Below are 72,089 nucleotides of genomic sequence, written 5' to 3' on the forward strand. Positions count from 1 at the left end.
GAGTTTAATGATGAGGAAGCCAGACAGACAGCAGGTATGAGGAACCGTTACTACTGAAAAACCTTTAGCTAGCTGGGTGACAGGCTAACTTGATTAGCATTAGCGCTAACTTACCACACTCGACACTGGACGCGCCTCGGACGAAAAACCATTAAACACTTGTACTCGGCTGTTACAAGATCACCAGGCAGTATGTCCGAGATTATATGCAGCTACTGGTTGACAGTCCAAACATCTCAACACCTACAAACACCGCTTCCCACGGAGCAGCACAGCTAAGGCGCTGCAGTGGAGACAGAGAGCGGCTCGAGCAGACACAGCACGCGGCGCAGCTCCGACAGCGCAGCGGGAACGACATTCATTTATGAACCGAAATCTCTACGACAAACATCGCTAAACAGAACCGACAACAACGTTATTAACGCAATTACACTAACTAGTGAACTGAACACTACCACAGTCACCTTTAACCAGCCGCGTTTAAAACAGAAGAACTGAAGACTGTTTTGATCCGATTTCCGATTATGTTCTGTAAAAAATCTCTCTAATCCCTGAAAAAGTGGAAAGCTCTAAATGATATTGCGCTTCTGTTTATATTCATGGTCGAAAGTCAGCTTTTACAAACAACCAGCAAAAGATTAAAAAGAAAATCAGACAAATTTAACATCAGCACACTAATTAATGTATCGTTACGCCCACTACGACCTTAATGTGAAAACAGTAGTCACAACCATAAAACACACCCGTTTTAAATCAATGTCTCGGTTTACAGGTTTATTTAACTTACTAAACATATTTAATATAATATGACTCTAACCTGGCGCTGAATCTTCGCGGGAAAAGGCAGAACGCAGCCCTCGCGCTGGTTTTATCCAGTTGATGTGCGGCATTACAAATCATTTGAATGCAGGTCACTCACTGAGCAGATGCTGTGCAGCCCTGTATGTGGCTCGCTTTAACACGGTAAAGTTAGTTTTGTTTTCGATATTCGTCTTTTCGGCGCTAATACCATTTGATCGGACTACGGTAGTCAGTTAAGACTTACATATTCATGACAGTACGACCACAGAGAGTGATGCACACCTGTTCTTCTGCAGTTTGGGTGACATTTAACGTACCGCTATTTTGTGTTAATACCATAGAACTGAGACACGTTTTACAGTCGGAAGAAAAATCATGCACTTCTAGACCAAGCCTACATCCATGCACACGCCTCTGTTTTCCTCCAAAGCGTTTTCCTCCAAAGCGTTTCAGTGTATTTAAATACATATTTTAATTGTTCGTGCTAACAGTAGACACCGTCAGACAATAAAACATCAATAGCTCCATAAACACTGTGTCCATGCACATCTGATTAATTGTGTTATTTGCTCTAAATTATGGTTAGAAATACACACCACTTTAATTTAGAAAAAGGACTTTGAATAAACCTGTAAATAAAATGTATTTGCCAATAATTGTCCTAACAGTACTGAGCATACTTTACCTGTAAAAGTATACTGATTTAAATAAACCATTATAGCTTTATTTGCAGGGTGTTACCAGTTACAGGTTATATTAAATGCTGTTAATATAGAAATGAGCCACGGGAAAATGGCCAAATATACTAGATTTCAGATTAATTGTCATTTACTTTGAGTTATAAGGAGGACTGCAAACTTCTTTCATTTCTTTCATTTTACTGACCTTTTGTTATCTGGTAACAAACAATGAATGTTGTCTATGTCTTTTCAAAACCCTTCAGGATACAAAGGTAAAACCACCTTTACAGTGAACCACAAGAAGTGTCCATTAATGCACACTTTGATTCCTCAATAAATATTCTAACTGTTATTTGGCCCTTGGTTTAAAACACAGAGCTAACAGCAGCGACTTTAGAAAACTTTCAGAAGCTTCGTAACCACTATAATCAATTACTTAACCATTATAATAATTTTGTGAATTTCAAACTATTCTATTAATAATTCATCCCACCTCATTTGTAGAAGTTTTTATAAAGCAAAAACAGCAGCAGTTGCTACTCATTTAATGTTGTTTATATTTTTAAAGGTTTTATAGTATTAATTAGGTATTGTATACTTGTTTAATAATGTATAGCATTTCAGTTATTTTCAGACGACATATTACAGCTACAGGCTATGCATTAATAATCACATGTAGTTGTTATAAATCTCTTTCACCGTATTTACTTCACCTATGTATTTCTGTCTCACATACTATTTATTTATCTGTTTATCTGTGATTGATTATGTTAATGTTTCAGTAGACAGCAGTCTCCCTCTAGTGGTAGAGCGCTGCAATATGGGCTATTCTACTTCCAAAGTTTCTTAAGGTCGACATGTGCAAAAAATCGCAAAGAGGTAAGTGCGATTTAAAATGTGTTTAATTTTACTAAAGATACATTTTCTAGATGGTAATATTTGTTGTAGCTTGATGTTTAGAGTCTTTATAAACATCCTAAGTGACAACATACTCTTATCACCAGTTTAACGGCACCAAGATGCAGCTAAAGTAGCCAAAATGCTAATACTCTTTTTACTAATAATTAACTCATTCAGTGCATAAAATGTTATAATAATATTTTTAGCATCTTTCCAAAAACAAGCTCATACGTTGTGTCATGCCATGTGTATTTTTGCTTTCATTTATAATACAGCCAATGGGTAGAGTAAAGAAAGGGAAGACAGTGGTCAGGAAAGATGTATGGAGTCTGGCAGGTGGAGTTGACACTGTTGTCAGTGAGTTCTCGAAGTATGACATTTCAGAAGAAGTTGATTTTAATGCAGACATTTGGGGGAAAATATCTATTCAATTGTTTGGAGAAGATTCAGAGGCAAACAAAAAGTGGCTTAGGACAGTGTGGAGACAGAACAGACAAAGTGTTCGAGACAGAGTTACAAAGTGTCAGTTTCAGGTGCCTTTTCTTCAGAATGAAAATATTTAAAGTCAGTCTTTAGAGGTAACCGAAGAACAAGAGCAAACAGTGGAACACAAAATTGACAGTCATGCACTGCATGTAGAGCAGGGAAAATTGGAACATGACTGCATAAAATCTGAACTTGACAAAGATGGCGAAGATGGCTGCATTGAGTACACTTCAGAAAATGAAACAAATGATCTTGACGAACAGATCGGGACAGACCGGTTGAGACCAATATCAGATCCCCCCAGAATGTTGCAGATTACAGTATCGAGGAGGGAGTGGAAAATGATTGCTCCTCGTAGAGGTCATGCACAGCTGAGAAGACCATGGTCTAATATAATTTATGACAGATTCAAAGAGAGAAATCCCAGCTGCACACTTTCATTTCGCTATCAAAATGTCAGAAAGCTAAGCAGTAGGAAAAAAAGATGTCCATATTTGACAGTACACGCAGTGTGCACATTTTCCACTTGTAAAGCAAGATACATTTTTAAAATGAAGAAGAGACCAATTAAAGGTCAAAAGGTAACAATTCGAGTGTGCCAAATAGGACAAATTAGACATCTCAGAGGAGAGAAGAGATTCAGACTAGCTAGTAACATCAGAAGGGGAAAAATTGCAAGGACAATAGGTCAAGGTGTGAGTAATGAATACCACAGACAACTAGCAGCTACTCCTCCTCAAGAATTAATGGCTGGCAATATCACCAGGAGCTTGACTAAGAATATCCTTAAAGTCATTTCATCAGAGGTGAAAAAAGTCAACGCCTGCACCATGATGTCATCATGGAACTGATTTTGACCCAGAAGATAATCAAGGAATGTGACAGCGGAAGCTACAATTTTCCTGGGTATGTGCAGCACCTTCAGATTGACCCATTTGCTTTGCATTTATACACAGAAACTGGACTTGGAATCCTCGTGCGGCAGAAAAAGCAAGTGAATTTGTATCTTGATGCCACAGGTGGTGTGGTGTCAAAGGTACCAGAACAGAAGAAAAGAGTGTTGTATTACAGTCTTACCCTGCCTGGTGAGGGACCGAACATTCCTCCATTACCTGTTGCAGAGATGCTCAGCAATGAGCATTCAATTCCTCCGATTACATTCTGGCTGTCACAGTTTCAACTGAAATTGTCAAAATTCACCTCAATAAAAGTCAGTAAGATTGAAACAGACCACAGCTGGGCTTTAGTGCAAAGTTCCCTGTTGACATTCAATAAAGAGAATGTAATGACATATTTGGAGAGAGCCATGGACATTTTACAAAGATAGAAAACCAGAAGAGAACTAAAGATGTTCACTGTGTTACACCTTTGCTCAGCACATGCCCTGAAAGCAGTTGCACAAAGCTTTGGGAGACAAACAAATGATTCTGGGCTGAAAGAATTTGCAACTTTCTGTTTTGCAAGGTTGCAGGATTGTGTCCACATGGATGCAGCTAACAGCACTTTTGGAAACATGTGTACAGTATTTGGGACCAAAATGGAATCCAGAAAAGTACAGAAGAGCATCCAGTTTCTCAAAGACCAGATTTCTGAAGTCACTGTTTCAGAGGCCAGTGAAGACTTCAAAGCTCCCCTTCCAGAGGACAGGGATCATAAAATAGCAACAAGTATTGTGAAAAGATCCCCATTTACTACACATTTTCGCAGTGTGCTTCAAAAAGGAACTGCAGAGGTGTCAGGCATTCAAGAGGAAGCAGATAATCCATACTTCTGCCCTCAGATTCTTGATGTGCTTTTTGAAAACTACATGTGCATTTACCCATTATGGAGTGGGATTTTACTAGGGGACCTGGCAAGATATGGATCAGACCAAACTGTAAGCAACCTCAAACAGGAAATTGAACAAAGAGACACAAACTGCCACGTTGAAAAATGGTTTGACATTGTGAAGAACAACATCCTCTTAAAACAGAAGTCTCTTAGGCCAGGAGAATTTGTTCGAAAGATGCATACTTCTATGCAGGGAAGATACAAAGAACATATTTTACAACTGGACTTCCCAGAAAAACTGCTTGTGAAACCTCTAAAAGCTTTGCAGAAGAATCTAGAGCAATCACAAGAGGAATGGGCCAAAAAACAGGAAAAAGACCCTAAAGACTTTAAGTCAAAGTACTTCAGTGTGCCAGAAGACATCCCTGAACCAAAAGCATTAAAAAGAAAAAGGAAAAATGACAGTAAACGTGGAATTCCAACAGTGGAACTGAAGAAGATGCCCAATGAAAAAAAAGAAGTCATGTCAGTGAAAGACACAGAAGAAGACACAGCAAAGGTATAGTGTGAACATCTGAAATACTTAGAAACACTAAATATATTTTATCTGCATATATCAAACCGTTAATATATATATTCCCCCGATCAGGCATAACATTATGACCACCTCCTTGTTTCTCCTCCTTCTTTTTTCAGTTCCACCTACTATATAGGTGCACTTTGTAGTTCTACAATTACAGACTGTAGTCCATCTGTTTCTCTGCATACTTTGTTAGCCCCCTTTTACCCTGTTTCTCAGTGGTCAGGACCCCCATGGACCCTCACAGAGCAGGTACTATTTGGGTGGTGGATCATTCCCAGCACTGCAGTAACACTGATGTGGTGGTGGTGTGTTAGTGTGTGTTGTGCTGGTACGAGTGGATCAGACACAGCAGTGCTGCTGGAGTTTTTAAACACTCAAGTGTCCACTCACTGTCCACTCTATTAGACACTCCTACCTTGTCAGTCCACCTTGTAGATGTAAAGTCAGAGACGATATCTCATCTGCTGCTGCACAGTTTGTGTTGGTCATCCTCTAGTCCTTCATCAGTGGTCACAGGACGCTGCCCACACGACGCTGTTGGCTGGATGTTTTTGGTTGGTGGACTATTCTCAGTCCAGCAGTGACACTGAGGTGTTTAAAACTCCAGCAGCACTGCTGTGTCTGATTCACTCAGACCAGCACAACACACACTAACACACCACCACCACGTCAGTGTTACTGCAGTGATAAGAATGACCCACCACCCATATAATATTTGCTCTGTGGGAGTCCATGGGGGTCCTGACCATGGAAGAACAGGGTAACAGAGTATACAGAGAAACAGATGGACTACAGTCTATAACTGTAGAACTACTAGAGTGAAACTCTATGGTCAGTGGAGCTGATGAAACAGTGAGTGTAGAAACAAGGAGGTGGTTTTAATGTTATGGGTGATCAGTGCATGTGTGTGTGTGTGTGTGTGTGTGTGTGTGTGTAGAGTGGCATCAGTCTGGAAAGGGGCCGAGCCACACTGTCTGGGACGCTAAGGAAAGCCATTGTGGCTCGGCCCATCCACAGGATGACAATGACAGCACTAGTTAATGTAATAATATATATATATATATATAATGAACTTTGATTCAAGGCTACAACACACAATGTATTATCAATTTTTTCATCTCAATGTTCGATCCATGTACATCAATGTTCATTCAATACATATAATTTTTCATTCCATGTATATCAAAGTTCATTCCATACATATCAATGTTCATTCAATATATATCAACGTTCATTCCATATATATCAATGTTCATTCAATATATATAAATTTTCATTCAACATATATCAATATTCATTCAATATATATATATACATTTTCATTCAATATATATCAATATTATTTGGCTTGGCATTAATGCTTAACGACATCACGTATTTAACAGTAACCACATCCGCAAGTTTTTAACGTACTGGCTAATTCTCGCATCATCTGTCTAGCTGCGTGAGTGCTAATTCAAATATCTCTCTATATCATAAGTCAAACAACAGCTGGGTGCTGCTGATGTTTGTGTTGACAGTTGAATGAGGCTTGTGGGGCAGTCTGGGTCAGGTATACGGAACAAGCATCGCATGTTTATAACCCTGTACACACATCCTATAATCTACCTGAAAAGGTTTTGATCTTGTTATCTTCGATCACATGTTTATTACATTTTTGAGTTTAGCTCTTCTGCTGCAGTGAAAACTGATCATCTGGTGGCATTTTGGATCTAAGTATATTTGAAAAAGGTTTGTATTCAGTTTGGATGGTCATACACTATATTTCCAAAGTATGTGGACACCTGACCAGCATGCATCTATGAGCTTATTGGACATCGCAATCTGAAACCATGGGCATTAATATGGAGTTACAGTCAGCCTAGACATGTTTTTTGTCCGAACTGTGCTTGTTTAGTTTTGTGCTGGAGCTATGAGACTAATATAGTTTGAATCATAAAAACTAGGGCCCAGCTGCTAAACTGGTTGGCTGGTAAAATCTATTGATATTGAGGTGATAAATTTATAAAGCACAGACACTTATCAGTTAAAGACTGATAAGCTGAGAATCACTATCTACTAATTTTTATCACAACTGAATATATAAATATTACCTTTATTCATTAATAGCTGCACCCCTTTATACATTTATTTTTAGTTTTTTCTAGTTTTGAACTAACCTTTACTTTTCTCAGTGGATGCTGAGAAAATGGCGGCAGCCACTAAACACATGCTCCGGATGTTGACCAGAGAACTGCAGCAGCTGGATCGGCAAATCAGGACTTGCCTGGGGTGGGAGACCGAGCCCCACAAGTGGAAAATGCATTTTGAAGCAGCCTGGGAAGCCCTGTATACGGCGGTTTCACATCTGGTGGCAACTATCACTTGTCCAGACGAATCGCTACATTCACAGCTAACACCAGGATTCCCCAACTTCATGACCACACCAGAGCAAGTCTGGGAAAGCCAGCGTGGCCAGGGAAAGAGAAGGTCTTCACCAAATTCTCCTTTGGCGGACTTCACCTCCAGTAACCAGTTCAAAGCCCTCAGCTGTCCACCTGCTTTAGCGCCTTGGACAACGACTCAGGACAGTGTTCTATTAATCGGACGTTCCATCGTCAGACATCTGAAAGCAGCTGGCTCTAGAGGTAATGCTGCTATCTCGTTTTCCAGGTGCCTGGGTCTTGAATATTTCCAGGCAGTTTCCCACTGCTCTGAGCAAATACGAGGACATTGGCACCGTGGTCGTTCAAGTGGGAATGAATGACACAAGGAGCATTTTGGATTACTTCTACACACCGTTAAGAAGAGAACCGAGGCCAGGATCATCATCTCGGGACCTCTGTCCACCTACCGGAGTGGATGCAAGGTGTTCAGCAGGCTCTACGCAGTTCAATATTGGCTCCAAGGTTGGTGCGAGAACATGGCATTGGCTATGTGAGCAACTGGAGTGCTTTCTGGGAGTGACCGGCCTTTTACTGCAGGGAAGGATTACACCCAATCCGCCGTGGGTCTATCATTAGAGAAGGTACTACACCAGGCCTTACTGGACATAATGGCAATAAACAACAGATGGGTAAGTAGTAAACACAATGGAGGTATTGTCTATGACATACTGTCTGTGATTGGTTTACTCAATGTAAAGGTCACTAAATGACAAAACGCTTCTGATTTGAGATCTTATCAGAAAGCATAAGCTTGAATTTGTTTCTGTCAGAAACGTGGCAAAGTGAAAATGGCACAAACTCTACTTGAAGCTGCTCTTAAAAGCTACAGCTTTATGCATACAGTAAGACTGGGCAGGCGAGGAGGAGGAGTGGCATGTATTTATAATAGTGACTAAGTGGAAAAATCCCACTATTGGTGAATGTATGTCTTAAGTATGTTGCAATCAACATTTTTAGTGATACTTTAATGTTACTAATTGTGATATATAGACCTCCCAAGAGAAATTAATGTCAATCGTATCCACAAGCTATGATAAAATTCTTCTTTCTGGGGACTTTAACTTACATAGTGATAGTCCATCAGGCAGTAATGCATTAGAATTCATTAGACTTCTAAAGACATTTGATTTGAAGGAGGTGAAATGAAATAATTTCACCATAGAAAATATAAACAGCATTCTCTCTCTGCCAGTTTATAGTAAAAACATCATGGAAAATACAGATAATAGTTAAAAGAAAATCATGACAGGCTTTAACATGCACTTTTTAGCAACACTGGAAATCTATTCCTCTTGAAAATGAAATTTATTAATGTGCAGTTTCCTATTATGGTTATGTTGTAACAATAAAATTTGTGATAGTCAGTGGATCCTGGCTGCCAGTGGACCCTGAGCCACAATGGAAAGGAAGATGATGACAATGTTCCACAGGTGATAATAACTGTGTTGAGTAAGAGAACAGACAGAGAACTAGAAAGGACTCATTTGAATAACATTTTTACATAATGCTTTATTTACGTCTACTGTTAAAACAATGAAATATTAAGGGACATCAACAAAGAGTTAGACTATGGTAGAGAATTGTCCACTGTCTTTGCTGGGGGTTTCCTTAGACTACAACATACCATTCTCAGCGTTTTCCATACAGCTTCAGTGTGCCGAAAGTTAAGCTGTGCTGTAAAATTAAAACATTGAAAAGCAAATCCAAAATGAATGGGTTCCTAATAGGGATATATCGATACCAATGCAGGTATCGATTATGGGCCCAATACAGTGCTCATTGGATCAGCTCTATCTCGACTCCCCCAGACTGGACTAACATTGGTTCGTTTGTGACGATGCTGCCTGTGCCACGGTAATCTGCTGCTCTCCTAGCCATTTTGACCATTCTTCATCCCATTCAGCCCTCTGTCCCTGGGAGCCATGTCCTTTTGCCATCGCTGGCCTTTTGGGGCCTTAAATTTGAAGCAAGTGATTTTCATCCAATGTTATAACTGAACGACCATGCTGTTGCCAACAGGATACTCCATGTCAAGTGACTAGAGCATCTTCCAACTGCCTCAGTCATGACACCCATCAACTCAGCAACTGCCCTCTAACAGCCATTCCTGCTCCATTTTATTCCGTTCGGGAGAATACAGTCTGCTTTACTCTCATCCAGCCCCTTTGCCTGCCAAGTTTAACACAATCTACACAATCTGGTGTCGACCAGAGGAGGATGGGTTCCCCTGTCGAGTCCTGGTTCCTCTCAATATTTTTTTCCTCACTGGAAGATTTTCCTTGCCACTGTCACCCTCAGCTTGCTCATCAGGGCTTCAGACCTGGTTAAGCAGCATGTCACCATGCCACCATCAAGATGTGACACTGAATCAAATTTATCTGCTTAATTTTTCTTCTCATCGCATTCTTCTCTTTTCTTCCTAGGCTAAACTTCTCCACCAAGCCCTGTTAACCCTAGCGCACTCTGTCTAACTCAGATACCCCAATGCAAGACCATCTGAACAACACCTGATTCTGAATCCAGCTCCTCCATATTCTACTGGCATACACTCGTACCAGATTCTCTACCCAAGCTGCTATAGTTCTTGTCACTTCAGAATCAGCTGTTGCAGGACAGAGATTGCTAGACCTCTGTCCTTTCTCATCATGTGAAGATCACACAGTCCTAGCCTTCAACAGACCTCAACTCCAGCCCCAGTTCTCAGAGTTCTCCCTCACCCTCAATCAGTCTTCCCTCATATTACCACCACATGTTGAAGGCACAGTCTGAAATCGCATATAGTGCCTTATGTATGTTCATGAAAGAAAGTTTCAGCATAAATGGCTATAAACATATTACACTTTCATTTATAGCTCCATTTATCCCTCATTTTTGAGGACTCACATGTGGGTCCACTCATATTTTTGTTATAATGGGAGAGCAGGAAGTGGCTAGGTTCCCCATAAACTGACCCTGTCCACACCAAGGGAGCTCTAAAATGCATGTGTTTGAGTCATAAAATGAGGGGAAATAGTTTTCAAACACTGTTGAATTAATCAGTATTACACTGCTTAATGTGTAATTTCATAAGACAGCATAGAAAAGAAATGTCTATGCTGTAGCGGGCTGTGTGTGTATATGGGGCTATGTGTGTTTACTGGGGCTAGTAGTTAAAATGCCAGGCTCGAAAGCTTGTCAGACAGTAACTGAGGGCTCAGGGCTTAGCAAAGACTCAAGTCCTTGAGTTCAAGCATCCAGATAGATTTAAAAAGTTTGAATATTATTTTTGCACTCAACTCTGTACTTAAATCCCTATCTTGTTAAAAATATTGTTAAGGGCAATGCTGTACTAATAGGCTAGCAGTGTGAAATATTACAATATACGATTCCAATATTTTAACATGGAAAAATCAGTTTTTTACTGTTCACTCTCATGTAGACTAAATTACAGACTTTTCTCACAGATTCCAACTAAAAGGTAACCACAGGGATAATCAGCCCAGGTTGACGCATGTTCAGATCCAGCACCTCTATAGCCAGTCATAGCACAGTCCTCATTTTCATAATTATTGGGTTCCCCTGTCCACCAGAACCTGAAACACAGAGAATCAGATTATCTTCACTATTGCATTTCTAGAACTTCTTAGAATAAGTGAATAACTGCATCATGAGCAGAGATCAGTTCAGTGGTCTCTTACTTAGTGGCCAGTGCTGAGCCATCCACCCATTTCCAGACCCCCTCTGTGTCAGTGTCTGTCAGACCAATCCAAGCTTCAGTTCTGCCAGATGCTTTAGTGATGAACTCCTGACATGGTACAGTATAGCACAATGTGAATATATACAGCTGAAGAAGAGTAGTCTCTCTCTCTCTCTCTCTCTCTCTCTCTCTCTCTCTCTCTCCTCTCCCACACACACTCACACCACACACCCTGTTCTTCTCTGCTGTTTATGATCACCAGGTCTGCTCCTCTCTCTCTGCAGTCCTGTCTGCTCTCACTCCAGCTCTTCTTCTCAGTAGAGATGTGGTAGAAACTCTTTGGGAACACCTCTGTTTTTGCTCTTTAATAGAGAAATCTTGCATTAGTAGATCAGTTCAATTAAATGGAACTTCCATCTGATTCTTCAGATTTTCTGGATAATTCAGTCATTGAGAAGTTAATGCTCCATCTTTATGAATGTTACCGAGTCAGAAGTATTCACAGTGGTGGTGACAGGAGCTATTCATTCAAAGTGTTTACTGCCTCTGAAAGCTACATCACAGAAAAGCTGTTACATGAAATGGTTGTAAATATGCTGCTTGATGTCTGAGACACTGTTTTACAATAGATTTGATATTAGCTTTGGATCTAAGACAATTTTAATAGTGTCTTGTAAGGCAAAAGAGTACCAAAAGAAAAATGTCCCAGATTTACCACTGTTTTACTATTATCAAGATTATATATAACTCTGGACATGAATAGCTGACACTTTGGACAGCAAAAAATGGCAATATTTGTGTTGGAGAGAGTGTGACCTGTTTCTTCTCACTCCCTTACAAAGAAAACCAAGTGGGTATGTTTGTGTACAATGAACCACAATTTCACATTAAACCACTATGAATGACTTTGTTTACATCTTAATGACTGAATTATGCAGATTTTGATAAATCAGTTTAAGTGAATTATAAATATCCATTCACACATAGTGTAATTAGGTTTGCCTCAGAAGTCTCAATGCACAGTGTGAGTGCAATTACATACACTACACAATATGTGGTACAGTCTGGAACTATATATAGTATCAGAGGTTGTTGCACTCATATATTCTGTAATTGCCTGTATGCCTTGTCACTTGCATTGCTAGCCCAGTTATAGTGTAAAGGTTAAGCTAATATGAAAATATCAAACACATCATTAGAGAGAATTGTAAGCAAATAAAGTTCCTAATTCATTGTTCTCTATAGTAAAACAAAGGTTACAAAAATAAGGCTTAAAAGACTGTTTTGCCCGGCTCACTGTTTGACTTTGAGATTTTTATATACATCATAAATGTAACATAGATGTTCAAACATCAGGGGCTTCAGAAACTCAGAAGCTGCACATTGGCTCTTTATCTCAAAATAATAAAGATAATATTTTATGAGGTGTCAGTAATATAATTCTCAAAAAATAGACCCACATGATATTCATTCTAAATCATCTTATTTTACTGTAAACACAGATAAAAAGATACACTTTCCATTAAAACTACTATTCTGAAGTGCGTCAGAGAAAATGCGTCAAGTGATAGAACTCCATATTAATGTCCATGGCTTACAGAATGGGATGTCCAACCATCTAGTATTGAGGCAAAATTCATTGTATTGAAAGTTAGCACTGAAAATGTCACGTATAGCAGATAATCCGAGTATAAATATGAACTAGTCATGGTAACAAGTTTTAAAAACTGTCCTACCTCAATTCATCAACCAGGACTTTCCTCTGATGAGGTTAAATTGTATATACAGTGATCTTTTCCTGCTCGTTATGAGATGGTGCGGCATTTTTGCACAAACATTTCATTAAAAGTGAAATAATTCCTACACAAACCGCCAACCAGTTGTACCAAAAATGTAGCTTAAGTTGTCAGCTTCACAAAGCAGCTTTCAGATTTAAAATTGGTTGGATTGAGATATAATGCTTTAAGTCATAGCAGTGACTGTTACTATGTACTAATGGGACAGGTTGTTATAGCATTTGTAGAACTGGCACTGATGTTGATATCCAAGTCAGTCATATTAGTCTGCTATCACGGCAGTCTTCACTGTTGTCTACCAGTGAATATAAAACACCAGCTTAAATCTTACATTCACATCTCTTCAATAGCAAAAAGGATAAAAAATATTCAGGGAGTCCATTAGTTCTTGCTCTGACTCATGTAGACCAGGAATTTGGAGACACAAATAGGTATAATCTGAAATCATCTGTGTCAGACACAGACTGAAACAGGTTGTGGCTGGTGCATTAAGAAAACCAGTAATTTGTACCAACTTTTCTTTCATGTGTATGTTACCTGCGCATTAGCCCCTGGTTGGCTCCTTTAACTATCCAACCATTATGTGGAATGCTGGTAAATAGCCCTTCAAGCCCATACAGTACATCACGTGCTGAAAAATGTGCACCAGACGCAATGAGGCAGTTGGGCCTTCTTATGAACACTACCGACTCTACCCCTATTTTAGAGGATCAATTACTAATAAGTTTCTGACTACTAGTGATGGGGGGAAAAAAAAATCAAGAAAGCAAAGCAGCCATACTACTAGAATGAGGTGGAGGAATTGCAGTGCTGTAGCTCAAAACAGTGGTTCAAGTGTGTTAAAGCACTTATGGAGATGATGGGTGGGCTGTGGTACTTCAAGACCACACCATCTTGCAGAGTGAGTGTGACTCTCTGGCCAAACATTTGCTTCAATATGGGACCAAGTGGTCTACACTATTCCATCTGAGGAGGATGACTCTGCAAAATTAATGAGGGGAAAGCAGCTGGACTGGACTGCACTCCCTCTTGGGTTTTAAAGACTTATCATGAAGAACTGCCTTGAATTCTGTGGTTGAATGGGAACAAGAGTTTTCACCGACAATGAATGAACCCAAGACTGGATATGGTAATCAGAGCCAGGAGAGAAGACTACATCCCCTCTCCACGGTCTCCATTATTTCTAGAAAAATATCAGTAGAGTTTCCTCCTGTAATCTGCTCGGAGTTCAGATATCATCTGATTTATCTCGGGGTGCCTACATTAATTAATTATTTGCTCTCAAAGACAAGGCCAAGGATTCATTACGTAGTGTGCCAAAAGAGGCAATGTTTTCTTCAAAAATGTGATCTTCTAAAACAGACATACATGACCTTCATAGTCCCTGAGTATGCTAGCCCAGTTTGGGTTGGGCTGACAAAAAGCCTCTCAGAGGGACTGGAGAGAATACAAAAATCCATACTGTAGAATCATCAGCATTCCAACTTATCTGCCTCGTCACACATCAAGGATCATTCACCCCCAATCACCTGTATGATTTCTGCCTACAGCCTCAACACCCAATTACTCACTTTGCTGATGCAGGGAATATCTAGTGCAAACAAGCAAAACTGAAAGACACGAACTTTCTTTTATTCCTCATACTTAATTAAATGACCTAGTTGTTTTAGGGTTTATGCTCTTAATTTTATCCTAATTTTAACTTGTTCCTGCTTATGATGTACTGTAATGTTTGACGCATTTCATGCTTTCACTGTTAACACTGTTTTTATGCGTTGTACCCTGCCTTTTCAAAACGTTTCAATAAATGAAACTGAAACTTTATGATTCATAGATTTTAACCAGTCACCTGTAGCACAGGGCCACTAGCAGATTAAATCACCTCTGACAGTAATGAGAAGGCTGTAGAAGTGGATAGCAATTGGAAGAATGCATGACAGGCATGAAACATTAAACTGGAGAACATTGATGTAAACCATGCTGTCTGTTCTTAGCAGAGTAATTCCAGAGTAGTTTCCTATGATCACTAACTTGAGCTTTATGTACCCACCTAATTCTGACAGTTTCTTCTGGAGCGTTTCCTTTTCTTTCTGTAATTGGCCATCTCATTCTTCATGTTGACATTATTGCTCTGTAACTGGTCTCTCTCTCTAGTCAGGCTGGTGTAACTGGTCTGTAACTGGTCTCTCTCTGTAGTCAAGCTGGTGTAACTGGTCTGTAACTGGTCTCTCTCTATAGTCAGGTTGGTGTAGCTGGTCTGTAACTGGTCTCTCTCTGTAGTCAGGTTGTTGAACTTGACCCACAGCACTGTGATGGCAGCCAGCAGGAGAACACACAGCAGCCCCAGACACACTGCAGCCAGTCTGTAGTATCTGCTTCCTGCTGTGTTGATTCCAGAAACTAGAAAAATACACAGTAATATTCACAAATTCATTGTGTTCACTTTACCTAAAAGCATCACTTTTCTGTGATATATGAAATTGGGTAATGCTTTACAGGAACTACATGAATCAGGGATGAAGGCTGGCTATGTAAAGATCTGGTTCTACAAAATATTGGGTAAACATCTAATGTACAAGTTCAGGTTAGGCTTGTTTTAAGTCAGAAACCCTGGGTGAAAAGTCAGGTCCAGAGGCTTCTGGAAAACCATAACACCGCCTTCAGGACAGGTGATAGAGCACAGTACAGAGCTGCCAGAGCCAACTTGAAGAGAGGAATTAAGAAGGCTAAGGCAGCCTACAGAAGAAAAATTGGAATTCATCTGACACGTAACGACCCTCGGAGGGTGTTGCAAGGGATACAGCAATTAACCAACTACGGAGGCTGCACCAACAACATTGTGAAGGCAGACGCCTCTCTGGCTGAACAGCTGAACAGTTTCTTCACCTGATTTGAGACCAGCAGGCCTGCCTCAACTGTACTACCTTCACACGTCTTTAATATCAAAACACTAACACTGCAGGAACAGGAGGTGAGGTGTGTGCTGAGATCAGTAAATCCAAGTCCATCCTGGACCGGATGGGGTACCGAGCAGAGTATGGCAGGCATGCGCTGATCAGCTAGTCTGGAGACGCGCATGCACTGATCACTTCAGGGGTCTTTACCAAGATCTTCAATGCCTCACTGTCACGAGCTATGACTCCATCCTGTTTAAAATCAGCCACCATCATTCCTGTTCCTAAAAGGCCAATCCCTGGGGATCTAAATGACTACAGACCAGTGGCACTAACACAAGTGGTCATGAAGTGCTTTGAGAAACTAGTCCTGCATTACATCAAAGCCTCGCTCCTTCTGTCCACATCAGTTTGCTTACAGAGCCAACAGGTCCACTGAAGATGCCATTACCACTGCCATCGTTACCCAATTTGCACCTGGATTAATAACTTTCTCACAGAATCGCTCGCAGAGTGTTAAACAGCTTCCACCTCTCCTCCTGAATGTTTGTAGCTGCTATTAAATATACTGTGCTCTTTTATCTTGACACACAAGACGGGTAGACCACTGGTGAAGCAGAGCTTACAGGGATGACAATAAACGTCAGTTCAGTATATTACACTGATTATGCAGATAACACATCTCAAACCTTATGAGTAGTATACTTTTTGCACAAGTTCATGTTATATGGATCTTATCATGGTCCAGTTGAAAATACTTTCCTGACTTTTACGATTGGACTTTGGCTTAAATCATGTTGGCTGAGTGACAGTGCTGCTGTAGATCATCAAATTAGCTAAAATGTATTTAGCTACCAGTTCCTGCACTTGTATGACCTGTCGATTGTGATGTTGCACAAGTCCATCTAAAATGTAAGCTTTAAAACCTGCTATTTGTCTGCAAGTTCTCGTCAGCAAATTCCTGCTTTGAAGGAGGATCACAGGGAACCATTTGATATAGGACTAGTGTGTGTGTGTGTGTGTGTGTGTGTGTGTGTGTGTGTGTGTGTGTGTGTACCTGAGGTCATAGTTTCTTTACGGCTTCTGGTCACACCCGTCTCTGGGACATCTTCATTGGCGTCGATGTCCTCATAATCATTGCTGTCGTCTGAATGAGTTGATGTGTTGTCTGTTGTAATTCCTGAATTTGCATATATATCCTCATTAATCTTCAGCTCTTTGATCTTCTGTAAATGTGTTGATGCCATTAAGTGGATTTTTGCTTTGATTTTTGCTGTATCTGTAGATTTGAAGTCTCCACTACAGTCTTCAGCTCTCAAAGTGACTCTGTGTGGGTGATACTGCTAAATACATACTTGCTCTCAGGACAGGAAGTTTAGGCATTTCATACCAGTTTAACACCCATCTCTGTCACTGCTCACTGTCTCCAGGAACTATTTTTATAATTTTTTTTTGGTTTCTAACCAGAGAGATCAGTTCCTGTGGTTTGTACTCTGTGTAAAAGGTTAAAATAAAGTTGTCATGGTGTCTATCCTGTAACTGTTTGCCATTTCTGAGTATAGTCATGAAGAAAAGACATTGCTCAGATACAGTCACCTCTAGTACTGGGATTAATACCAGACAGAACTACATAGGCGAGAGAGGTAGGATATTATGATTTCAAGGCCCCAAAGAGACACAAAGATGGAATTTTTTTTGCTCACTAAAAGATTTTTTATTAAAATATATCTTATTCATTAAATAACAATCAAAAAAAGTTTTAGATACAGTGCCTGCAGCAAAGCATCTTCCATTCTGTAACCCTTCCAGTAATAGGTTTGCTTTGACAGCTGCTTTTGAGAAGATATTCAGCCAGCTGAAAGCAGTATGTTGATATAAAGTGGTGTTGCTTGGTAAAAGTTAAGGAAATATGGAGCTATAGCAAAATAAAGAGTAAGGTCAGGAAAATGTTGGCCTTTTTTCATGGTGTGACTGGTTCTGCTACAGAAAATGAGATGAGGTCTATGAATAAACTTTTCAGGGAGTGCCTCTGTGATGGTCTGTGTACCATGATGTGTTCAGGCAGCCTGATCATCTATATTAATAAGTGTGCATGAGAAACTGACCTGTGAGCTCAGCAGTGAGATTGTGACAGATAAGACCCTCTGCGCTGTGTCTACAAGTCACATGGTTGTTTTACATGCAGAGGGACGTCACATGGTTACAGTGTGAATTCAATGCAGCACAAGTTTTCATGCAAGTGTTGCACATCCTTTAATCATAGCTTTATCTCATATCAAACATCCTTGTGCTCCTGCATGAACTTAAAGTTGCCTACGAAAATGGCTGCAGTGTCATTGTGTGACGTCATCGGAGTTCTATAAATTTCCAGGAGTAAGTATGTATGCAGTAGTTTTGCTTAATAAACCAGGTTGCTTAATAACCACCATTGCTACATTTTCATATGATTGCACCCAGCTAAGACTGACCTTGCACTTGGGCATGAAGCCCTCCCTGAAAACTGTTGTTAGTTATGACCAGTTTAGCAGGAAAGAATGTCTGAGCAAGAACTGTTGGTGCACTGGGCCCCAGTACAAGCCTTTGAAGTGATCTGTCATGTTTGCTAGAGGCATGCAGTGAGAACACATGCTTTGTAGCATAATCTGTTATGATACTGGAGGTGTCCATCCGAGTGTGGATAAACTGTATACTGTACTGTATATTTCTATCAGTAACTGCTGACGCCTGACTGCGTATACCTACATATCACAGTATGTTAAATATCTCTGCACCTTATCCTTAGAAATGTCCAGAAATGAGTGCTGTGTCAGTGCTGCGCTGCACTGTCCTGTCTGTTTACTGTGTCTAATGTCTGTTTTATTTATCGTACTCAATGTTTGCACACTTACATCTGCATGTTTGCACTTTGTCTGTACACTTTGTCTTATTTTGTTCCATGTTGCACCTTGTTCCTGGAGGAACATAATTTTGCTCCACTGTGTACTTGTAGATAGATGGAATGACAGTAATAGCCTCTTGAATTGACTTGACTTGACTTGACTCGACTGTAGTAATGAATCGATGAAATCAGTCAGCAATTACGTTCAAATACACTGTCTTGTTCAGAAATTCTAAAGTGGATATCAGAGGTCCGAATTTGTGACAGGAAACCGTTCCCCACACCATCATACTGCACCACCAACATGTATTGTTGATCCAACCAGATGTTGGTTGCACCAAATTCTGATCCTTCTATCAGCATGATGCAAGAGAAACCTGAGGAGGATGTTAGCAGAAGTTTCTTTAAGGCCTGTAAGTTGAGTGATTCAAGCCATTGGACTTGTTCTAGCACATGCCACACATACTTGATTGGATTGAGATCTGGAGAATTTGGAGGCCAGGACAACACCTTAAACTCTGTCACGTTCCTCAAACCATTCACAAACAATTTGTTCAATTTAGGAAAGTGGCATGTGTCAAATTGATGTCCACATGAATGCCCAGACTTGGTTTTCCAAGAGGAACGTTGCCCAGGACATTCCCTCCACTAGCTTGTCTTCTTCCCACAGTGTGTCTTGGTGCCATCATTTCCTAGGTAAACAGCACGCACATACCTGGCCGTCCATGTGATGTACAAGAAAACAAGACTCGTCTGACCAGACGACTTTCTTCCATTGTTCCAAAGTCTAGTTCTGATGCTTGCCTGCCCATGGTAGCCACTTTCAACCACAGACGGGTTAGCACTCTTACAGTTTTGCGGATACGCAGCCCCATAAGCAGAAGTGTGAAATGCACTGTGGGTTGTGACCATCCTGTAATCATCACTCTAAGTTGATCTGATTTGTGCCACAGTAGCCCTTTTGTTGGTTCAGACCAGATTGGAAAGCCTCCATATCAATAAGCCTTGGGTGCTCAACACCCTGTCGCCAGTTTGTGTCTCTCCTTAGACCACTGTCAATACATACTCACCACTTCTGACTGGGAGCTCCTCATAAGCCTTCCTGTTTTAAAGATGCTCTAACCCAGTTGTCTGGCTATGATGATTTGGCCCTTGTCAGATTTGCTCAAGTCGTCACGCAAAATGGAGAAAAAGAGAAAAAATAGCGAAAGAGGGGCGAACAGAAGAGACAGGCCAGAGAAAATTACAAAGTGTACAAAATTTGGCATCATTTTAAAAAATAAAAAACTCTGTACACCCCTCTTATTTTCTCTTTTGTTTATTTACTATTGCTGTTTGATCAAGCAAAAGTATTTCTTATCCGATTACTGAATTAACAGATGGAATAATTGGTAGAATACTTGATTACTAAAATAATTGATAGTCCTCGTGCCATTGATATGAGATAATCAATTTTTCCCTTCATCTGTCATAATGTTTTGGCTCATTTGTGTATTTTAGTGAGCTTTCAGCCAAAATCCTGTCTCAACTTCAGCAGCTGCCAACTGACGTTACTTTGTAGAGCAAGTAGCGCCGGAGACCCTCCCACAGGTCTGATATGATTGGCTGAGCCAGTGAGTATACTTTTCCCCAAAGCTAAACAGCAGAGGACTGTCTTCTCTTGTTATGTTAGAAAATCTCTGGTAGCAGAACTGAGGCAGCAGTAAATTACAGCAGCAACACCTCCCCCAGTTCACACCCTGCTAACACAGTATATTTCGAGACACAGTGGCGCGGCTGAATAATGAAGAAGTAATGAGAAAAAACTACTGGTTATTTGAACTAATAATGTTGATTTATCAGTCTAACATTTTAAAACTGGCCTAGCAACACCCCTGGCTTCATCAACCGAATTCCTTCATGATAACAGTTAAATGTAAAAAGGAAATGGTTTGCTTTTCAGTGGCCTTTAGCTTTTTATGGAGTTGTGCTTCTTTTCTATCAGTAGTGTACAATGATAAGTTTGAACACTCGTTCAACAAATGCGCAAATGTTCAAGGGTCCGAAGCACAACCCACATTACAAATGTTCTTCCACCAGAGAGATCTCCAAATCCCCAAAACAGATCAGCCCTCTAAAAAGATCCCTTTGAGAGAGATTATTTTGTTACTTCTCTGAAAAAGTGAAAAAGATAATTTTTATGATTTTTGTACCTCTTGGTCAGCTATAATGTGGGATACTGTTAGACTCCTGCTGGCTGCTTCTACCACATCACTATTCTCCAAGCACTCAAACTCTCCAGGTGCCCTCTAGTGGCACCTTTTAGCAGCTCTAGCTTTTATTATGAACAAACAGCTTCTGCCACTTTTTGTTTACTTGTTCTGTATGAGCGCCTGCAATGGGAGTCACACAGAATGTAATATTAACATTTGTATTCTCTCTCATAAACAGCTTTTTCCCAGATTGTTTAAGACCATAATGATTTCCAGAATATTACAAACTTTCATTTTCAGTCATTCAGTATTTATTATCCTCATTTCCTTCAGTTTCTTTCATCCGTGTTCCTGTATTTTATCTAATTAACACTACAGATCATGTATGAGGCCTGTTTATGGCCTGTGTCACTCAAACATCAGCAATGTCCTTTTAAAAGCCGTATGATATTTCAAAACCAAATCTGTTTTAAATGTATGGGTAAACTGTCTGGGTCAGCTTGATAGCTAACCTTTTAAGACAAATCAGGGTAAAAGCTGTACTGAGGTTTGGGAGCCATTATACTCTGCTATAAATGGTAATTAAAGTCTAGCTAACCAAACAGGCTGGGAAAGCATGTAACTATCATACATGATCTCCTATTGTCAGACTTACTAAGCTAACAGTTGCTTCCAGAGCTCCTTTAACCAACATTTCTAAAAAAGAACCACTGAAGAATTTGATTCACCTGTAACTGTATGATAGCAAGTTCTCTAGTTGCCTCTGGATTGGCAGTCTATTGAATTGAAACGCCTTCCCTTGTGGTGGAAGCTGATGTAGCATGCTCTTCTTGACATCATTATAATTATTTCCTTTACCACAAATATTACAATATGACTCTTCAGTTTTATGATGTACCGTCCCATTGCACTCACTCCAATCATCATGAAGTGCTTTGAGAGGCTTGTCATGAGGCACATTAAAGACCAGCTTCCTCCTTCACTGGACCCACTGCAATTTGCATATCGCCCCAACTGCTCAATAGATGACGCCATCTCCACCACACTCCACCTGGCTCTCACCCACCTGGACAATAAAGACACTTATGTCAGAATGCTGTTCATAGACTTCAGTTCAGCATTCAACACCATCATCCCTCAGCAGCTGATTGGAAAACTGAGCCTGCTGGGCCTGAACGCCTCCCTCTGTAACTGGGTCCTGGATTTCCTGACTAAAAGACCTCAGTTAGTCAGGATAGGTAATAACATCTCCAGCACCACCATACTGAGCACCGGCGCCCCTCAGGGCTGTGTGCTCAGTCCGCTGCTGTTTACCCTGCTGACTCGTGACTGTGCTGCAAAGTACAGCTCAAATCACATCAAGTTTGCTGATGACACGACTGTGGTGGGTCTGATCAGCAAGAATGATGAGTCAGCGTACAGAGAGGAGGTGCAGCAGCTAACAGACTGGTGCGGAACCAACAACCTGTCTCTGAATGTAGACAAAACTAAGGAGATGGTTGTTGACTTCCGAAGAGTGCGAGGTGACCACCGTCCACTTAACATCACTGGCTCTGCTGTGGAAGTCATCAGGAGCACCAAGTTCACACAGGCTTTTTTCACTGCTGCCGAAGGTACCGGAGCATCCGTGCCATCACTGCCAGACTCTGCAACAGCTTTGTCCCTCAAGCAATCAGGTTTTTAAACTCACAAGGACTGAACTAACAATTCCAACACACATACACACACACCTCTTTTGATGCTCTACTTGCACTATCTATCTGTAACTTACAGATCACATCATGTTAAATATGTCTGCACCTTATTCCACTACCTCATGTCCAGAAATCTGTGCTGTGTCAGTGCTACACTTGCCTGTCCGTTTACTGTGTCTAATGTCTGTTTGATTTATTGTATTTATTGTATTGTTTTCTAGCTTAATTTATGTTTGCACACTGTCTGCACGTTCGCACTTTGTAATTTTGTACTTTTGTACTTTTGTTCCTTGTTGCACCGTGTTGTTCCTGGAGGAAAGGAATTTCACTCCACTGTGTACTTGTACATAGATGGAATGACAATAAAAGCCTCTTGACTTGATTTGATTTGCATGATAAGAAGTCTATGTAATGGGAAAATAGTTATTTTTAATACGATTTTCTTTGTCCATAGTTAATGCAAGATGGAAAATCATATGTCATTATTATTTTTTTAACGTTTAAATGATCAACCAACACATTTGTGTTGAAATAAAGGTTTATTCGTACGAAAAAGCTTCAATGGAAAATGACAATCAATAGGAAACAGTCATTGTAGGACACTGAACTGGACAGCAGATGGCAGCATGGAGCCAGGTGTCATATGGTCCTCCAGGGGTTCTGGGAGTTGGAGTTTGGAAATGGATGGTGTGCTGAGTGGTATGAACTACAGTGCCAGAGGTTGGTGTGACACATTTGATTTTGGAGCCACAAAGGCAAAGAAAGGCCACAGTGTTTGAACAAAAAGTGCAACATTGTTCAGGGCTGAAAGTAACAAGGCTTTTGGCAAAATCAGATCAAAGAATGTGTGCAAAACTTGGCCCAGCTATACTCATTTAAGCACTATTGTAAGGTTTTTCTTAAGAAAAAGCAGCATTTCTGTTCTTTGTGAGCATCTTCTTCATTTGTTCATTAATAATATAATTATTAATAAATAATTTAGTGCTGCACTAAAGAGTCTCTTTCACTCTCAGTACTTCTGCGTGGGGCACAGAGGAAACTGGCTACTAGGGTTGCCATTCTGGTTCATTTTGCTCCATGATTTTGTCAGATATGCTACCAAGACAGCTTTTGTGCAGATTTCCTACATCTACATGTGTTTTGGTTTTTAACTGCCTCAGATAAGGCAGTAACAGAATCTTTTACCTCCATCTTCTCAACCTTTTGTGTCAGGGTAATCTTTGCCTTTTGCAAGGTGTCACACGAATATCAGAATGCCTGATAATTCATCATCAAAGACAGTAATAAAAGCTAATATTATCATTATCAAAGATCAATAAGGATAAGTCAACCAAAGTGATGAATACAACTAATATCTCAGTGATTGCTTTTGCACTGGCATTGTCACGTCTATGAAATACATCTTCTAAAGATTGCTGCTGATGTCACTGTTTAATGTGCAAATAAAGCAGCACCTAAATAAACCATTAAAATAACTACATATCTAAAATGATCTTAAAAGTAAAGGTGTTTTTGTGTGTAATGAAAAATTAATCTTAAACTTATCATTTTTATTTATATTTAATACCTTTACCTGCTAGCTTTAAAAAGGAAAAGGGGTTAAAAGGGGTTAAAATCTATCTTTATCAGAACATCACTTTTGTACATGTTAAAGGCTGCAACACTCCCGGCCACCAGAGGGAGATGACGCGCACCTCTCAAGGCCAATCAAGCCCCCAGTCCTACACCTGAGCAAAGGGCTGCATAAGCGCAGAGGAGGACACACCCATGGTTGCTCCAGCCTCCTCTCAAGGGTCTCTTCTCTGTTTTCTGTCTCTGAGAGAGAAAAATAAATAGAACACAAAGGGATCCTCCTTTCTTCTCTTCTGTTTTGTTTCTGTTGGAAAAGTTATTTGTTAAGTTCTCTCTCTACTTCTGACAAAGCCAGTTTACCCCAGGTGTCCCTTGTTCTCTCTTCCTGACGGAACCAAAACTGGTGAGTTTAGAATTCGGATATGTTGCCACCTTCAGCTTCAGTAGTGTAGCGGTAGTGTACTCGCGCAGCCAGGTTTGATCCCTGGCCCCATCACTTGTTTGTTTTTCTTTGAGCTCATCCTTCCCATTGTACTTTAGATTGGCACTTGGCACTTTAAAATGCTCTTTTAAAATGATGTGAAACAAAGTCACTAAAATCTGCCAGTTTGGAAAAGGTTGCAAAGCCATTGTAAAGGCTCTAGGACCCCAGTGAAACAGCTGTTATCCACAAATGGAGAAAACTTGGTGAATCTTCCCAGGAGTGGCTGGCCCACCAAAATTTCACCAAGAGCACATCAATGACTTATCTCGGAGGCCACCAAAGAACAAATAAGAAAGAACTGCAGGCCTCACTTGCTTCAGATAAGGTCAATGTATATGATTCCACAATAAGAAAGACACCAGGCAAAAATGGCATCCACTGCTGACCAGAAAGCACACAAAGGCTTGTCCTGCATTTGCCAAAAGATATCCAGATGACCCCCAAGACATTTGCAATAATATCCTGTGGACTGACAAGGTGCATCTTTTTGAAAGATATGAGTCCCATTACATCTTGAGTAAAGCTAACACTGTGTACCATAAGAACATCATACCAACAGTCAAACATGGTGGTGGTAGTGTGATGGACTGGGGCTGCTTTGCATTTGCAGGACCTGGACGACTCATCATAATTGATGGAACCATGAATTCTACTCTCTATCAGAAAATCCTGAAGGAGAATGACCACCTGTCAGTTTGTGACCTAAAGCTCAAGTGCAGTTGGGTTATGCAGCAGGACAATGATCCGAAGCATGCAAGCAAGTCCAGCTCTGAGTGGCTAAAAAGTAACAAAATGAAGGTTTTGGAGTGGCTTGACTTTAATCCCATTGAGATGCTCAAACAGGCAGTTCATGCTCCAAAAGAGCCCAATGTAGCAGAATTACAACCTTAAACATTAAAAGAAATGTGGGCCAAAATTCCTCCACAGTGATGTAAAAGACTCATTGCAAGTTATTAGTCTTAGGGGGGCAATTACTTTTTCATATGGGTGATATAGGTTCTGAATAAATCTTTATCTTCAATAAATGGAAAGATCATCATTCTGCATTTTGTGTTTACTTGTGTTGACTTTGTCTTATATTAGAATTTGTTGGATGACCTGAAATATTTAAATGAGACAAATTAGCTAAAAAGCAGAATAGAAAATACTTTTTCACCAAATGTACATCTTTTGTAAAGTATTTGTACAATCCCTGTTCGACACTCACTTGCTGACACAGAGAACACAGTGAAGAGTTTGTCAATGAATTATCTCCCTTTACAGGGCTACTACACTGACCTGTGTACTATTGAACACAACAGCCAGACCACCACATTTCCCTGGGGTCCTAGGCTTAGCTAGATAACTATAGCCATTAGGTAGCATCATATTGAGATGGAGGTAATCTCCAGGTTTCTGCCATGACTCAGAAAGAAAAAACATGTCAAAGCTTTTCTGGACAATAAGGTAATTTATTAAAGGACGAGTGATGCTGAATAACTGGCATAACATGCATGTAGCAGAGTACAGAGGATGTCTTTGCTGCAGCGGGCCGTGTATATATATATATACACATATATATATATATACACATATATATATACATACACATATATATATACATACACACACACATATATATATATATATATATATATATATTATATATACGTGTGTATATATATATATATATATATATATATATATACGTGTGTATATATATATATATATATATATATATATATATATATATATATATATATATACACACACACATATATATAATTAAGGGCTCAGAACTTAGCAAAGGGTTAATTTCTTGAGTACAAGCATTCAAATAGAAGTAAAAAGTTTAATATTATTTTTGCACTTGACTCTACTTTAATCCTCATCTTGTTAAAATATTGATAAGGACAATTTTGCTGTTTAGTCTCATGTAGACTAAATTAAAAATTTTTCTCACAGATTCCTACAAATATAATTGTATCGTGATTACAGGGATAATCAGCCCAGGTTGATACACGTTCAGATCCAGCTCCTTTATAGCGAGATACAGCACAGTCCTCAATTCCTTCATAATCATTGGGTTCCCCCTCAAACCAGAACCTGAAACACAGAGAATCAGATTATATTCACTATTACACCTCTAGAGCTTCTCAGTCAATAATTGCATCAATAACATAGTTCAGTTGAGTGGTCTCTTACTTAGTGGTCAAAGCTGAGTTGTCCACCCATTTCCAGACCCCCTCTGTGTGGCTGTCCGTCAGACCAATCCAAGCTTCAGTGCTGCCAAATACTTTATTGATGAACTCCTGACATGGTACAATATGGCACAATGTGAATATATACAGCTGAAGAAGAGTAGTATCTCTCTCTCTCTCTCTCTCTCTCTCTCTCTCTCTCTCTCTCTCACCTGTTCTTCTCTGCTTTTTATGATCGCCAGGTCTGCTCCTCTGTCTCTGCAGTACTGTCTGCTCGCACTCCAGCTCTTCTTCTCAGTAGAGGTGTAGTAGAAACTGTATCTGAAAGTGTTCTTTTCTTGCTCTTTTCATAGAGAAAGTAATGCATTAATAAGTCAGTTAATTAAAGGGGAACTCCAGTGATTCTTCGGATCTTCTGCATGATTCAGTCATTAAGATGTTACTGCTGTATTTATTTAACTTACTGAGTCAGAATTGTTCACAGTGGTGTTGATAGGAGCCATTCATTTGAAGTATTAATTGCTTTTTAAAGCTACATCACAAAACTCTTACATTAAATTGTTACAGATATGCTGCTTGATGCCTGAGACACAATTTTACAATAAATTTGATATTATCTTATATTCTAAGACATTTTAGTAGTACTTTCAAGGCAGAGAGGGACACACAGGACCTTGTAAGGCAATGAGTACCAAAAGAAAAATGTCCCAGATTTACCACTGTTTTACTATTATCAAGAGTATATATAAAACTCTAGACATGTGTAGCTGACACTTTGGACAGCCAAAAGATAGCATGTTTCCACAGTGAACCATTTCACACTAAACCACTCTGAATGACTTCGTTTACATCTCAGTTGCTGAATTATGCTGACATTTTTAAAAATCAGTTTAAGTAAGTTATAAATATCCACTCATACAGAGTGTAATTACGTTTGTCTTAATAGCCTCAATGCCCAGTCACACTGACTACACAATATGTGGCACAATGAGGAACTACACAGCATGAGAGATTGTTGCGCTCTTATATTCTGTAATTGCCTGTATGCCGTCACCTGCATTACCAGCTATAGTGTAAAAGTTAAACTAATATAAAAAGGTCAAACACATCAGTAGAGAGAAAGGTTAGCAAATAAAGATCCTAATTCATTGTTCTCAGTAGTGAAAAAAAGTTTACAAAAATAAGGCTCAAAAGACTGTTTTGCTCAGCCCACTGATTGACTTTAAGATTTTTATATATGTCATATGTGTTATGTAGATGTTCAAAAATCAGGGGCTTCAGAAGGCGGTTCACTGGCTCTTTATCTCAAAATAATAAAGATAATAGATGTATGAGGTGGCAGTAATATAGTTCTTAAAAAAAAAAAACAATAGACCCTGATGATATTCACTCTAAATCATCCTATTTTACTGTAAATACAGATACCAGTAGCACAAGCAGATTAAACCACCTCTGACAGTAATCAGAAGGCTGGAGAAGTGGATAGCAGTTGGAGGAATGCATGACAGGCATGAAACATTAAACTGTACAATATTAATGTAAACCATGCTGTCTGTTCATAGTAGAGTAGTTTCCTATGATCAGTAATTGAGCTTTATTTACTCACCTAATTCTGACAGTTTCTTCTGAAGCGTTTCCTTTTCCTTCTGTAATTGGCCCCTCTCATTTTTCATGTTGTCATTACTGGTCTTTAACTGGTCTCTCTCTGTAGTCAGTTTCGTGTAACTGGTCTGTAACTGGTCTCTCTCTGTGATCAGGTTGGTGTTACTGGTCTGTAACTGGTTTCTCTCTGTACTCAGTTTTGTGTAACGGGTCTGTAACTGGTCTCTCTCTGTGATCAGGTTGGTGTTACTGGTCTGTAACTGGTCTCTCTCTGTACTCAGTTTTGTGTAACGGGTCTGTAACTGGTCTCTCTCTGTGATCAGGTTGGTGTTACTGGTCTGTAACTGGTCTCTCTCTGTAGTCAGGTTGATGAACTTGATCCACAGCACTGTGATGGCAGTCAGCAGAAGAACACACAGCAGCCCCAGACACACTGCAGCCAGCCTGTAGCATCTGCTGTCTGCTGTGTTGATGCTGGAAACTAGAAAGATACACAGTAATATTCATCTGTTCAGTGTGTTCACTTTTCTTAAAAGCATGGCATTTCTGTGGTATATAAAGCTGGGTAATGCTTTGCAGGATCTACATGTACATGAATCAGGGGCGCAGGTTGGCCATGTAAAGATCAGGGGCTCAGCCCAGTTCATTGAAGAGTTCTTTCGGGACATCATCCCACATATTTTTTAATTAACCTGTAAAATGTTCAGTTGCTACTTTTTTAGTCTTGGCAGATAAAAGGAGTCACCTGAGAGGATTCATGTGTGGGAGCATTTAGTGTGCATGAGTCTTGTGGTGTTGGCAATAATGGCAAGTTGTGCTACTTTAGCAGTGAAAATGTAGCCACAGTCTCCTGTGCTCCCTCTTTACCTCTTTCTCTCAATTTTCTCTCCCCAGCGCGATGTGTGGACAGGCAAGTTGGGCGCGCCTATACATACACAGTAGTTGTTGGATTGTTTAGACATATCAGGTAAGGGGCGAGTGCCACCCGCTATATTTTGGTGAGGAGTAGACTTGGCTAGGCAGGTTAGATTTTGGTTTGCTTGTTTCATTTCTTTGGCACCGTCCTCCGTCCACCTTTGTGGTTGGTTGGATCCCATTAGTCAATGTTCTTGCATGACCAGTGGTTGGTCAACTCCTTTTCTTTTAACCTATACTCATTCTCAGCTCAGCTAATTGTAACATGGCTCTTTCCTTGTAAATATTATTCTTGTATCATACACTTTTGCAAGTGGGAAGCAAAGTAAAGCATTGACTGACAACGCCACTACTGTGTCCTTGTCCTTCCCTTCCATCTCCCATCACATGCCATGTTATTTCCTCTCCATCCCTAGCTACACCTGAGGGAAACTAACATATGGGGGCTCGTCCGGGATAGTTTTCCAGGATGATTTGGTATGATTTTGGGCATGATGTCAGATGGTTGGTGTCGGAATTGGTTTGTTTTTTTTTTTTGTTATGCGCTGTATTAGTGCGTGCCTGTTGCTGTGTTCTGGGCTGTGCTGCTCCGCCTAGCTGTGGTAATTGTAACTGGAGACAGGATGGCTACAAGCAAATTTAATTCACATGATTTTATTTCTAATCCGAGTCATGAAGCGTTAGAAACGTGCAGAAAGGATGATTTAGTCTCTCTAGCTAGCCACTACAATCTCTCGACTTCGACGGCTTTGTTAAAGTCGGAGATATGCAAGCTCGTGGTAAAGTGGTTAACAGAAGTGGGTGTTCACTCATTTTAAAATGAGTGAATTTTTTATGTAGAAGGTTTAGTTTTTTTTACAGAAATGTCATGCAATCACACATTTTCTCTCTTGCCTGCATGCACACGTACACACTGTCTCTCTTGCACCGTGGGCTCGTTCTCTCTATCTCTCTCTCTCTCTCTATACATACATATATATATATATATATATATATATATATATATATATATATATATATATATATATATATATATATCTACCTGCACAATGAATGGTGTACCAACAGGAGGATTGTGATCGACATTGTTGCCCCGACCTAGAAGCTCTCACAGTATTATGTAGACCCTTCCATCTACTCGAACAGTTTCTTCACCCGGTTTGAGGCCAGCAGGCCTGCCACAGCTGTACTACCCCCACTTGTCTCTAATATCAACACACTAACAGTGCAGGAACAGGAGGTCACTAGCTATGATTCCATCCTGTTTAAAATCAGCCACCATCATTCCTGTTCCCAAAAAGCCAATCTCTGGGGATCCCTGGGGACTGCAGACTAGTGGCACTAACACCAGTGTTCATGAAATGCTTCGAGAAACTAGTCCTGCACTACATCAAAGCTAGATTACCTCGCACCTTCTATCCACATCCGTTCGCCAAGAGGTCCACTGAGGATGCCATTACCACTGCAATCCATGTTGCACTGAGCCACTTGGAGCACCGGGGAGCTATGTAAGGATGCTCTTCATCGACTATAGCTCTGCATTCAAATACAATCATCCTGGGCATTCTAGTAAGTAAGTTTCTTTAGCTGGGCTTCCACCCCCCAGTTTGCACCTGGATTAATAACTTTGTCATAAATTTCTCACAGAGTGTTAAACTCTAAAGAAAATCATACTTGACTTCAGGAGGAAACGTAAAGCAGACCTGGCTCCACTCTGTATAAATGGGGTTTGTGTAGAGACGGTGCAGAATTTTAAATTACTGGGGGTCCTTATCTTTGAGGATCTCATGCTACCTCAGCAGGGCTGCCAATATTATCAAAGACTCCACACCCTGGTCACCACCTCTTCGAGCTGTTGCCCCTGGCAGGCGCTACAGGCTCGCCAAAACACGCACCTTCACACTCAGAGACAGCTTCTTTCCCAGGGCCATTACCACATTAAACAGACCTCTATCTTTCACATGACCCATGCTGACCCATTATCTAACTGTGTTTAATACAACATTACTGTATAGTCCTTTGTATATCTTTGTCTCATAGAATGTTCTGTGTTATTTTGAATGTTGTGTTGTATTGTTTAGTGTCTTCTTGAATGTTCTGTGCTGTATTGAATATCCTGTGTTTTTTTTTTATCTTGAAACAAGATGAGTGGCACTTTTAATTTTGTTGTAAGCAGAGTTTACAATGACAGTCATTCAATATATTAGTGTTATGCAGATAACACATTCAAACTTATGAAATTTTAGTGAATACTTCTTTCATTAGTTCATATTTTATATGGATTATTCTAGCAAACTGGTTGAGTGTCGAAAGTACTTTCCTGACTTTTAACTGATTTGGACTTTAATTCTTTTGGGCTGAGTGACAGTGAGCTACTGTAGATCAGCAAATTAGCTAAAATGTATTTAGCTACCAGTTACTGCACTTGTATGACCTGTCGATTGTGACGTTGCATGAGCCCATCTCAAATGTAAGCTTTAAAACCTACTACTGGCCTGCAAATTCTCGTCAGCAAAGTTCAAAGTGGTTTGAAGAAGGATTGCAGAAAGATAGCAGGGTACCATTTGGGATAGGGTAGTGTGTGTGTGTGTGTGTGTGTGTGTGTGTACCTGAGGTCTTAGTTTCTTTACAGCTTCTGGTCACACCCGTCTCTGGGACATCTTCATTGTTATAGATGTCCTCATAATCGTTGCTGTCGTCTGAATGAGTTGATGTGTTGTCTGTTGTAATTCCTGAATTTGCATATATATCCTCATTAATCTTCAGCCCTTTGATCTTCTGTAAACGTGTTGATGCCATTAAGTGGATTTTTGCTGTATCTGCAGATGCAAAGTCTCCACTACAGTCTTCAGCTCTCAAAGTGACTGTCTGGGTGATATTACTAAATACATACTTGCTCTCAGGACAGGAAGTTTAGGCAAATCATACCAGCTTTGACACCCATCTCTGTCACTGCTCTCTGTCTACAGGAACTATGGTTTCTAACTGGAGAGATCATTTCCTGTGGTTTGTGCTCTGTGTAAACAGCTAAAATAAAGTTGTCATCGTGTCCAACTGTTTGCCATTTCTGAGTATAGTCATGAAGAAAAGACGCTCAGATACAGTCACCTCTAGTACTGGGATTAATACCAGACAGAACTGCATAGGTGTGTTATAATAGGAGGTAGGATATTAAGATGCAGCAAAGCATCTTCCATTCTGTAACTCTTCCAGTTATAGGTTTGTTTTGACAGCTGTTTTTAAGAAGCAATTCAGCCAGCTGAATACAGTATATTGATATTTAGTTGTGTTGCGCATATTCACAGCTTGTTGCATGCTCAGTAAAAGTTAAGGAAATATGGAGCTATAGAAAAATAAAGAGTAAGGTCAAGAAAATGTTGGCACATTTTAATATTGTAATTGGTTCTGCTACAGAAAATGAGTTGAGGTCTATGAGTAAAGTTTTCAGGCAGCCAAAAATACCTACCAGCACCTGTAGTTTTTTTTACAGAAATGTCATGCAATCACACATTTTCTCTCTTGCCTGCATGAACACGTACACACTGTCTCTCTTGCACCGTGGGCTCGTTCTCTCTATCTTGCCCTCCCTCTTCCATCCTCTCTCTCTCTCTCTGTACTGGTTTGTGTACCACGATGTGTTCAGGCAGCCTCATCATCTATATTAATGAGAGTGCATGAGAAACTGATCTGTGAGCTCACTAAAGATGTGAGATTGTGACAGATAAGACCCTCTGCGCTGTGTCTACAAGTCATGTGGTTGTTTTACATGCAGAGGAACATCACATGGTTAAAGTGTGACTTCAATATAGCACAAACTTTCATGCTAGTCTTGCACATCTTTTAATCATGGCTTTCTCTCATATCAAACATCCTTGTGCTCCCGCATGAACTTAAAGTTGCCTACCAAAATGGTGGCAGTGCGATTGCGTGACGTCATCAGAATACTATAAATTTCCAGGAGTAAGTATGCATGCAGCAGATTTGCTTAATAAACCAGGTTGCTTAGCAACCATCAATGCTACATGTTTTCATATGATCACACCCAGCTAAGACTGACCTTGCACTTGGGCATGAAGCCCTCCCTGAAAACTGTTGTTAGTTATGGAAAAGTTAGTTGTTAGTTTATGTTGTTAGTTTAAGGAAAAAACATCTTAGCCAAGACCTGTTGGTACATTGAGCCCCAGTACAAGCCACTGAAGTGATCTGTCATGTTTGCTAGAGGCATGCAGTGAGAACACATGCTTTGTAGCATAATCTGTTATGATACTGGAGGTGTCCATCCGAGAATGAATCGATGAAATTAGTCAGCAATTTCGTTAAAATTCACTGTGCTGTTCAGAAATTCTGAAGTGGATATCAGAGTTCCGAAATTGTGCCAGGAAACCGTTCCCCACACCATCATACTGTACTACCAATGTGTTTTGTTGATCCAACCAGATGTCGGTTGCACCAAATTCTGATCCCTCCATCAGCATAATGCAAGAGAAACCTGAGGAAGACGTTAACAGCAGATCCTTTAAGTCCTGTAAGTTGAGAGATACAGCTGACACAGATCAAACTTGTTGTAGCACATGCGACACATACTTGATGGGACTGAGATCTGGGGAATTTGGAGGCCAGGTAGCCACTTTCAACTGCGGAGAGGTTAGCACTCTTACTGTTTTGTGGATACGCAGCCCTATGAGCAGAAGAATGAAATGCACTGTGGGTTGTGAACATCCTGTAATCATCACTCTAAGTTTATCTGCCACAGTAGCCCTTTTGTTGGCTCAGACCAGATTGGAAAGCCTTCACAGTGATGAGCCTTGGGTGCTCAACACCCCGTCGCCAGTTTGTGTCTCTCCTCAGACCACTGTCAATACATACTCACCACTTCTGACTGGGATCACCCAGAGCCCCCCAGCCTTCCTGTTTTAAAGATGCTCTAACCCAGTTGTCTGGCTATGACGATTTGGCCCTTGTCAGATTTGCCCAAGTCTTCACGCCTGCGCATTTCTCCTACATCCAGAATCAACTGTTTACATTCTGTCTAATACATCCCAGACCATGATGTGTGTCATTTAGTTCTGAAACGATTTTTCGACAAAACTTGATTAACTCAATTAGTAATAATCATCTATTCAAGTTCTTTGCATCGAATCTTCATCTAATCCATATAACTATATCCAGCTCACTGTGTTTCACATGGATGATTAATCCTGCCGCACAGGGTGCTTATGCTGTGGGCAGGTGACATGAAGGAGACGTGATTTGACGGTGTAGATCGCAAAACGGAGAAAAAGAGAGAAAATAGTGAAAGAGGGACGATCACAAGAGACAGGCCAGAGAAAATGACAAAGTGTACAAAATTTGGCATCATTTTAAAAAATAAAAAACTCTGTACACCCGTCTCTTTTGTTTATTTACTATTGCTGTTTGATCAAGCAAAAGTATTTCTTATCTGATAACTGAATTAATAGATGGAATAATTGGTAGAATACTTGATTACTAAAATAATTGATAGTCCTCGTGCCATTGTTACAAGATAATCAATGTTTTCCCTTCATCTGTCATAATGTTTTGGCTCATTTGTGTATTTTAGTGAGCTTTCAGCCAAAATCCTGTCTCAGCTTCAGCAGTTGCCAACTGACGTTACTTTGTAGAGCAAGTAGCACCGGAGACCCTCCCACAGGTCTGATATGATTGGCTGAGTCAGTGAGTATACTTTTCCCCAAGGCTAAACAGCAGAGGACTGTCTTCTCTTGTTATGTTAGACAATCTCTGGTAGCACAGCTGAGGCAGCAGTAAATTACAGCAGCAGCAGCGACGCCTCCCCCAGTTCACACCCTGTATCACAGTATACTTCGAGACACAGCGGTACGACTGAATAATGAAGAAGTAATGAGAAAAAACTACTGGTTATTTGAACTAATAATGTTGATTTATCAGTGGGGGCTAACATTTTAAAACTGGCCTAGCAACACCCCCTGGCTTCATCAGCCGAATTCCTTCATGATAACAGTTAAATGTAAAAAGGAAATGGTTTGCTTTTCAGTGGCCTTTAGCCTTTTATGGAGTTGTGGTTCTTTTCTATCAATAGTGTACAATGATAAGTTTGAACACTCATTCAACAAACGTGCAAACGTTAAAGGGTTTGAAGCACAACCCACATTACAAAATGTTCTTCTACATGTTGTTTCCACCAGAGAGGTCTCCAAATCCCCAAACCCTACAGATCAGCCCTCTGAAAATGATCCCTTTGAGAAGGATTATTTTGTTACCTCTGTGAAAAAGTGAAAAAGATCATTTTTATGATTTTTGTACCTCTTGGTCAGCTTTAATGTGGGATACTGTTAGACTCCTGCTGGCTGCTTCTACCACATCACTATTCTCCAAGCACACAAACTCTCCAGGTGCCCTCTAGTGGCACCTCTTAGCAGCTTTAGCTTTTATTATTAACAAACAGCTTCTGCCACTTTTTGTTTACTTGTTCTGTATGAGCGCCTGCAATGGGAGTCACACAGAATGTAATATTAACATTTGTATTCTCTCTCATAAACAGTCAGCTTTTCCCAGATTGTTTAAGACCATAATGATTTCCAGAATATTACAAACTTTCATTTTCAGTCATTCAGTATTTATTATCCTCATTTCCTCCAGTTTCTTTCATCTGTGTTCCTGTATTTTATCTAATTAACACTACAGATCATGTATGAGGCCTGTTTATGGCCTGTGTCACTCAGATAACAGCAATGTCCTTTTAAATGCCATATGATATTTCAAAACCAAATATGTTTTAAATGTATTGGTAAACTGGGTCAGCTTGATAGCTAACATTTTAAGACAAATCAGGGTAAAAGCTGTACTGAGGTTTGGGAGCCATTATATTCTGCTGCACATGGTAAATAAAGTCTACCTAACCAAACAGGCTGGGAAAGCATGTAACTATCATACATGATCTCCTATTGTCAGACTTAATAAGCTAACAGTTGCTTCCAGAGCTCCTTTAACCAACATTTCAGAAAAGAACCACTGAAGGATTTGATTCACCTGTAACTGTATGATAGCAAGTTCTCTAGTTGCCTCTGGATTGGCAGTCTATTGAATTGAAATGCCTTCCCTTGTGGTAGAAGCTGATGTAGCATGCTAATTGTTAGCCATTTAGCTCCCCAGGGATCCAAAAGTAGGTTTCTATTGTATTGCTCCAAAAATAACCCTGAATAAAAATAACCCAAATAACACTGAGTGGTAAAATATACAAGGTAAATACAAGCTAAAATCTATGCTAGTATGTCTGTCAGATATATATATATATATATATATATTCCCCAAAAGCAAACATAGTTAAAAGTAGAGCTGTTACGTTTGATACCAGAGCATCGGATCGGTGTCGACATTTCATGCTGTGACTTGTATCGATATAATGATTCGGTGCCTTGCACGAAATGCTGTAGTCTTGTGATAACCATCAACGAAACTTTGTTACGTCACTGAAACCTATTGAAATATCTCAGGCTTCTTTCATGGGGTTAAACTGGTGAACTCCAAAACGGTTGTTTTCTGTAGTCATATTTCAAACATTTTATACCTTATTCATGCATTGTTTGTTCACTGATCCATACATAAAAAGACATCTATAATTGGACTGTTTTGTGTCTGAACCCATTCACACCCGCTTACCCAGAGGAAGTTCAAAAGTGTGTGAGGATAGATCGAGATAGATAGAAAACATCACAGAGATTGTCCCATTAATTAAACTGATCTATCATGGAAGGCTCAAGAAAGAGACCCAGGCCTTAAGTAATTGATATATGATGTGTAACCAAACGCTATCATACTCAAATACCACCTCTTCAATGCTTCTTGACATCATTATAATTATTTCCATTACTACAAATATTACAATATGACTCTTCAGGTTTATGATGTATGCTGATAAGAAGTCATGTAATGGGCAAATAAAGTTATTTTTAATACAATTTTTTTTGTCCATAGTTAATATAAGATGGAAAATCATATGTCATTGTTTTAATGTTTAAATGATCAAATCAACACATTTGTGTTGAAATAAAGGTTTATTCGTATGAAAAAGCTTCAATGGAAAATGACAGTCAATAGTAAGTGCAATTTCACTGTAGGGATTGAACTGGACAGTAGATGGCAGCATGGAGCCAGGTGTCAAATGCTTCAAAACACTGAACCATTTTCCAGTACAATTGAACCTACTGGGTTGATGCTTTGAAAAGCTTCGTAACGGCCACCACCAGTTAAAAGGCAAAAGTACAAAAAAGGGTCAAAACACAAGAGAAAACAGACAAGAGAAAAAACCTGCTCTGGTAAACAGGTGCAATACTCTGCAAAGGGAGCATGGAAACAGTGTTTATAGAGATGCTATGATTAGGTGTAACAGTTCAATATTCCGGAGATGATGACCTTGAGAATTGTTCATGATTGAGTGATGGCTGTGGGGCGAGATGTCATATGGTCCTCTAGGGGTTCTGGGAGTTGGAGTTTGGAAATGGATGGCATGCTAAGTGGTATGAACTACAGTGCCAGAGGTTGGTGTGACACATTTGATTTTGGAGCCACAAAGGCAAAGAAAGGCCACAGTGTTTGAACAAAAAGTGCAACATTGTTCAGGTCTGAAAGTAACAAATAAAAAATAATGAGGCTTTTGGCAAAATCAGATCAAAGAATGTGTGCAAAACTTAGCCCAGCTATACTCATTTAAGCACTACTGAAAGGTTTTTCTTAAGAAAAAGCAGCATTTCTGTTCTTGGTGAGCATCTTCTTCCTTTGTTCATTAATACTAAATGATGCTGCACGCTGAAACTGGCTGCTAGAGTCACCATTCTGGTTCATTTTGCTCCATGATTTTGTCAAATATACTACCAAGACAGGTGCAGATTTCCTACATCTACATGTGTTTTGGTTTTTAACTGCCTCAGATAAGGCAGTAACAGGACGTTTTTTTCTCCATCTTCTCAACCTTTTGTGTCAGAGTAATCTTTGCCTGTTGCAAGGTGTCACACGAATATCAGAATGCCTGATAATTCATCATCAAAGACAGTAATAAAAGCTAATGTTATCATTATCAAAGATCAATAAGGATAAGTCAACCAAAGTGATGAATTCAACTAATATCTCAGTGATTGATTTTGCACTGGCATTTGTCACGTCTATGAAATGCATCTTCTAAAAATTGTTGCTGATGTCACTGTTTAATGTGCAAATAAAGCAGCACCTAAATGAACCATTAAAATAACTACATATCTAAAATGATCTTAAAAGTAAAGGTGTTTTTGTGTGTAATGAAAAATGAATAAGTAAAAAAGTAAAAAGTAATGAAAAAGTAATGGTGTTACTGAAGTAACCTACACACAATTAAACTAAATGTTGAATTACAAGCTATATTACTGTAAAAAAGTATTTGCCCCCTTCCCAATTTCTTCCATTTATTTTTTGCATATTTGTGACAATTGAATGTTTCAGATCATTAAACTATTAATATTAGACCAAGATAACCTGATTAAACACAAAATGCTTTTTTAAAATGATGATTTCATTTATTGAAAGTAAAATGCTGTTCAGCTGTACCTGGCACTTTGTGATAAAGTAATTGTGCCTTATCTTCTAAATTGACCAGTTAACCAAATTCAATTGACTATTGGGCTCAATTTCACTATCCACACGAAGGCATTACTGCCAGGCCTGAAGAATCTAAACATCACTTAAATAGAACCTGTCTGGCAATGTGAAGCAGACTAGAAGGTCTCAAAAAGCAGCACATGATGCCACATTCTAAAGAGATTTAAAAATAGATGTGAAACAAAGTCATTGAAATCTGCCAGTTTAGAAAATGTTGCAAAGCCATTGTAAAGGCTCTGGGACTCCAGTGAAACACAGCGAGAGCCGTTATCCACAAATGGAGAAAACTTGGTGAATCTTCCCAGGAGTGGCCGGCCCACCAAAATTTCACCAAGAGCACATCAATGACTTATCACGGAGGCCACCAAAGAACAAATAAGAAAGAACTGCAGGCCTCACTTGCTTCAGATAAGGTCAATGTACATGATTCCACAATAAGAAAGACACGGGAAAAAACGGCCTCCACTGCTGACCGGAAAAAACACAAAGGCTCGTCCTGCATTTACCAAAAGACATCCAGATGACCCCAGAGACATTTGGAATAACATCCTGTGGACTGACAAATCAAAGGTGCATCTTTTTGGAAGATATGAGTCCCATTACATCTTGAGGAAAGCGAACACCGTGTACCATAAGAACATCATACCAACAGTCAAACATGGTGGTGGTAGTGTGATGGTCTGGGGCTGCTTTGCGTGTGCAGGACCTGGACAACTCGTCTTAATTGAAGGAACCATGAATTCTGCTCTCTATCAGAAAATCCTGAAGGAGAATGACCACCTGTCAGTTTGTGACCTAAAGCTCAAGTGCAGTTGGGTTATGCAGCAGGACAGTGATCCGAAGCATGAAAGCAAGTCCAGCTCTGAATGGCTAAAAAGTAACAAATTGAAGGTTTTGGAGTGGCCTGAATCCCAATGAGATGCTTAAACAGGCAGTTCATGCTCCAAAAGCGCCCAATGTAGCAGAATTAAAACCTTAAACTTTTATTTTTACTTTTTCATATGGGTGATATAGGTTCTGAATAAACCTTTATCTTCAATAAATGGAAAGATCATTCTGCATTTTGTGTTTACTTGTGTTGACTTTGTCTTATATTATATATTAAAATTAATACATACATATATATATATATATATATATATATATATATATATATATATCAGAATTCGTTGGATGACCTGAAATATTTAAATGAGACAAATTAGCTAAAATAGCAGAATAGAAAATACTTTTTCACCAAATGTACATCTTTTGTAAAGTATTTGTACAATCCCTGTTCGACACTCACTTGCTGTAAAGACACAGAGAATCAATGAATGTCAATGAATTATCTCCCTTTACAGGGCTACTACACTGACCTGTGTACTATTAAACACAACAGCCAGACCACCACATTTTCCTGGGGTCTTAGGCTTAGCTAGATAACTATAGCCATTAGGTAGCATCATATTGAGATTGGGGTAATCTCCAGGTTTCTGCCATGATTTAGAAAGAAAAAAACATGTCAAAGCTTTTCTGGACAATAAGGTAATTTATTAAAGAAACTTTGTCCATTACAGCATGACAGTTAAGCAATGCAAGTTTGAGTCTGTTGCAAGTTCTGGAGTTGATTGGGGTGGGCAGTGAAGAGGAGAGAGGAAGAGAGTGAAGTACATCAAAGTTAATCGTTTGGTGGTCCCAGCCATTTGTCCAGATGGCAGGGCTAGCGGTGTCCGATGCATAGCAGAAAGTGAGTCGAGTTCTGGACGAGCGGTGGATATACTGAGGGTGACGAGTGATGCTGAATAACTGGCATAACATGCATGTAGCAGAGTCCAGAGGATGTCTTTGCTGCAGCGGGCCGTGTGTATATATATATTTACTGGGGTTAGTAGTTAACATGCCAGACTCAAAAGCTTGTCAGACAGTAATTATGGGCTTAGCAAAGGGTTAAATTATTGAGTACAAGCATTCAAATAGAAGTAAAAGTTTAATATTATTTTTGCACTTGACTCTGTACTTTAATCCTTATCTTGTTAAAAATATTGATAGGGACAGTGCTGTGCAAACAGGCTTGCAGTGTGAAATATAAGAATTCCAATATTTTATACATATATTTTGCTGTTCAAGTAGGTTAAATTAAAAAATTTTCTCACATATACCTACAAACTTAATTTCATGGTGATCACAGGGATAATCAGCCCAGGTTGACACACGTTCAGATCCAGCACGTCTATAGCCAGTTACAGCACAGTCCTCAATTCCTTCATAATCATTTGGTTCCCCCTTAAACCAGAACCTGAAACAGAATCAGATTATCTTCACTATTACACCTCTAGACCTTCTTAGAGAGAGTGAATAACTGCATCATGAACAGTCTTTAGTTCAGTGGTCTCTTACTCAGTGGTCAAGGCTGAGTTGCCCACCCATTTCCAGACCCCCTCTGTGTGGCTGTCCGTCAGGCCAATCCAAGCTTCAGTGTCGCCAAATACTGTACTGATGAACTCCTGACATGGTACATACAGCATACAATGTGAATATATACAGCTGAAGCAGAGTAGCATCTCTCTCTCTCTCTCTTTCTCTCTCTCTCACCTGTTCTTCTCTGCTGTTTATGATCACCAGGTCTGCTCCTCTCTCTGTGCAGTACTGTCTGCTCTCACTCCAGCTCTTCTTCTCAGTAGAGGTGTAGTAGAAACTGCATCTGAAAGTGTTCTTTTCTTGCTCTTTTCATAGAGAAAGTCATGCATATTAATAGGTCAGTTAATTTAAAGGGGAACTCAAATGATTCTTCAGATTTTCTGCATAATTCAGTCATTAAGATGTTAATGCTGTCTTTATTTAACTTACTGAGTCAGAATTGTTCACAGTGGCGTTGATAGGAACCATATTAACTGCTTTTTAAAGCAACATCACAGAAAACTCTTACATTAAATGGTTATAAATATGCTGCTTGATGTCTGAGACACTATTTTACAATAGATTTGATATTAGCTTTTAATCTATTTTTTAGTAATACTTTCATGGCAGAGAGAGACATGCAGGGCCTTGTCAGACAAAATAGTACCAAAAGAAAAATGTCCCAGATTTACCACTGTTTTACTATTATCAAGAGTATATATAAAAACTCTAGACCACCACTTTTTCCTGGGGTCCGAGGCTTAGCTAGATAACTGTGGACAGTAGGTAGCATCATATTGAGATGGGGGTAATCTTCAGGTTCCTGCCATGACTTGAAAAGAAAAAACATGTCAAAGCTGTTCTGGACAATAAGGTCATTTATTAAAGAAGCTTTGTCCATTATAGCACGACAGTTAAGCAATGCAAGTTTGAGTCTGTTGCAAGTTCTGGAATTGATTAGGATGGGCAGCGAAGAGGAGCAAGGCAGCGAAGAGCGAAGTACATAAAAATTGATTGTTTGGTGGTCTCGTCCATAGACGTGTAGCTGACACTTTGGGTAGCCAAAAATAGTATGTCTCTACAGTGAACCATTTCACATTAAACCACTCAACCAGTGGCTGAATTATGCAGACATTTTTGAAAAATCAGTTTGAGTAAGTTATAAATATACAGTCATACATAGTGTAATTAGGCTTGTCTTAGTAGTCTCAGTACCCAGTTACATTGACTACACAATACGTGGTACAATGAGGAACTACCTATAGCATGAGTATTTGTTGCCCTCTTACATTCTGTAATTGCCTGTATGCCGTCACCTGCATTAACAGTCCAGTTATAGTTTAAAGGTTAAGCTAATATAATGTCAAACACATCAGTAGAGAGAAAGGTTAGCAAATATAGTTCCTAATTCATTGTTTTCAGTAGTAAACAAAAAAAAGTTTACAAAAAAAAACTTAAATCACTGTTTTGCTCGGCCCACTGATTGACTTCGAGATTTTCATATACGTCATATGTGTTATGTAGATGTTCAAAAATCAGGGGCTTCAGAAGGCGGTTCACTGGCTGTTCATCTCAAAATAATAAAGATAATAATAGATGTATGAGGTGGCAGTAATATAGTTCTTATAGACCCACATGATATTCACTCTAAATCTTCATGTTTTACTGCAAATACAGAAACCAGTAGCACAAGCAGATTAAATCACCTCTGACAGTAATCAGAAGGCTGGAGAAGTGGATAGCAATTGGAGGAATGCATGACAGGCATGAAACATTAAACCGTACAAAATTGATGTAAACTATGCTGTCTGTTCTTAGGAGAGTAATTCCAGTAGATTCCTATGATCACTAATGTCAGCTTTACTCACCTAATTCTGCCACCTTCTTCTGGAACATTTCCTTTTCTTTCTGTAATTGGTCCATCTCATTCTTCATGTTGTCATTATTGGTCTTTAACTGGTCTCTCTCTATAGTCAGGCTGGTGTAACTGGTCTGTAACTGGTCTCTCTCTATATTCAGGTTGTTGAACTTGACCCACAGCACTGTAATGGCAGTCAGCAGGAGAACACACAGCAGCCCCAGACACACTGCAGCCAGTCTGTAGTATCTGCTTCCTGCTGTGTTGATTCCAGAAACTAGAAAAATACACAGTAATATTCACCAATTCAGTGTGTTTACTTTAACTAAAAGCATGACATTTCTATGATATACAGTGGAGGAAATAAGTATTTGATCCCCCACTGATTTTGAAAGTTTGTACTCTGACAAATACTTAAACAGTCTATGATTTTTATGGTAGCTTCATTTTAACAGTGAGAGATGGAATATCAAAAAGAAAATCTAGAAAATGAAATAATATTTAAATAAAAAATAACTTGCATTTCATTGAGGGAAATAAGTATTTGATCCCCTAAAAACCATGACTAATGTTGGCTCCCACAGACCACTGACACACCCTAATCTCAGTGAAGTCAGTACCTGCATGAGAGACACCTGTCCCAAATTGTCACCTATATAAAAGGCCACCTGCCAACAGACTTTGTGACACTCCAACATCTCCACCATGGGCAAGACTAAAGAGCTGTCTAAAGATGTCAGGGACAAAATTGTTGACCTATACAAGGCTGGAATGGGCTACAAAGCCATAAGTAAGAAGCTGGATGAGAAGGTGACAACTGTTGGTGCAATTATTCGGAAGTGGAAGAAGTACAACATTACTGTCAGTCAACCTAGGCCTGGAGCTCCATGCAAGATATCACCTCTTGGAGTCTCATTGATCATGAGAAAGGCTAAAAATCAGCCAAGAACTACACGGGAGGAGCTGGTTAATGATCTCAAGGCAGCTGGGACCACAGTCTCCAAAAAAACCATTGGTAATACACTGAGATGTAATGGTTTAAAATCCTGCAGTGCACGCCAGGTTCCTCTGCTCAAGAAGGCTCACGTCCAGGCCCGCCTCAAGTTTGCCAATGAACATATTAATGACTCCGAGAGAGACTGGGAGAAGGTGCTGTGGTCAGATGAGACCAAAATTGAGCACTTTGGCCTCAACTCAACTCGACGTGTTTGGAGGAAGAAAGAACACCCTAAGAACACCATCCCCACCGTCAAGCATGGTGGTGGAAGTGTTATGTTTTGGGGGTGTTTTTCTTCTAAGGGCACAGGCCAACTTCACCGCATCGACGGGAAGATGAACGGGGCCATGTATCGCAAAATCCTGGGTGACAACCTTCTTGTCTCCGCCAGGGCACTGAAAATGGGTCGTGGATGGGTCTTCCAGCACGACAACAACCCAAAACATACAGCCAAGGAAACAAAGGAGTGGCTCCATAAGAAGCATATCAAGGTCATGAAATGGCCTAGCCAGTCTCCTGACCTCAATCCCATAGAAAATCTATGGAGAGAGCTGAAGCTTCGCGTTTCCAAATGCATGCCTAAAAACCTTAAGGATTTGGAGATGATCTGCAGAGAGGAGTGGGCCAAAATTACTCCTAAAGTGTGTGCAAACTAAGGGTGCGGGAAAAACTCGATTCTTAGATGCATCGCGATGCGGACGTGAACGATTCTGAATCAATTCATTCAACGTCAAAAATTGATTTTCTAAATATTTAATTTATAACGTAATGTTGACGGAACGCAAAAGGCTGAACTGGAAGTGGGTAAGTGCAGCGCCCGGACAGTCTGTGGCGGCACATAACAAAAACACTACTGGAGGAGCGAGAAATCCGACCAGCTCCCTCTGCATTAAAAGCCAGGTTAGGTCAGGAGTCACAACACAAATGATAAGAAGAGACATTTTGCCTTTCAACGAAGTCAAACCACCTTGGGAGCCACAACATTTAATGCCCAGTATGTCTCAGTGTGTGCTAATGTCCTAGTATGGGCTAAAAATATAAACGAGAGCGCAGATTTACTTCGCTCTGCTTTAAGCTTTAGCTTTAGCCGCTTTCCTTCCATCTCCGCCAGAAAACCTTTCTTCAAAACTAGAAGAGTTTCTTGTAAAATGTCTCAGCGTCCGGCTGTTTTACGAGGCTGAAGTCGCTTCTCATTCGCCAGTTTCTCGTTCTAATTTTCCCGTTCCACCTTAAATTCTGCCTTAGGCGCCGAATGTAACTGCTGCACCATTTAAGGTGGAACGGGAAAATACGCAAGAGAAGCGAGTTCATTTTCGCAACTTTTTAGAGAAAGACAGTCTCTCAGCAGATTTAACCAACCGTGCTGCTTATAAATGCGAATAAGTCCTCCAAATGTTCGTCTTAATCTGTTTTTTCGTTCGCTACTGGCGAGGCCAGACTTCGGGGCTTTGTGACCTGCTGTCTGCTGTCTGTTCTCAGTCGTTGAGAACCAGGGCTTTCGCGTTATGCTGCACACTTTGGAGCCGAGATTCAGCGTCCAGTCTCGAAAATACCCCCCCACTCTCTACAACGAGACCAAAAGGGTGGCTATAACGTACTGCGTGGACACCCATTGCCTCTGGATCTTATTTCAGGGCAACAGCGCATTTTATCGCAGATGAGTGGCAGCAGCGTCTCTGAATGAGAGCCTTCTAGTTCACTTGCCACATCACTTCCATTTGATTTATTAATAAAAGATATTTTAGATAACTAAAGCAAAGTATTTGTAATGATCCGTAATGCATTTACATTATGGATCATTACAAATACTTTGCTTTAAAACTACCAAGTCCTCAGACAGTAGGAAGATAGAAATCATGTATAGAGAAAAAAGATGCATCGAGATGCATTGATAATCGTTTTATAATCGCATCGCAGCCCTCTGAATCGTAATCGAATCGAATCGTGAGGTGCCTAAAGATTCCCACCCCTAGTGCAAACCTTATAAAAAACTACAAGAAACGTCTGACTGCTGTGCTTGCCAACGAGGGTTTTGCCACCAAGTACTAAATGATGTTTTACTAGGGGGTCAAATACTTATTTCCTTCAATGAAATTCAAATTAATTTTTATTTCTCATTTCATGTTTTTCTTTTGATATTCTATGTGTCACTGTTAAAATAAAGCTGGCATAAAATTGAGACGTTTCATTTATTTTTTTGTATTAAAACTTTTAAAGTCAGTGGGGGATCAAATACTTATTTTCTCCACTGTATAAAGCTGGGTAATGCTTTACAGGAACTACATGTACATGAATCAGGGGGGCTGGTTGGCTATGTAAAGATCAGCGGCTCAACCCAGTTCATTGTAGAGTTCTTTTGGGACATCATCCCACATATTTTTTAATTAACCTGTAAAATGTTCAGTTGCTACGTTTTTAATATACGGATGTAAGAATGCATCAACAAAATGTGTAGCAATTCAGCAGCATTGATTTGGCATGTCTTCTAAACAAAATCATAAAAAACAAGAGAAAAGCGCACTGTTTGTAACAGAAAAATGAAAACAGAACTGTGTCCCGAGTAACGCCATTATTAGACTCTGTGCATTTCCTCTCTCTCCACATTAACCACATCTCCTCTCTAATGTCATGCTAACACACAAACATTTTATCTGTAGTTCTAAAAAAAAATCAACTATAAAAGATGACACCAGAAATACCACCCTACAAAACACTGGGTAAACATCTAATGTACAAGTTAAGGTTAGGCTTGTTTTAAAATGAGTGTTTTTTATGTAGATTTAGCTTTTTACAGAAATTTCACATATTCACGCATTTTCTCTCACCCGCATACTCACTCTTTCTCTGTCGTGCCCTCTCTCTTCCTTTTCTCTCTCTCTCTCTCTCTCTCTATTGCACGATGGGCTCGCTCTCTCACTCCCTTCTCTCATCGCACCCTCCTTCTTCCTTTTCTCTCTCTCACTCTCTCTCTCTCTCCTCTATCTTGAGGAGTTCACAGAGACTGTGCTCAAAAGTTGTGTTAACAATGTCAGCTGCACCAACAAACATATGCGGATGTTTCCCAGTCAGAAACCCTGGATGACAAGTCAGGTCCAGAGGCTTCTGGAAAACCATAACACCGCCTTCAGGACAGGTGATAGAGCACAGTACAGAGCTGCCAGAGCCGACTTGAAAAGAGGAATTAAGAAGGCTAAGGAAGCCAACAGAAGAAAAGTTGGGATTCATCTGACACATAACGACTCTTGGAAGGTGTTGCAAGGGATACAGCAGTTAACCAACTATGGAGGCTGCACCAACAACATTGCGAAGGCAGACGCCTCTCTGGCTGAAGAGCTGAACAGTTTCTTTACCTGATTTGAGGCCAGCAGGCCTGCCTCAGCTGTACTACCTTGAACCTAATATCAACACATTAACACCGTAGGAACAGGAAGTGAGGTGTGTGCTGAGATCAGTAAATCCAAGTAAGGCTGCTGGACCAGATGGGGTACTGAGCAGAATACTGCAGGCATGCACTGACCAGCTCACAGGGGTCTTTACTAAGATCTTCAATGCCTCACTGTCACAAGCTATGATTCCATCCTGTTTCAAATCAGCCACCATAATTCCTGATCCCAAAAAGCCAATCTCTGGGGATCTAAATGACTACAGACCAGTGGCACTAACACCAATGTTCATGAAGTGCTTCGAGAAACTAGTTCTGCATTACATCAAAGCCTCGCTCCTTCTTTCCACATCAGTTTGCTTACAGAGCCAACAGGTCCACTGAGGATGCCGTTACCACTGCCATCGTTACCCAATTTGCACCTGGATTAATAACTTTCTCACAAATTGCTCACAGAGTGTTAAACTAGGCTCCCACCTCTCCTCCTCCACCGTCCATGCTTTACCCTCTCTACACCTATGACTGTTCACCAGCTCACCCATCCAACACCATTATTAAGTTCGTTGATCACACTCACCATCTGGCTCATCTCAGAGGGCGATGAGTCAGCATACAGGGATGAGTTGTACAGACTGTCAGAGTGGTGTTCAGCGAATAACCTGAATCTGAAAATCACAACGACTAAAGATATCATACTGGACTTCAGGAGGAAACGTGATGCAGACCTGCCCCACTCTGTATAAATGGGGTTTGTGTAGAGACGGTGCAGAATTTTTAATTTCTCGGGGTCCTTATTTCTGAGGACCTCTTCTGGTTGGCCAACATTATAGCAACTGTCAAGAGAGCATGGCAGAGACTCCATTTCCTGAGAGTTCTCAGGAGGAACAACATGGAGAAGAACCTGTTGGTGGCCTTTTACAGAGGCATTGCAGAGAATGGTGAAAACAGCAGAGAGAATCACTGACTTCCTGCTGTCTTCCGTAGAGGACATTGCCACCTCACGCTACCTTAGCAGCCTCTTCTTGGGTCTTCTTCTTGAATGTTCTGTGCTGTATTGAACATCCTGTTTTTTTATTTATCTTGAAACAAGATGAGTGGCACTTTTAATTTAGCAGAGCTTACAATGACAAAGGCATTCAATATATTAGTGTTATGCAGATAACACATTCAAACCTATAAAATAATAGTGAGTACTTTGGCACAAGTTCATGTTATATGGATCATTTAATCATTTTGATTGAGTGACAGTGAGCTACTGTAGATCAACAAATTAGCTAAAATTTATTTAGCTACCAGTTACTGCACTTTTATGACCTGTCGATTGTGATGTTGCACGAGTTCATCTCAAATGTAAGCTTTAAAACCTGCTATTGGCCTGCAAGTTCTCGTCAGCAAATTCCTGCTTTGAAGGAGGATAACAGGGAACCATTTGGTATAGGACTTAGGTGTGTGTGTGTGTGTGTGTACCTGAGGTCATAGTTCCTTTACGGCTTCTGATCACACCCGTCTCTGGGACATCTTCATTGGCATGGATGTCCTCATAATCGTTGATGTCGTCTGAATGAGTTGATGTGTTGCCTGTTGTAATTCCTGAATTTGCATATATATCCTCATTCATTTTCAGCTCTTTGATCTTCTGTAAACGTGTTGATGCCATTAAGTGGATTTTTGCTTTGATTTTTGCTGTATCTGTAGATTTGAAGTCTCCACTACAGTCTTCAGCTCTCAAAGTGACTCTGTCTGGGTGATACTCCTAATTACATACTTGGTCTCAGGACAGGAAGATTAGGCATTTCATACCAGTTTTGACACCCATCTCTGTCACTGCTCTCTGTCTACAGGAACTATTTTTATTTTTTTGTTTGGTTTCTAACCAGAGAGATCAGTTTCTGTTTTTTGCTCTGTGTAAAAGGCTGAAATAAAGTTGTCATTGTGTCCATCCTGTTACTGTTTGCCATTTCTGAGTATAGTCTTGAAGAAAAGACATTGCTCAGATACAGTCACCTCTAGTACTGGGATTAATAACAGACAGAACTACATAGGTGTGTCATAAAGGGAGGTAGGATATTAAGATGATTTCAAGGGCCCCAAAGAGACACAAAGATGGTCCTTTTTTTGATCACAAAAAGATTTTTTATTGAAATGCCTTCTTCATTAAATAATAATTTAAAAAAGTTTTAAATACAGTGCCTGCAGCAAAGCATCTTCCATCCTGTAACCCTTCCAATAATAGGTTTGCTTTGACAGCTGCTTTTGAGAAGAAATTCAGCCAGCTGAATGCAGTATGTTGATATGAAGTGGTGTTGCTTGGTAAAAGTTAAGGAAATATGGAGCTATAGCAAAATAAAGAGTTAGGAAGAGGTTAGGACAATGTTGGCACATTTTAATGTTGTGACAGGTTCTGCTACAGAAAATGAGATAAGATCTATGAATAAAATTTTCAGGGAGCTTAAAATATCTACCAGTGCCTCTGTGATGGTCTGTGTACCATGATGTGTTCAGGCAGCCTCATCATCTATATTAATAAGAGTGCATGAGAAACTGATCTGTGAGCTCAGCAGTGAGATTGTGACAGATAAGACCCTCTGTGCTGTATCTACATGTCACGTGGTTGTTGTACATGCAGAGGAACATCACATGGTTACAGTGCGGGTTAAATGCAGCACAAGTTTTCATGCTAGTGTTGCACATCCTTTAATCATAGCTTTATCTCATATCAAACATCCTTGTGCTCCTGCATGGACTCAAAGTTGCCTACCAAAATGGCTGCAGTGTTATTGTGTGATGTCATCAGAGTTCTATAAATTTCCAGGAGTAAGTATGCATGCAGCAGATTTGCTTAATAAACCAGGTTGCTTAATAACCACCATTGCTACATGTTTTCATATGATTGCACCCAGCTAAGACTGACCTTGCACTTGGGCATGAAGCCCTCCCTGAAAACTGTTGTTACATATGACCAGTTTAGCAGGAAAGAATGTCTGAGCAAGAACTGTTGGTGCACTGGGCCCCAGTACAAGCCATTGAAGTGATCTGTCATGTTTGCTAGAGGCATGCAGTGAGAACACATGCTTTGTTGCATAATCTGTTATGATGCTGGAAGTGTCCATCCGAGTGTGGATAAACTGTATACTGTACTGTATATTTCTACCTCAGTCACAGCATGTTAAATATCTCTGCACCTTATCTTTACTACCTCATGTCCAGAAATGAGTGTTGTGTTGGCGCTGCACTGTCCTGTCTGTTTACTGTGTCTAATGTTTGTTTTATTTATTGCACTCGATGTTTGCAAACTTACATCTGCATTTACATTTTGTTCCATGTTGCACCTTGTTCCTGGAGGAACGTAATTTTGCTCCACTGTGTACTTGTACATAGATGGAATGACAGTAATAGCCTCTTGACTTGACTTGACTCGACAGTAGCAATGAATCGATGAAATTAGTCAGCAATTACGTTCAAAGACACTGTCCTGTTAAATTCTGAAGTGGATATCAGAGGTCCGAATTTGTGACAGGAAACCGTTCCCCACACCATCACACTGCACCTTCAACATGTATTGTTGATCCAACCAGATGTTGTTTAACCATCCTGTTCACTAGTATCAGGTATTCTTATGCCAGGTAGTGTTTTTTGGGTCATTCCTCCTCCTATCCACTAGGGGGCTGTAGGGAGGTTGCCCTGTTCAGGTGTATAAATAGAGGAAGCCAGGGAGGAAGTAGTAGAGAGTTGACCTTCAGGCAAACTGAGGACTATTTGAAGGCTTGCTGAGTCTTGGTTCATTGCTTCACCCCAAGTTACATCTGTCCCATTGGGCCTCCGTCTCCTACAAGCTGCAATCTCCATGGACTGCTATAGATTGGTGGGACCAAACTAATTTTCTCTTTAAGGATTACCCTAAACCAAAACCCATGCTAAATAGCTTATGGACATTTTGAAAGACTGTGTGTGCTCTGAGTGTTGGGGAGGGTTTTTTTGTGCTGGTTTGTTTATAGGGTTATTGTTGGGTTATATTTCTTTTTTCTCTATTATCCTCTATTGTGTTTTTCTACATTTAGATAAAAATTGTCTCAGATACTTCCTGTTTCATTGTGGTTCTGTTGGTCACCTTACTCACCTTTTTGGCTGCCTCTATATAACACTAAACACCATAGTGTTTACATCATCCCAGATAGTACCCCCCTCATTTGTTTTGTAACTAATTACCTAGTGGGTTCTCTAGGCAAATGGTGCCTGAACAGGGACTTGAACCCTGGACCCTCGGATACAAAACAAATGAGAACCATCACAAGCAACAGCTGCGAAATCTGTTACACCAATGGCCATCGATGTGCTCCACCAAGCTGGGACGAACAACAAAGGTTCTCCATCGTATCACCACCATTGATGAACTCCCCGTCCGTCAAAGGCCCTACCGAGTATCAGTAGGGAAACAACAGTTCATCAAAGGGGAAATAGAGGATATGATTAGGAAAGGCATAATCCGACCATCCACCTCCCCATGGGCCGCTCCTGTAGTTCTGGTGCCCAAGAAGAATGGAGGCACGAGGTTCTGTGTGGACTATCGTCAACTGAACACCAAAACCCACCTCGATGGGTACCCGATGCCACAGGTACAGGAGATCCTGGAGTTCCTTCATGGTGCAACCATTTTCAGTACCCTCGACCTTAGGAGTGGGTACTGGCAGGTCACCCTGGAGAGAGACAGTATCCAGAAGTTGGCGTTCGTCACATGCGAGGAGTTATATGAGTTCCTGCTCCTTCCTTTCGGTCTCAAGAATGCCGCCACAACATTTCAGCGCCTGATGGAGACAGTTTTAAGAGACCTGAAGAGGAAGTCATGCTTCATCTATATAGATGACATCATTGTCTACTCCTCCTCGGTCCAGCAACATTTCCACCACCTCCAGGAAGTGTTTGAGCGTCTGCATCAAGCAGGACTAACGCTAAACCTGAAAAAGTGCAACCGGCTGCAAACATCTCTCACCTTTCTGGGTCACGTGGTCTCCAGGGAGGGCATAAGCATGGAGCCCAGTAAAGTGGAGGTAGTGCAGGACTTTCCTCAACCTCAGTCTGTCAAGGAGGTGCAGAGGTTCTTGGGGATGGCGGGGTGGTACCACCGGTTCATTCCACACTTCGCTGAAAGAGCCACTGTCCTCAACGCGCTGAAGAAGAAGAACACAACCTGAGCATGGTCTGAGGAGTGTATGAAAGCTTTTGAGGACATCAAGCAGGCGTTGATCACCGCACCAGTCCTGATTTCCCCAGACTTCAATAAACCTTTCCAACTTCAAACTGATGCCAGTGAGGTGGGGCTCGGTGCTGTACTCTCCCAGGAAATCAATGAGCAAGAGAATGTCATTACTTATGCCTCAAGACTCCTGCGAGGGCCAGAAAGAAATTACTCCACATCAGAGAAGGAGTGCCTCGCTGTTGTGTGGGCTGCCGAGAAGTGGAGAGCGCACCTGGAGGGATGGCACTTCCAGGTAGTCACAGACCATGCTGCACTCACCTGGGTTTTTAACATCCCTAAACCATCTTCGAGGTTGACCCGGTGGAACATATGGCTGCAAGGTTTCAACTTCTCTGTTCGTTACCGTAAAGGAAAGTGCAACATTGTGCCAGACACTTTATCCTGCATCCATATCAGGCAGGGAGAGGGTAGGCTAGCCACCTACCAGGTAGCTGGGGCTGTAGTGGAGGACTTGCCAGTAGACTGGGCAGAACTCACCAGGGAGCAGGAGGTAGATGATACCCTCCAGCCACTACGAGAAGAGGCCGAAAACCCAAAAATGAGGGAAGACCGGATTCACTTTTTTTTTTTCAAGAATGGTGTTTTATTCAGGGATGTGCCTGAACATCAGGATCAGACTTGGCAAGTGGTGGTCCCGAATAAGTTCCTGAGGGCTTTCCTTCAATATGCCCATGACAACCCATTGAGTGGACATTTAGGGCAACTGAGGACGCTTTTACGACTGTTGGAGGTGGCGTAATGGCCCTCCATATGGAAGGATGTGTGGGCATACTGTTGAGGATGTGAGACTTGCCAGAAGTACAAACCACGCATCTCCAAGCTTTCGGGATTGTTACAGTCCACCCCCGTCCTCGAGCCTGGGTACATGTTAGGTGTAGACCTTATGGGCCTGTTACCCAAGAGCCCACGGCAGAATGAGCACCTCTTGGTCGTGGTGGACTACTGCAGCAAATGGGTTGAGCTGTTCCCCATCCGTGTCGCCAAAGCACCCCAGATTGCCCGCATCTTAATTAATGAGGCGTTCACCCAGTGGGGTTCACCTGCCTATCTGGTGTCAGATCGGGGAGCCCAATTCACCTCCCATCTCCCAGCAGAGGTGGCATTGGGGAGGAAGCTTAAAGGACCTCTGGAGAGGCTTTTGAGCCAGCCACCTAACCCTGAGCAGACAGCCTATAAAGTCGTCCAAAGGCAGCAAGAACGAGCGAATGAGAAACTGAGGACTATTTGAAGCCTTGCTGAGTCCCATTGGGCCTCCGTCTCCTACAAGCTGCATGGACTGCTATAGACTGGTGGGACCAAACTAATTTCCTCTTTAAGGATTACCCTAAACCAAAACCCATGCTAAATAGCTTATGGACATTTGTTTTGAAAGACTGTGTGTGCTCTGAGTGTTGGATTGGTTGGGGAGGGTTTTTTTGTTGGTTTTGCTGGTTCGTTTATAGGGTTATTGTTGGGTTACATTTCTTTTTTCTCTATTATCCTCTATTGTGTTTTTCTACATTTAGATAAAAATTGTCTTAGATACTTCCTGTTTCATTGTTGTTCTGTTGGTCGCCTTACTCACCTCTTTGGCTGCCTCTATATAACACTAAACACCATAGCGTTTACATCATCCCAGATAGTACCCCCCTCATTTGTTTTGTAACTAATTACCTAGTGGGTTCTCTAGGCAAATTGTTACAGTTGGTTGCACCAAATTCTGATCCTTCCATCAGCATGATGCAAGAGAAACATGAGGAACATGTTAGCAGCAGTTTCTTTAAGGCCTGTAAGTTGAGTGATTTGAGCCGATGCAGATCGGACTTGTTCTAGCACATGCCACACATACTTAATTGGTAGAATACTTGATTACTAAAATAATTGATAGTCCTTGTGCCACTGGTAAAAGATAATCAATGGTTTTTCCCTTCATCTGTCAATGTTTTGGCTCATCTGTGTATTTTAGTGAGCTTTCAGCCAAAATCCTGTCTCAGCTTCAGCAGTTGCCAACTGACGTTACTTTGTAGAGCAAGTAGCACCGGAGACCCTCCCCCAGCACTGATATGATTGGCTGAGTCAGTGAGTATACTTTTCCCCAAAGCTAAACAGCAGAGGACTGTCTTCTCTTGTTATGTTAGACAATCTCTGGTAGCACAGCTGAGGCAGCAGTAAATTACAGCAGCAGCAGCGACGCCTCCCCCAGTTCACACCCTGTATCACAGTATACTTTGAGACACAGTGGTACGACTGAATAATGAAGAAGTAATGAGAAAAAACTACTGGTTATTTGAACTAATAATGTAGATTTATCAGTGGGGGCTAACATTTTAAAACTGGCCTAGCAACACCCCCTGGCTTCATCAACTGAATTCCTTCATGATAACAGTTAAATGTAAAAAGGAAATGGTTTGCTTTTCAGTGGCCTTTAGCCTTTTATGGAGTTGTGGTTCTTTTCTATCAATAGTGTACAATGATAAGTTTGAACACTCGTTCAACAAACGTGCAAACGTTAAAGGGTTTGAAGCACAACCCACATTACAAAATGTTCTTCTACATGTTGTTTCCACCAGAGAGGTCTCCAAATCCCCAAACCCTACAGATCAGCCCTCTGAAAATGATCCCTTTGAGAAAGATTATTTTGTTACCTCTGTGAAAAAGTGAAAAAGATCATTTTTGTGATTTTTGTACCTCTTGGTCAGCTTTAATGTGGGATACTGTTAGACTCCTGCTGGCTGCTTCTACCACATCACTATTCTCCAAGCACACAAACTCTCCAGGTGCCCTCTAGTGGCACCTCTTAGCAGCTCTAGCTTTTATTATTAACAAACAGCTTCTGCCACTTTTTGTTTACTTGTTCTGTATGAGCGCCTGCAATGGGAGTCACACAGAATGTAATATTAACATTTGTATTCTCTCTCATAAACAGCTTTTTCCCAGATTGTTTAAGACCATAATGATTTCCAGAATATTACAAACTTTCATTTTCAGTCATTCAGTATTTATTATCCTCATTTCCTTCAGTTTCTTTCATCTGTGTTCCTGTATTTTATCTAATTAACACTACAGATCATGTATGAGGCCTGTTTATGGTCTGTGTCACTCAAACATCAGCAATGTCCTTTTAAATGCCATATGATATTTCAAAACCAAATATGTTTTAAATGTATTGGTAAACTGTCTGGGTCAGCTTGAGAGCTAACTAAGACAAATTAGGGTAAAAGCTGTACTGAGGTTTGGGAGCCATTATATTCTGCTGCACACGGTAAATAAAGTCTACCTAACCAAACAGGCTGGGAAAGCATGTAACTATCATACATGATCTCCTATTGTCAGACTTACTAAGCTAACAGTTGCTTCTGTAGCTCCATTAACCAACATTTCAGAAATGATAGCAAGTTCTCTAGTTGCCTCTGGATTGGCAGTCTATTGAATTGAAATGCCTTCCCTTGTGGTGGAAGCTGATGTAGCATGCTAATTGTTAGCCACTTAGCTTCCCAGGGAGCATTCTAGGTTTCTATGGTATTACTCCAAAAATAACCCTTTTGGCACCTTAAAAGATAATAAAAAGATAACACAGCAATATTATGAAACATGCTGTCAATATGTACATATTTTTGTTGCTTACTGTGTACAAATGTTTTTGAATAAGCAGCTAAGAGAACCATCTCTCTGTTTTAGGCATTGGGGAACTCTTAGGGCCTTCTAGGCCTTCAGAAAAGCCCTAATGTTTAAAAAAATAAAAAAATGCTGTAATGTTTATTTGATTTTTATTTAAGAGATATAGTTTTAAATTTTGGATGGAAACAAAAGGGTTCAGGTCTTGAAACACTGAAAGGCAAAATATACAAGGTAAATACAAGGTACAATGTATGCTAAAATGTCTGTTAGAAGCTTCAGTGAAACTTGTACACTTAAAATAATGCTGGGTTAAAAATAACCCATATCAATAACCCAGCGCTGGGTCACTATATATCAGAACACATACATCACTTTTTGTATGTATGTGTGTGTGTGTATGTGTGTGTGTGTGTATATGTATATATATATATATATATATATATATATATATATATATATATATATATATATATTAGGGGTGGGAATCTTTAGGCACCTCACGATTCGATTCGATTACGATTCAGAGGGCTGCGATGCGATTATAAAACGATTATCGATGCATCTCGATGCATCTTTTTTCTCTATACATGATTTCTATCTTCCTACTGTCTGAGGACTTGGTAGTTTTAAAGCAAAGTATTTGTAATGATCCATAATGTAAATGCATTACGGATCATTACAAATACTTTGCTTTAGTTATCTAAAATATCTTTTATTAATAAATCAAATGGAAGTGATATGGCAAGTGAACTAGAAGGCTCTCATTCAGAGACGCTGCTGCCACTCATCTGCGATAAAATGCGCTGTTGCCCTGAAATAAGATCCAGAGGCAATGGGTGTCCACGCAGTACGTTACAGCCACCCTTTTGGTCTCGTTCTAGAGAGTGGGGGGGTATTTTCGAGACTGGACGCTGAATCTCGGCTCCAAAGTGTGCAGCATAACGCGAAAGTCCCGGTTCTCAACGACTGAGAACAGACAACAGACAGCAGGTCACATAGCCCCGAAGTCTGGCCTCGCCAGTAGCGAACGAAAAAACAGATTAAGACGAACATTTGGAGGACTTATTCGCATTTATAAGCAGCGCGGTTGGTTAAATCTGCTGAGAGACTGTCTTTCTCTAAAAAGTTGCGAAAATGAACTCGCTTCTCTTTCGTATTTTCCCATTCGACCTTAAATGGTACAGCAGTTACATTCGGCGCCTAAGGCAGAATTTAAGGTGGAACGGGAAAATTAGAACGAGAAACTGGCGAACAGGAAGCGACTTCAGCCTCGTAAAACAGCCGGACGCTGAGACATTTTACAAGAAACTCTTCTAGTTTTGAAGAAAAGTTTTCTGGCGGAGATGGGAGGAAAGCGGCTAAAGCTAAAGCTTAAAGCAGAGCGAAGTAAATCTGCACTCTCGGTTATATTTTTAGCCCATACTAGGACATTAGCACACACTGAGACATACTGGGCATTAAATGTTGTGGCTCCCAAGGTGGTTTGACTTCGTTGAAAGGCAAAATGTCTCTTCTTATCATTTGTGTTGTGACTCCTGACCTAACCTGGCTTTTAATGCAGAGGGAGCTGGTCGGATTTCTCGCTCCTCCAGTAGTGTTTTTGTTATGTGCCGCCACAAACTGTCCGGGCGCTGCACTTTCCCACTTCCAGTTCAGCCTTTTGCGTTCTGTCAACATTACGTTATAAATTAAATATTTAGAAAATCGATTTTTGACGTTGAATGAATCGATTCAAAATCGTTCATGTCCGCATCGCGATGCATCTAAGAATCAAGTTTTTCCCGCACCCCTAATATATATATATATATATATATATATATATATATATATATATATATATATATATATATATGTATGTATATGTAATATACATACTATGGCAAGCCAAACAGGAAATATTTAATGAACTTTGATATATATACAATGAACTTTGATATATATGGAATGAACATTGATATATATACAATGACCTTTGATATATATGGAATGAAATTTGATATATATGGAATGAACTTTGATATATATACAATGAACTTTGATATATATGGAATGAACATTGATATATATACAATGAACTTTGATATATATGGAATGAAATTTGATATATATGGAATGAACATTGATATATATACAATGAACTTTGATATATATACAATGAACTTTGATATATATACAATGAACTTTGATATATATGGAATGAATATTGATATATATACAATGAACTTTGATATATATGGAATGAAATTTGATATATATGGAATGAACTTTGATATATATACAATGAACTTTGATATATATGGAATGAACATTGATATATATACAATGAACTTTGATATATATGGAATGAAATTTGATATATATGGAATGAACTTTGATATATATACAATGAACTTTGATATATATGGAATGAACATTGATATATATACAATGAACTTTGATATATATACAATGAACTTTGATATATATACAATGAACTTTGATATATATGGAATGAACTTTGATATATATGTAGAATGAAAGTCGCTGTTGAAGGGTTGAGGATGGCCAAGAAAAACTGTACATCAATAAATGGGCATTAACATACTCCAGGTGGAGCTTAAAGGAAGGGAATTCTGATAAAGTGACCAGTATCTATACACAGTGATCCCATGGACAGAGTGACCTGAGAGTGGCTGATATATGATGTGAAGACACAGATGGGTGGAGTTTCAATATATACATAATTTGACATTTTATGAATTATATTATTTTTTTATATGTATCATTTTTTCATCTCAATGTTCGATCCATGTACATCAAGGTTCATTCAATATATATAAATTTTCATTCAATATGTATCAATGTTCATTCCATATATATCAATGTTCATTCCATATATATCAATGTTCATTCAATATAAATCAACGTTCATTCCATATATATCAACGTTCATTCCATATATATCAATGTTCATTCAATATATATCAACGTTCATTCCATATATATCAATGTTCATTCAATATATATAAATTTTCATTCAATATATATCAATGTTCATTCAATATATATCAACGTTCATTCCATATATATCAAAGTTCATTCCATATATATCAATGTTCATTCAATATATATATCAATGTTCATTCAATATATATGAACGTTCATTCAATATATATCAATGTTCATTCCATATATATCAATGTTCATTCAATATATATGAACGTTCATTCAATATATATCAATGTTCATTCAATATATATCAACGTTCATTCCATATATATCAATGATCATTTCATACATATCAATGTTCATTCAATATATATAAATTTTCATTCAATATATATCAATGTTCATTCAATATATATCAACGTTCATTCAATATATATCAATGTTCATTCCATATATATCGAAGTTCATTGTATATATATCAATGTTCATTCCATATATATCAAAGTTCATTGTATATATATATCAAAGTTCATTCCATATATATCAATGTTCATTCCATATATATCTCAGTAGAACAAAGACTGATATATATGGAACGAACATTGATATATATTGAACGAACATTGATATATATACAATGAACATTGATATATATGGAATGAACATTGACATATATACAATGAACTTTGATATATATACAATGAACATTGATATATATACAATGAACATTGATATATATGGAATGAACTTTGATATATATACAATGAACTTTGATATATATACAATGAACTTTGATATATATACAATGAACATTGATATATATGGAATGAACTTTGATATATATGGAATGAACATTGATATATATTGAATGAAATTTGATATATATACAATGAACTTTGATATATATGGAATGAATTTTAATATATATTGAATGAACTTTGATATATATGGAATGAACTTTGATATATATGGAATGAACTTTGATATATATACAATGAACTTTGATATATATGGAATGAACATTGATATATATGGAATGGACTTTGATATATATTGAATGAAAATGTATATATATTGAACATTGATGTACATGGATCGAACATTGAGACGAAAAAATGAATAATATAATTCATAAAATGTTTTGTTTGGACAGAGAGGGACTTTTGGGGTTGTGTGTGTTGTAGCCTTGCCTCATCTGACTCTTCTTCTGCACCATGTCAAATTATGTATATATTGAAACTCCACCCATCTGTGGCTTCACATCATATATCAGCCACTCTCAGGTCACTCTGTCCACGGGATCACTGTTTATAGATACCGGTCACTTTATCAGAATTCCCTTCCTTTAAGCTCCACCTGGAGTTTGTTAATGCCCATTTATTGATGTACAGTTTTTCTTGGCCATCCTCAACCCTTCAACAGGAACCTTCATTCAATATATATCAATGTTCATTCCATATATATCAATGTTCATTCCATATATATCAAAGTTCATTCCATATATATCCAAGTTCATTGTATATATATCAAAGTTCATTGTATATATATATCAATGTTCATTCCATATATATCAAAGTTCATTGTATATATATCAAAGTTCATTGCATATATATCAATGTTCATTGTATATATATCAAAGTTCATTCCATATATATCAACGTTCATTCCATATATATCAAAGTTCATTGTATATATATCAAAGTTCATTGTATATATATCAATGTTCATTCCATATATATCAATGTTCATTAAATATTTCCTGTTTGGCTTGCCATAACATACATACATACATATATACCGACTGGTAAACTGGTTGGCTGGTAATATCGACTGATATTGAGGTCCAGTGAATGTACTGGTATAAAGCACATCATCACCTCAGGACCTTTGTGCACCTACAGTCTTTACATCTACCTACCTCAATGGCTTCACTATTGGCTCCAAGGGTAGTGCGAGAACAATAGCGTTGGCTACGAGAGCAACTGGAGTACTTTCTCAGAGCAACCAGCTGTCTACCGCATAGACGGAATACACCCAAGCCATTGCGAGGTCCCATCTTGGGTTTGGTGATGACCAAAGGTTTAAAGACAAATGTGTCTCTGATCTCTGATGTTTTCATATCAGATCATTTCTGTATTGTCTTTCAAATCAATTTAGAAGTAAGAAGGAAAGACTCTGAAACAGTAGAAAAGTTTAAAAACATTTACAGTAGTTTATCAAATACAGCTCTGACTCCCTCCTGTAATGATCTGGTCTCTGATCTAAATGCTAGATTAAGGGAAACTCTTGACATTTTCCCTCCAGTCAAATGGAAGAAAAACTTGCATACTCATAAACATCCCTGGACGAATGCAGAAATACACCAGCTCAAGAGAAATTGCTGTAAATCAGAGCACTTACTGAGGAAAACTAAGCTGCAGGTACATTGTGATATTCTCAAAGAGCAGATCTCCACCTACAATAAAGCTATGAAAATATCCAGACAGTCATATCTCTCTAGTTTTATTAATAAACACAAAGATAATATAAAAGTCCTTTTTTCCACCATAGATCGACTAAATAACCCTAACATCTCTGCTCATGTGTCTCCTGGTGATTAAAAAATGTTAATAGTCTGAAAAAATTAGTGAGTTTGTGCAAGCTGTGCAAGATATGGAAATGAGATACACACGCAAATGAAATAATTTAACTTTATTACTTTATTGAAATTATTCTCCACTGCTCTCTCAATGGTGAGTAAAAAGTGCAAAACAAAGAATAAGCTGTCTGATTAGCTGTCTGAATAAGCTGTCATTTTAGATGTTAATGTTACATTTTGCAGCTGATGTTGCAGAACTCAGGCTTTCATCTTACGGCAGGTAGAACACGGACATATTGTGTCTTATATTTGAATGCTCAGTACTGTTATATTCATAACCTATAGCTTTTTATGTTATGAGTCGGCACAGTCGTATATGATGACATGGAGGAGAAAAGTCCTGGGTGCCCTATTGTGCACCATGCCTGTAAAGTGCAATTGTCGGGAGACACTGTGAGCCTTGATGTTTAGAGGGGGTAGCTAACATAACACTAAGCAAACATCATTTTATTGCTACAGTCGAAGTGGCCCAGTAAGCTATCAAGCTCTCAAAAATGAATTTTATCATTATATAGTAGGATCCTTCAACAGGTGGCTAATGCAAGTAGGAAACATCTACCTACTCTTCACAGCGGTTTAATAACAAGCACCGTTAACAAATTTAGAAAAGCTTAAATAATCCACTTACTCTGAGTTTTGTCTGGGACTCTGAGCAGTGGGAGATCAGTCTCTTCATATGAGAGAGAGGAATGCAAGTAGCTGATGTATACATATTAATAAATTTGATTTGGTACTTTGTCAGATCTGATGTCACCTGCACCAAATTTCGTTTACATCTCAGCATTTTCTGTACAGCTTCAATGTCCTGATTGTTAAGATGAGCTGTAAAATTAAAACATTGAAAAGCAAATCCAAAATGAATTGGTTCTGTTTAGGGATACATCAGTACCCATACTTGTAACAGGTATTGGTCTAGTACAGTGCTCATTCACTTGTACTTGTAAAAATGTACTGATACTAACATCCGATACCACCTGATACCAGTGACGAAAGCCTAGTGTTCTCTGCTGCTCTAATGAATAAACTACTCAAGCTGGCTAGCCCCTTTTCATCCCGCATCCTCCCCCACCCCTCTCATCCCGCATTTTCCTGAACTCCATCTCAACTCAGCTTTCGGACAGGCTCCATCCCAGATCAGCTCTTATGCAATTCAGCTCTGCAACTTATTTCTGACTCAACTCTGCTCCATCCTGGATCAGTTCCAGTACAATCAGCTATGCAACTCAATTCTGACTCCACTCGGCTCCATTTCTGATTGGCTCCATCTCAGATCAGATCCAATGCAACTCAGCTCTGCTACTCAATTCTTACTTAACTCTGCTCCTTCTCAGGTCAACTCCATATCAGACCAGATCTGTCTCAGATCAGCTCCAATGCAACTCAGCTCTACTACTCTTTTTTGACTCAGCTCGACTCCATGTCAGATCAGCCCCATTTCGGATCTGCTCAATCTCAGATCAGCCCCATCTCATCCCATTCAGCCCTCTGTCCCTGGGAGCCATGTCCTTTCGCCATCACTGGCTTTTTGGGGGCTTACATTTCAATCAAGTGATTCTCATCCAATATTATAACTGAAGAACTGTGCTGTTGCCAACAGGATACTCCATGCCAATCTCCTGCAGTGACTACAGCATCATCCAACTGCCTCAGTCATCACATGCATCAGCTCGGCAACCATATTCTAACAGCCATTCCTGCTCCATGTTTTTCTTTTTTTCATTCAGGAAAATGTAATCTGCTTTACTCTCATCCAGCCCCATTGCCTGCCATGTTTAACACAATCTACATAATCCAGCATCGACTAGAGGAGGATGGGTTCCCCTGTTGAGTCTTGGTTCCTCTCATGGTTTCTTCCTCACTGGGAGTTTTTCCTTGCTGCTGTCGCCTCAGCCCTACGTCGGTCTTACCAGAGCTATGGGGCTCCCCCCCTCCCTCCGTCTGTCTGCTTTCATACTACCACCACATGTTGAAGGCATGGTCCGAAATCATGAACAGTGACTTATGTATGTTCATTACATCTATAAGCCTGAAACCCTTTATTCAGCCACTGAACTGAAATGAAAGATCTTGATAGGTACTACTTTTTTTTTGTATGGAATACATTCTAGTTACCAAAATAAAATAAAGTTTCAGCATAAATGTCTATAAACATGTTTCATTTGTATAGAATTAGGGTGATATTAGCTGATTTTTTAGAGTAATCAGTCAACCTTTATTTAACTTTGGAGAACATTGAGGGTGATCCTCATTTACAATGTTGCTGAGTTGAATATTCCAGCAGCTGAGTTTTGTAAATACTGAAAAGGGCAGATAGTATCGTGAGGAACACCAGTGAGAAGGGAGTTGCAGTAGTCTATGAGGAATGATATGAATGCATGGACCAGAGATTCAGTATCTTTTGTGGAAAGCAATGGGTGAAGATGAGCAATATTGCAGAAATGGAAAAAAGCAGTTTGACCAGAGCCCTAGTATAAAGTTTGAATGAAAGTACAGAATCAAAAAGTACATAAAAGTTATAAACTACAGTTGAAGGTCTAACAGTCACACTGTCCAAAATAAGTGAAGTTCGTGGAATTTGCAAGAATAGACTTAGGGCCAATGAGTAGAATTTCAGTTTTAGAAAGTTACTCTGCATTCATTGTCTGAGGTCTTGAATATAAAATATTGTGGCAGGTTAGTGGTGGTGTTGGTACAGACGTAGATCTGTATATCATCGGCATAACAATGAAAATGAAGGCGGACAATCTGACCAAAAGGTAAAATATAGATGAGGAAGAGTAGAGAGCCAAGGAATGATCCCAGCACTGATAGCAGAGTTATGCTTACCAAGGACAAAAAGTGAAGTCTATTAGTGATAGAGGATCTGAACCAGGCGATTAAAGTGTCAGTAATAGCAATAGAGATGAATATGTCATTATCAACAGTGTCAAATGCAGCACTTAGATCTAAGAGGAGCAGAATATTGATAGCACCAGAATCAGTAGACAGGAGGAGATCATTAAGAGCCTGTAAAACTGCTGTCACAGTGCTATGCACTGTATAGAAAGCCAGATTTGAAAGGTTAAAAGGTCACTATTTACCAAAAAAGATTACAACTGAGATGCTAATACCTTTTCTAACAGGCTAAAAATAGCAGATTAGAAATTGGATGATTGACCAGGTTCTTAGGAATGGGAGTGATAGCAGAAGTTTTAAGGGCAGTAGGGACATAACTTGAAGCAAGAGATGCGTTAATGAAATGACAGACAGTGTCAGAGATAACTGATAGGCATTTTAAGAAGTTTGGTGTGGGCGGGATCAAGTTGACAGGTAGAAGCATTAGATTTGGCAATTAATTCAGAAATGAGAGTAGGTTCAACAGGAGAAAAAACAGAAGGGCTACGACAGCTGAGTTATGAGGGATGTTACTATAGAGAGGTGTTGAGGGGGAACTGTTGGTATATTTTACTATTTTTTTCTGTGAAAAATCTATGAAAGACTTTACATTGGTCAGCAGTGCTGGGAGGGGTTGGAGAGGGAGGGTGAATAAGTTTATTAATAGTAGGGAAAAGTATTCTCTATATCTAAGCATATACAGTAGCAGCTATATATAAGCATATAGTCTGAGTATGCTAACGCATGAACAGTAAGACCAGTTTTCTTATAAAGGCACCTGCCTGTGATTTTCATACCACGAAGTTCAGGGGTCAAGTATATCAGAAATGGTGCCATTAAATAGAGATACAATACCATCAGGACAAGAGAATTGAGAAATGGAGGGAAGGGGAGACGACTGAAGAAGAGCAGAAAATGTCTGAGAATTAACAGCTTTGATATTATGAAAAGAGCTGAGGACAGAGCTGGCTAGAGTGAGTAGTTCAATAAACTCTGACAGAAAGTTTGAGGAAGATTTGGGCGAGCAGTAAATTAGCAGAAACAGCACAGGAACAGAACCAACCAATTTCAGGGCCATAAATTTGATAGAAGTAACTTCATGAAACTGAAAGAGGTTAATTTTGAGTGTACTATTAAAGACAACAGCCAGACCACCACCTTCTCCCTAGGACCTAGTGTCACGTATCTCTTCAGAACTGACTCTTCACAGAACTCCAATTCCCAGAATTCCCTTGTTGATTTAGACTGTCACTCCACCATCCACAGCCAGTCTTTCCCCATCACCTGAACACTAATTTCTTACACCTGTCTAGTTTGTCATATGACTTGTGAGAGATAGTATTTAAAGCCCAGGCTTTAGTTTAGTCTTTGTGAGGTATTGCTTCATTCATTTGAGCAACTGAACGGTTTCCCTGTGTTTATTTTGCCCTCCTCTGTATCAGACTGTGTTTTTGGATTTTCAATTTTGCCTTTTTGCCTTGTCCTTTTGCATTTTATTTGCCTGTTTTGTTTTGTTTGTCCCTCAGTGTTTTTGGCTTGTTTTGGATTTGACCTGTACCTGTTTTCTGACTACGAGTTTGGATCATGTTCTAACTAGTAAAGCCTACTTTCCTCATTTTATCCGTGGGTGTCTGGTCAGTTTTGTCACATTACAGAATACCTTGCCACCCATGCAGACAGCGGATCCCGAGGATATTCAGACGGCCATTGTTAATCAAGGTCATCTGTTAGGACAACATCAACAGGTATTGTCAGGGGTAACTCATTCTCTTGAGGCTTCAGCACAGCAGCAGACAGACCAACCGGACCAGTTACTACAGCTGGTTAACAGTGTTACTGTCCAGTTACAACACTTGAGTCCTGCTGCAACTCCGGAAACAACAGTTAACATCGCCATGCCTGCCAAACCTTTTTTGGTGAGTAAACCTGACAAGTTTGATGGCCATCCTGATAAATGCTGAGGATTTTTGCTCCAAGGCTCCATTTTTTAACAACTCCCCACAGAGTACAGATCAGGTAAAAATATCTTTTGGGATCTCGCGCCTGGCTGATAAGGAATTGGAATGGGCTACTGCAATCTGGCCCAAGGCTCAAAATCTATCATATGAACAACTTTTGAAGGACGTCCGTACTGTTTTGACCATCCTTACAAAGGTAAAGTTAGTGGATAACTCCTCACTACATTACATCAAGGAAAGGTCTGACTACAGGCTAGATTTTCGCACACTGGCGACTAGTAGTGTGTGGAATGAGCCTGGTTTGTTAGTGCTGTTCTGCAAAGGTCTCAACCCCGACACAGAACTGGCCTGTAGAGATGTAGACAGCAGACTAAGGTTCCCCAAAGGAAACGAGATCTGTTCTCCCAACGACAGAGATGAACCCATCCAGAGTCTGAAGGACCTGGTTCCATCACAAAACAGACAGAACTTGTAAAATTTAGTACTAGTGCCCAACACCATGAGCTTATTTCCTTTTTCCCGAGATTTTTCAGAATTCTCTGTTATCTTAGGTCTCCCTTGGCTAGAAAAACACAACCCACGTATTTTATGGTCAGATCATGAACTGCTGTCCTGGTCAGAATATTGGTATCGGCATTGTATCACACACCATTTAATTTCTCTTTGTCAACTTCCACAGAATGCCTAAGTAATGAGACCCCTCTTAACATTCAAAAAGAATACAGTGACCTTCTAGAGGCTTTTAGTAAGGGTAATGCAACAAAATTACCTCCTCATCACCTCTATGATTGCGCTATTGATCTGGTTAAGCTTGTAACTGTACCAAAGTCTAGATTATATCCCATAAAGCAGTAGGAGGAGCGAGCCATGGATACTTACATACCGGAAGCATAAGAGCAAGGCTTTATTAGACCATCGACCTCACTGGTGGCTTCTGGTTTCTTTTTTGTAAAGAAAAAGAATGGTGGTCTTCGCTCGTGCATTAATTACCGAAGCCTTAACCAAATCACAAAAACTTCACTGCGAATTAGAGAGGGTGACGAATGGAAAACTGCTTTTGTCACCAGCAGGGGGCACTATGAATACTTAGTAATACTGTTTGGCCTTTCCAATTCTCCCTCCATCTTTCAGACTTTCATCAACAATGTCCTGCGTGATATAATAGGTAAATTTATGATTGCATACATCAGCGATATTCTCATTTACTCCCCTGACCTTGTCTCTCATGTTAGTCATGTCCGATCTGTCCTGAAGCATCTTCTCGAGAATAATTTATATGTCAGGGGTGAAAAGTGCCTCCTGTTCCACACGTTCATAGTGCAAAACACCAAAGATATTACCTGCAGGGAAACTTATGCCTTTACCCGTGCCCAATCGACCCTGGTCACATTTAGCCCAAGACAGATTTACCAGACTCTGGTTTTACTACAATATTCACCATTGTACATAGATTCTCACGTACTGTCCATTTTATTCTATTTGCATCCTGACCCACTGCATTTCAAACAGCCGAGACCTTGGTTAATCAGGTTTTCCATTACTTTGGGATTCAAGAGGAAATTCTATCAGATAGGGGACCCAATTTACATCATAAGTTCTTTGAACACATAGGAGTGTTAAGAATTAGGGAAATGTTTGTGAGTTTTCTGTCATAACAATCCTCATGACTGGGCTAGATATTTGATATGGATGTAGATGGCACAGAACTTGCTCATAAGCTCAGCTGCTGGAATTACCCCATATCAATGTGTTCTTGGCTACCAACCTCCTGTAGTTTCTTGGACAGGTATATCTTCTGACATTCCCGCTATTAATGAGTGGAGGCAGCGCAGCGAAAGCATCTCCCTCACCTAAATACTAATCTCTTACACCTGTCTTGTTTGTCATATGACTTGTGGTAGATAGTATTAAAAAGCCCGGGCTTTAGTTTGGTGTTTGGGAGGTATTGCTTCATTCATTTGAACTACTGAGCGTTTCTCCCTGTGTTTATTTTACCTTCCTGTGTATTGGACTGTTTTTTTTGGGGGGATTTTTGATTTTGCCTTTCCCTTTTGGATAGTGTTTGCCTGTTTTTGTTATATTTGTCCCTCTGTGTTTTTTGCTTGTTTTGGATTTGTCCTGTGCCTGTTCTCTGACTACGAGTTTGGATCACATTCTAACAAGTAAAGCCTACTTTCCTCATTTTATCCGTGCATGTCTAGTCAGTTCTGTCATGTTACACCTAGGCTTAGCTAAATAACTACAGCCATTAGGTAGCATCATATTGAGATGGAGGTAATCTCCAGGTTTCTGCCATGACTCGAAAAGAAAAAACATGTCAAAGCTGTTCTGGACACTAAGGTAATTTATTAAAGAAGCTTTGTCCATTACAGCACGACAGTTAAGCAATGCAAGTTTGAGTCTGTTGCAAGTTCTGGAGTTGATTAAGGTGGGCAGTGAAGAGTGAGGCAGAGAACGAAGGACATTGATTGGCCGAGTGCTGGAAGGGGCAGTAGTTTGTTGGTCCCGTCCATTTGTCCAGATGGCAGGGAAAGCTGAGTCCGATGCATAGTAGACAGTGAGTCGAGTTCTGGAGGAGCGGTGGATATACAGAGGGTGATGAGTGATGCTGAGTGACTGGCATAACATGTATGTAGCAGAGTTCAGAGGATGTCTTTGCTGCAGCGGGCCGTGTGTATATATATATACAGGGAATCAGATTATATATATATATATAATATGTCTAAACAAAGGGTTAATTTCTTGAGTACATAGAAGTAAAAGTTTAATATTATTTTTGCACTTGACTCTGTACTTTAATCCTTATCTTCTTAAAGATATTGATAAGGACAATGCTGTACAAATAGGCTTGCAGTGTGAAATATAAGAATTCTAATATTTTATACATGTAGAAAAATCTATTTTGCTGTTTAGTCTCATGTAGACTAAATTAAAAAAAAATTCTCACAGATTCCTACAAATATAATTGTGTTGTAATTACAGGGATGATCAGCCCAGGTTGACACACATTCCGATCCAGCACCTTTATAGCGAGATACAGCACAGTCCTCATTTCCTTCATAATCATTTGGTTCCCCCTCAAACCAGAACCTGAAACACAGAGAATCAGATTATCTTCACTATTACACTTCTAGACCTTCTTAGTCAATAATTGCATCATGAACAGAGTTCAGTTCAGTGGTCTCAGTGGTCAAGGCTGAGTTGCCCACCCATTTCCAGACCCTGTCTGTGTCTGTCAGACCAATCCAAGCTTCAGTGCTGCCAAATACTTTATTGATGAACTCCTGACATGGTACAATATGGCACAATGTGAATATATACAGCTGAAGAACAGTAGTATCTCTCTCTCTCTCTCTCTCTCTCCCACCTGTTCTTCTCTGCTTTTTATGATCGCCAGGTCTGCTCCTCTCTCTCTGCAGTACTGTCTGCTCGCACTCCAGCTCTTCTTCTCAGTAGAGGTGTAGTAGAAACTGTATCTGAAAGTGTTCTTTTCTTGCTCTTTTCATAGAGAAATTCATGCATTAATAGGTCAGTTAAATTAAAGGGGAACTCCAATGATTCTTCAGATTTTCTGCATAATTCAGTCATTAAGATGTTAATGCTGTCTTTACTTACTTACTTACTGAGTCAGAATTGTTCACAGTGGTGTTGATAGGAACCATTTGAAGTATTAACTGCTTTTAAAAACTACATCACAGAAAACTACTACATGAAATGGTTATAAATATGCTGCTTGATGTCCGAGACACTATTTTACAATAGATTTGATATTAGCTTTAAGACATTTTTATTAGTACTTTCATGGCAGAGAGAGACACGCAGGGCCTTGTAAGGCAAAATAGTACCAAAAGAAAAATGTCCCAGATTTACCACTGTTTTACTATTATCAAGAGTATATAAAACTCTAGACATGTGTAGCTGACACTTTGGACAGTCAAAAGATTATATGTTTCTACAGTGAACCATTTCACATGAAACCCCTCTGATTAACTTTGTTTACATCTCAGTGACTTAATTATGCTGGCATTTTGAAAAATCAGTTTAAGTCTGCTATAAATAACCGCTCATCCGTAGTCTAATTAGGCTTGTCTTAATAGCCTCAGTGTGCAATTACTCAAGTGCAATTACTTTGACTACACAATATGTGGTACAATAAGGAACTACATACAGCATGAGTGGTTGTTGCCCTCTTATATTCTGTAATTGCCTTCATGTCCTGTTACCTGCATTACCAGTCCAGTTATAGTCTAAAGTTTAAGCCAATATAAAAATTTCTGAAACAAGTTGTGGTTGGTGCAACAGGAAAAAACAGCTGACTCAATTTTTACCAACATTTCTTTCATGTATGAGCTACCTGTGCTTTTGCCCCCTGTTGGCACATCTGGTGGCAGCTTTCACTTGTCCAGATGAAGCGCTACGTTCACAACTAACACCAGGATTCCCCAACTTTATGACCACACCAGAGCAAGTCTGGGAACGCCAACGTGGCCAGGGAAAGAGAAGGTCTTCACCAACTTCTCCTTTGGCAGACTTTGCCTCCAGTAACCAGTTCAAAGCCCTCAGCTGTCCACCTGCTCTAGCGCCTCGGAGAATGACTCAGGACAGTGTTCTAATAATCGGACATTCCATCGTCAGACATCCGAAAGCAGCTGGCTCTAGAGGTAATGCTGCTACCTCTTGTTTTCCAGGCGCCTGGGTCTTGAAAATTTCCAGGTGGTTTCCCGCATCTCTGAGCAAATACGAGGACATTGGCACCGTGGTCGTTCAAGTGGGAATGAATGACACAAGAAGCATTTTGGATTACTTCTACACATTGTTAAGAAGAGGACCGAGGCCAGGATCATCATCTCAGGACCTCTGTCCACCTACAGGAGTGGATGCGAAGTGTTCAGCAGGCTCTACGCAGTTCACTGTTGGCTCCAAGGCTGGTGCGAGAACAATGGCATTGGCTATGTGAGCAACTGGAGTGCTTTCTGGGAGTGACCGGCCTTCTACTGCAGGGACGGACTATACCAGGCCTGACTGGACATAATGGCAATAAACAACTGATGGGTAAGTAGTAAACACA

General features: G+C 39.8%; 2 protein-coding genes across 2 annotated transcripts; one reads left to right on the forward strand and one right to left on the reverse strand.

Annotated features, from left to right (window-relative positions):
• The first annotated feature begins 453 nt into the window (after positions 1-453).
• On the forward strand, positions 454-5,345 carry LOC118803722. The gene is made up of 2 exons (XM_036564207.1): positions 454-2,360; positions 3,824-5,345. Exon 2 carries the CDS (start codon positions 4,216-4,218, stop codon positions 5,200-5,202), a length of 987 nt encoding a protein of 328 aa, XP_036420100.1. The 5' UTR covers positions 454-2,360; positions 3,824-4,215; the 3' UTR covers positions 5,203-5,345.
• A 16,755-nt stretch (positions 5,346-22,100) lies between these two features.
• On the reverse strand, positions 22,101-28,704 carry LOC118803718 (C-type lectin domain family 4 member E-like). Its single transcript, XM_036564203.1, has 7 exons — positions 28,619-28,704; positions 27,225-27,355; positions 27,017-27,123; positions 26,775-26,917; positions 26,040-26,042; positions 24,542-24,591; positions 22,101-22,148 (listed from the first exon to the last, which is right to left on the reverse strand). Exons 1-7 carry the CDS (start codon positions 28,683-28,685, stop codon positions 22,101-22,103), a joined length of 549 nt encoding a protein of 182 aa, XP_036420096.1. The 5' UTR covers positions 28,686-28,704.
• Between the last annotated feature and the right edge of the window lie 43,385 nt (positions 28,705-72,089).

The sequence above is a fragment of the Colossoma macropomum genome, unplaced genomic scaffold (assembly GCF_904425465.1).
Source record: "Colossoma macropomum unplaced genomic scaffold, Colossoma_macropomum, whole genome shotgun sequence".
Taxonomy (NCBI): domain Eukaryota; kingdom Metazoa; phylum Chordata; class Actinopteri; order Characiformes; family Serrasalmidae; genus Colossoma; species Colossoma macropomum.

Excerpts from the sequence above, each read along its gene's own strand:
- LOC118803718 (XM_036564203.1), bottom strand. The coding sequence starts at position 28,685 with ATGAAAAATGAGAGGGGCCAATTACAGAAGGAAAAGGAAACGCTTCAG. Across the intron at positions 27,356-28,618 it reads GAAGAAACTGTCAGAATTAG|AGCAAGAAAAGAACACTTTC; the intron begins GTGAGTAAATAA and ends CTCTATGAAAAG. Across the intron at positions 22,149-24,541 it reads GGAGGCTGGAGCAACCATGG|GTGGGTGAGAGCCAGGTGGA; the intron begins GTGTGTCCTCCT and ends TTTATTGTCCAG.
- LOC118803722 (XM_036564207.1), top strand. The coding sequence starts at position 4,216 with ATGTTCACTGTGTTACACCTTTGCTCAGCACATGCCCTGAAAGCAGTT.